This window comes from Cornus florida, unplaced genomic scaffold, assembly GCF_030987335.1.
Source record: "Cornus florida cultivar Cherokee Brave unplaced genomic scaffold, ASM3098733v1 CherokeeBrave_3.0.0_Hap2_Chr07, whole genome shotgun sequence".
Taxonomy (NCBI): Eukaryota; Viridiplantae; Streptophyta; class Magnoliopsida; order Cornales; family Cornaceae; genus Cornus; species Cornus florida.
The window spans coordinates 18194873-18266497 of record NW_026775577.1 but is presented as its reverse complement, the minus strand read 5'-3'; the positions used below and the strand labels follow the sequence as shown (position 1 = coordinate 18266497).

Below are 71625 nucleotides of genomic sequence, written 5' to 3'. Positions count from 1 at the left end.
ACAACAATACCTGAAAAAGTAAGAGCTATCCTGAAAAATTTAAGAAGAATCAAGAGAATTTTTGTAATTTTACCGAGATAGTAATAAAATGTTAAAGTGAGAAAAAGTTGTCAAAAGATTTGGAGGGAGTTGCTAGAATTTTAGAGAAACAAATATTTTAAAGAGAACGAAGTATCACAATAAATTTCAGTAGAAGGTACTGACTTTTAAAGAGAGAATAAGAGGATAGACGTATTTTGACATAATTGCTGATATTTTAGAGAGAGAATAAAAGAGTCTAGAGAACATCTCAATAGGAAGAGAGTAACAATTTTAGAGAACTTAGAAAAGGAAAATGGAAATTTTGGAGAAAGGGGGGAAAAAAGAAATTTTAGAGAGAGGTAGTAATGGAGGTGGGAGGGTTATGGAAGTGAATTTGATTGTCATGGTGTGAATATGGGATAGACAATGACAGTTATGCAATTAGGTTTCAGTAAGGTTGATTGTGATGAACTGATGGTTATCTACAGATGTCAGAGTGGTGAGTTTTAATGGAGTTGTTAGCAAACAATTAGGATGGTGGATGGTGGCCATGGTGATGGGGTTTTAACCAGAAATGGAGAAGTGATATTCTGGTGGTGTAGGTAGTTGTCAAAAATATTGTAAGTGATTAGGGAGTGAGTGATGTGCTAATCAGATGTGGCTTTACGCTAAGAAGGCCAACAATGGAAATGGTTTAGCTAGTGGAAAGACTAATAGAAAGCTTTAGCTAGAATAAGAAAGATCTTTCTATGATTTTTAAAGATTTCTTGGAAGTTGGTGATAGGGTCTTAAGAAATGTAACATGACGTATCTTAGAAAAGGGAAAAAGTAATAAATAGCACATATTAACATATAAAAGACACATATAATGGAATTGTGACTATAATGAGAAAATATGGGGGGAAAACAAGTGACTTTCTAATTATTATAACTTTACATCATGGATCAGCATGGAGACGTTATCTTTTGTCTTAGTAATGTATGAACTGAAAATATACATTAAGCTGAAATTACTTAAAACATACCATGTACTGGTGCTATTATTTTGATTGATGGAACTAATGTAGGGACAATCTAATTATAGGTATTGAAAGAAATTCTAGAAAATAGAACTAAATTTTTGTAATGTAAATTTACTTAAACTAGGAATACAAATGAAGATAAAGCAAAATTTGAAAATTATTAGATACTAAAATGCGAATAATTTCATTACCTAGGCTTTATTGTTCATATAGAAGGACAAATTGAAGATGACATTCCTTACAGAATTTAAAACAAGATACATTAAGTGGGGGAGTGCTTTTTTATGTGTAGTTGACGTATACCTTTAAAACTAAAAAAATTATTATATAAGCCATACATAATTTATAGGATGGAATGAGGGGTGATTAACAAACATGTTCATAGATGGAGTGTGGAGAAATGCAAATATTGAGAAAATGCATGCTAACACAAGAACGAATAAAATTAGGAATAAATACAATTTTCAGATGGTTTTTCTTTCCTGGCAATGCATTCATGAGAGTTGAGACAAATGAAGCAACACAGGGAATAAGATAAAATAAAATAAAAAAATGGTTAAGTTGGTTACCAATAACTACATATGCAACTAGAAAAAAAAAATAACTACATACGCGACAAAAGTGACATGGTCCACATTGAAGACAATGCAAAGGGAAGGACAAGATAAAACTTAACATGGATTGAGATAGTAACAAAGGAAAGCAAAGTCACAACACATATTCTACTACAGATATGCAGGCTTTAGAGTGTGATGACACACACACAAACAAAGAAGACAACAAGAACTAATATTATTTTTTTTCAGTTTTTCACCATGTTAATTCCATTCTATCACTAAGTTGCTTTTAGGAAAATTATAAATAACACAACAAAGGAAAGCAAATGTATCAGTAAGCATGAGTGAAGACTTCTTAGGTGATGAGTCCACGCAGGGTGAGTAATAAGACACCAGAGAAGTCTGCAATATAGCCCATTCAAGAATTTATACTAGACATAAAGGCTTAAAGGAGATAGGATGCACATGGAACAAATCTCATGGAAAGTGGGTTAAAAAAATAGAAATAAGGCGCACTTGAATTTCCCCAAAACCTAAGAGTGAAAGCAAACAATTAAGGCATAAATATAATAATTTAACCTACCTCACCAGTACTGAAAGCACCAAGCATGGGTGAAGACTTATAAGGTGATGAGTCGACACAGAACGAGTAGTAAGACAGCAGAGAATTCTGCAATATAATCCATTTAGGACATAAAGGCCATTTGGTTAAAAAATTAGAAATAAGGCACTTGAATTTCCCAAAAACCTAATTAGGAGAATAATTTAAATTACCTCACGAGTACTGTTGTCTACGTGATCGTGATCAACCTCTTTGACAATCCCATTACGGTAGGCTTCTTCAAGATTCAAGAGTCAAAAAAACAAAAAAAAAAAAAAAAAAAACAAAATATTAACTGAAGAGACAAATTACTCATAAATCAAAATTGGAAAAAATTATAACTCACTGATAGTTCGTCATTTTGCAGTGTTTGGCAGTGATGGCGCTCTCTTGAATGGGTTGGAATTAGCACAAACAACTTGTGATTAGGGAATTCTTCTTAAAAATCGATACATTCCCTCTAAAAATGTGCTCTCCCTCACCCTCAAACTCTATGAAAAAGGGATAAGAATGAATTGGGGATTCTTTGAAAACCCTCTCTAAAAAAGTCTGCTTGCACGAATGGAATGTTAAGGTTAGGGGTTTGTTGATCGTTTTACAGAGAAAGGGGAAGACTGAGGGCTGCTTGCACGAATGGAATATGAAAGAGGCGCTTTAGGGCTTGCAATTAGGTCATTATAGAAAATGGTATTTTAGGCAACACATAAAATAGGAAGAAGGGCATTTTAGGTAACACACATTATAAACAGTATTTTTTCATGTGCCACCTCAGCTTTTGGGTCAAACACATTTTAGAGAAATACTTGACCTTGACTCAGCCTCTTAGTAAATATGGAGCCCTAACCTCATTTATATGTAATAATCCTTAATTTTTTTTTACTTTTCATGAAGATTTATACACGAGAAGTTATTTGTAAATGGCAAGTCATTATCATATAAGATAAAATTATATATATATATATATATATATATAATAATAATATGTATTTGTTTTACTTTATCTATTATTCGTTCTTACAATGAACAATTTTAAAAGAAAAAAAAATTCAATAATTGAAAATAGTTTAAAGTCAAAGCTTTTTTTTTTTGGTAATATATTATTACATTTTTATGGATCTACCTTTCTAATAGAAGATATTAAATTGGACTAAAATATCAAGCGTCAAACTATTTAGTAGATGTGACTTTCAAATTAAAGGTTGAGTCTATTTTAGAGTGATTGAAACCAAGCATTTGCGGCTCACGTATGTTAACATATGTGGATTGAGAGAGGAAGAGAGGTCTTACATGAAAGGTAAGAGTCTTGTTTGGTAGCCAAGGATGATTTGCCTGCTACCACCTAAGGGATCTCACAATCATTATATATATTGCTCCATTACTTCTTTCATCTTATAAAAAATATTATTTTTAGGGTTTTTATAATTCTTCTCGTAAAAAATATTATTTTTAAAGAATTACTATTCTTATAAATTTAATACAATTCTCGAAACATGACACTAATTTTTGTGACCGAAGCACATGCATTATGAGCCCTTGTGCGGTTCCCAGGCAACCATCTTGTCTAAACTGACACGCTTTTCTCGCTCATGCTGGACTTTTTCTTCTTGAAAGTCTTCAATCCAATTGTGGTACTATGGGAAGTATATGTCACTCTTGACATACAAGGACAAAATAAATCCTTGAGTGAAATTTATGGTTCTAATTCAGTATTTAATTAGGGAATCATATTATATTATATATCTCTACCAACGCTTTAGCTTAGTCAAGAAAAAGAGCTTGAGTGTAAGCATCCGCCCATTGATTTTTTTTTTTATATTATGATCTATAGTTTTACTAAAATTTTAAAAATACCTTCACTATTTTTTAAAAAAATACTCACTATATATATATTTTTTGATAAGTAAAAAAATACTCACTATATTATTGCCCATTTGCCCAATCCAATGACTGACCCAAGAATTTTGTCTGGGAAGGAGGAAATAAATAATTTTTATAAACATACAACAATAAATCCCACAATATGCCGACCTATGTTCAATATGTGTAAGTGTGACATTTTTATTTTTTTTAACCTTTTAGCTATGTACAAGATATTTAGATTATCATGAATGTCCTAAAAGAGTAGAAAGTAAAGAAATATTTATAATATAGAGTGAAAAACAGATGAATATTTTTTGATCTACATTAAGTCACTCCACGCTACATTTTTTTATCTACATTAAGTCACTCTACGCATGAGCATAAAGTGGATATTTTTACAAATTCAAATATAGGCATTAATTTTAAAATTCTGAACAAAAGATATAGATAATAATATAAATCGAAAAATTTTCAGTAAGTCCAACTCTTGCATGGTGAAGTGTATCCTCTTGTTTTAATGCTTTTTGCGTACAAAGACAATGGACCTATCTTCTTTTATTTATTTATTTTTTATTTTTTTATTTTTTTAATCTCCAACCGACACTATATTTACACTTTCCTTCTAACACGACTGCCACGTAACCTCCAACCCTAACGTGTCAATAGAAGTAATTACTCAAGTGACACGTGTACTTTTCACGTGACATCTTGACCTCCTCAACCAGCTTTGACTGCCTATATAAACTCAATTCCCTTTATATAGATAGATATATATATATATATATATATCCAATAGCTATAAACCAGTTTTCAAATTTCTTCCTCTCTCTCTCTCGATCTGCTCAATTTAGTTTCAGTTTAATTTTAGGGTAGATATGGAAACCCGGTTCCCCGAAAAAATGAATACGGCACCCCGATTGACCCGGTTGATGCTAGGTAATATATATATTTTTAGTTTCATGTATATATATATAACGTGTTAGAAACTTCCTTATATTATATATATATAGGCGTGAATTAGTTCTTATATTTTGCTTGTATATATATATATGTGTGTAGTCGGAGGATGATGGACATGGTGATAGAAGGAAGAAAGGGTTGAAAGATAAGATCAAGGAAAAGCTTCCTGGACACCCATAGATCACCATCACTACGTGTCCTCCGTGTAGCAGCTTATATATATATATATATATATATATATATTATATAACACATATATGTATGTGTGTATGTATTTGAAGGGTGGGGTGAGGAGTACTGAAGGTTTAATAGACATTATATATATACATGTGTTGTGTGTCGCATCACTTGACGTTGTGTTAAGTGTGTGTTTATATATGGGATTACAAAGAGGATGTGCTAATATTAATTTACATGGAGAAATTAATCATAAACGAACATCAATGCCAAAGTGAAAATTGGAAGGTCGAAATTATTATATACTTCCTCCGTCTGTACTAAAATGAGTGTCATATTAGGATAGCCATGATTGAGTCACGATTTTTCAAAGGAGATCGGATCACATATATATATATATATATATGTGTGTGTGTGTGTGTGTCCTGTTCAGCAGTTCTCAAGAAGATTAGAGAGGTGGTTGGCCCAAATGTACACCATTGGGCCTCATGGTAGATTCTATCCTTTCTTCATCACTTCAATTTTTTCTTTGGGCAAGGCCCATGTTCCGCCGTTATTGGGCCTCTCTTTGTAACAAACTTCCTCGTAACTATATAATTTGATTGGCCTTAAAAAAAAAATGAAATTATTCATTATCCTTTTAAAAAAAATGAATTCTCTCTTTCCTTTATATCTCATCTGTCCTCTAATATTTAATTTTGTAAGATCATTTCTAATGATTTCATTCAATACTCCTTCAGTGTTATAAAAGTGTCATTTTTGAAAAATTGTGACTTTTACAAATTGAATTGTTACGATTTTTTAAAAGCAATATTTTTTTTAGAATGGAAGTAGTAATAATTTTGAGTGTGGCTCTTAATTTTTCTCTTCTCACCGGTGCATTTATACAACCTTAGTCTACTAGTTAGGTGTAACTTTTTGTTTTTTTCCTAGTCACTCCTATTGTAAATCTTAACATCCTTCAAAATCTAAGAATTATTCAAAGTGAACAATTTTTATATTTAGGGTCACTGACATTGATAGATACTGGGTTGAGTAACCCGAACCCAACGCTAGTTCAGCCTGATTTTATATGAGTTTGTGCAATTATTTTTACAATTAGGATTGGCCTTGAGTTGAAAAATATCAACTCAAATTTAATTAGGGTTGAGCTTGAGTTGAAGTGTTAACAACTCGAGCAAACCCTGAATTTGAATTATAATATTATTTTTATATATATTTTTATTTTTAAATATATTATTTATAATATTTAAACTATGATTATTATTTTTTTCTTTTTAACTTCTTTTGTTAAATTTTAACTTATTGTATGTTAATATTTAGAATAATTAATTTTTTAAAAATTTGTTTGTAATTTATTAAAAAATTTAAAAAGTCTTTAAACTTTTTCTTATTTAGGAGTAGTTTAATTTAAAATTAATTCTTAAATTATGTAAGGATTAGTTATATGAGTAATCCGAATTAACTTGAAATTTTTATCCGAAATTTAAGCATGATGCAAGTCCAAATTTAAAAGTAAAAGGATGGTGGGTGTTGGGCTTAGGTTTAGTATTTTAGATGATGAATTGGGTTCAAATTATACCTCAAACTCGTCTAACCCGTCCGAATTGCAATTCTACCGACGAACTTAGAAAATTTTGTGAGAGGGGACAATAGTGACATTTCCTTTTCTACTATAACAATAAAAAGGTAATTATCAAAATAAAAATAGAAATCTTAAAAAAAAAATAATACCAATATATTTTACTAAAATTTATTTTTATTTAGATATTTCTTTAAAAAAAAAATAATATTTGTATCTTTCAATTTTGTAATAATTGTATGATATTATAACATTTTATAATATTTATAATATATCTATAAAATATATAGATATGATCGACATGCCATGCCAGTAGTGAGAATCAAATCCTCTGAGGCCGGTCAAGGAGCCACTCATACCAAGTCGATCGCCCTCATCCAGCATGATGCAAGTAGTGACGTTATTGACACGTTATTGGAGTAAGCTCTATATCTAGAAGGGAATATATATATATATATATATATATATATATATATATATATATATATGTTTGTGTATATAGAATGCAACAAACAAAAATTAATAAGTCCAATCCTATAAAGTAGGTAAATCTTTTTCAAAATGCTTACTCCCTATTATTCTAAAATAAAGTTAACTTTTAATTTGAAAGTCTCATTTATTAAGTAGATATTATCTGTTGAAAAAAAAAAAAAGTACGGAGTAGTTCTTATCCTTGTAAAAAGATGATTAATCCATCTTATCTTCTACCGACACCATATAACACGTGCCCTTCCAGTAACACTGCCACGTTAACCTCCGTCACTTATCTTCACAAACGTGACACGTGTACCGATGACGTGGCATGCAACCTGCCTTCCTCTACCCACTTTAACTTCCTATATAAACTCGAGAATGTGTTTACAATCTACACTACATCAAACTCATTTTTACACACACCCATCGAAGCAAAAGGATAGTTATAAACCTTTATTTTTCAGAGTCTCTGCTGTGAGTTCTTCAGTTTTTTCTTAGCGTTGAAGGTATGGCAAATTATCAGAAGAAAGGTGTCGTGGAGAAGATCAAGGAGCAGATTCCAGGTATGCATCAGTCCCACACTACGGCCACCAGCGCACCCACCACTGGTCACGGCTACGGAGGAGGAGGGCAGCATCAGAAGCAAGGTGTCGTGGAGCAGATCAAGGAGCAGATTCCTGGTATGCATCAGTCCCACACTACGGCCACCAGCGCACCCACCACCGGTCACGGCTACGGAGGAGGAGGGCAGCATCAGAAGAAAGGTATCGTGGAGAAGATCAAGGAGCAGATTCCTGGTATGAAGCAGTCCCACACTACGGCAACCAGCGCACCCACAACTGGTCACGGTTACGGAGGAGGACACACTACGGCCACCAGCGCACCCACCACCGGTCACCTCCACGGAGGAGGACAGCAGCATCAGAAGAAAGGTGTCGTGGAGAAGATCAAGGAGAAGCTTCCTGGACACCATGCCCAGCATCAGGACCAGAATCACCATTACTAGAGGTGTTCTCGCATGGTGTAGCAGCTCATATATATATGTATGTGTGTGCGTGTGTCTTATAGGTTACATATAAAATACACAGCTACATGTGTGTTCGTTTGTATTTGGAGGGTGTGAAGGTTTACTTTACAAACGAAGTGCATGTGTAATTAATTAATAAGCAGGATGCCAGTGGTGTATTAATGTTACATGACTGCACCCTGTGTTAAATGTGTGCTATGTGGTCTTTTTAAGTACTTTAGGGACGTTTGTTTTGTGATTTATAGTTGGGTTTTTATCTAATTCGTCTTCTTTCATGGACGTTTGTTTTGTGATTTATAGTTGGGTTTTTCTCTAATTCCTTCTTTCACTTTGCTTCTTAAAAATTTAAGAATTTAAAACTTGCATGGTTTGTAATTTTAATAATAATTTTCTTGTTTTCGGAAAACGGATTTTTTTTTTTTTAATATTTTTTATTTACATACAAATTTTTTTATAATTGAATTTTCAAAAAATTAAACCAAGCCAAAACAGTTTTTTTTTTTACAGTTTTACTGTGAAAAGAAATTGTTATGACAATTACATATCAAATAAGACCTTATATTTTCAGAAACTGTAGCCCATGACATACTCAGGCCCACTAGGGGGAAACAACAATCGAAGCGCGAAAACCCAAAAGAACTGGCCCAGGAGTTGCATTGAGAGGACAGAGTTAGTGGGTGAAAAAAGGTCGTAACTGATGTTCATGTCTCTCATTGTAACAATTTCAAATTATCTAGAAAGAGAAAAACCTTATTTGATTATTCAAGGCGTACTACCCTGATACGTTAAGGTTAAATTCTGACGGCCCGGTTTAGAAAGTGATATACGTCAGAATCAATAAGAAAGAGAAGAGATGAAGGAAAAGAAGCCTACCCTTATTAGAGCTATCCTACTGCCACCACTCCGGCGTCGTGTACTGGGACCTCTCTCACCGGTCCCTTCCTTTGATGTCTCTGGCTTTACTTTCTAAGCTTACCTGACTTAAGTTCTTCCTCATCACCATCTTCCTCTCCCGTGTTGATCATCGATAAGAACATTAATGACTTAGTATTGATACGCTTGCTTGCTTTAATTAAAGGGGCCTTGAGCGGGGTCATCTCGAAAAGCGCTGTTCGTATCTCGTCTTCCGTCCCTACTCGAAGCAGCCAGTCATTCTGAGTTGTAGACACCTTCGAGTGAATGAAATCCGTAATATGAATTGCATCCATGGGGTTTGATGTCGAATAAAGCTGCTGAAAAACATGTTCGACAAGATTTTGAACCTCCTGTCCATCTTCTCTCCAGATGCCATTGGAATCCTCCAGGCTCACCATAATATTCTTTATCCGTCTATGCGTGACTTTAGCGTGATAGTGATCAAACCTGTTCTTTGATGCTTGGGTCGAGGCCACTTCTGGGAATGAACCCTTAGGTGTTGGAAAGTTTTGTGACTATCTAGCAGATTCTTCGGAACTTTGATTTGTGAAGGTTAAGGATAGATCTACTATTAAGCAAGACGGGGGCGTTTGTTCGACAAATCTGCCTTGCCAATCATAAGCCTCCGCTTCTCCTTTTAGTCATGAAGTTTACCCGACATGGGGGTTATGTCTAAGGGCAATGAAATATAGTAATAGTAATAACAGAGCTTCTTCTTCGCCGTCAAAGGTAGCAGTACGATTGATTCACTATTCTGGTCAGAGAAAGTCTGGACTTGCCTTCTAACACATTTTTGAGTTTGAAGAGGGTTTTTTTCTCATAAAGCATTCTCCTACTGCCCCTAGGTCCCTCGCCGTTAAGGTTCCCACGCGTTCTTAAATAGCGGAATGAAAGTTCAAGGGAAATGAAGGACTTGGCTGTAGATCCAGCCGCTATTGAGGCCGCCCACCGGAGATAGGATTGCCCGAGAGCTACAGCGCGGAACTCGTGTCTTCTTTCCGAGAAGTACCACTGGGGTCGTTTCGAGGTTCCATTGTTCTCTCTACTAGCAGGTAAATTGGTAATTCAATTATGGAACAACAAACTATTTACTACCAAGAGTTTCAACTCCTTTCAAATGGACTGTACTATCAAATGGAATGTACTAGTGTATTTTCACTTGAGACAACAAACAAACAAACAATATCTTCTACAAACCACTCAATCAAAAACCCTGTACAATTGCACTGCATTTGCGGTTAAAAAGCATTGATAAAGGTAATTGTTAAAAGTAATTATAGGTAATATCGATTACTGTTACCATTTCCATTTTCTGTTACTTCACAAAACCCTCCATTTTCTATAACAAAAAGCTTTTCTCATAAACCTTGTTGACAGCCCACTAGCATACTGTCATAAACCTTGTTGACAATGTCAGCTTATGAACAAGCCACTATACTGTTTTTCTATACACATAACTTTTAGCTCATTCTACATTAGGGCAGACAACAAAACGAAGAAGAGGTGAAAACGGAGAAACTTTGGGTGGTGCAATACATATAAGCTTTCAGTTTCAGAAAACTGACCACACTAACTAACCTTTACGCATGTTGGTAATCTTAGCTTTCTGCAAAACTTCCTTTAGAACTGCAGCGATTCTGTCCGCCATGTGGTGTTCTAAGAACATTTCTCGAACCTTCTCGTAGCCTCTCTTTCCCATGGTAAGCCTCCTCTCAACATGAGTGGCGAGTTTGACGATGTTCTTTGCTAGAGGAGTGACCCCTTCTTTCCCAATAGGATGCAGTAAGCCCGTTGATCCATTTACTACGATCTCTGTGGTGCCTCCTGCTGCTGTTCCCTGAATGAGTTACAAAAAACGATATTATAGGTAAGACAAGAAAGTTGAGGGGAAAAAAACAAGACATGTAATCGATATTATCACAATCCCATCAACAGCCTGACAGAAAAATAACAAATTAAGAGGGGGAAATAAATTACCAATACTGGCAACTGAAATGCCATGGCTTCAATAGTAATCCTTCCAAAGCACTCTCCTCGGGCCTACAAGGAAGAGAGAGAAAAAAGAAAAATAAGTTAATAAAATCTAGCATTGAAACTAGATTTCGGCATCCCAAGTAATCTTCTAATACAGAAGCTGAGATATAAATTTAAGATGTGACGGGAACAAATATGAACGTCCAGAATCAACTAATAAGACAATGAAACAATAGAGTGGGTATTCCTAACGTCCATAGATCAAAGGCATCAAATATATAATACCAGCCAGAAGCAACCGTCAACCAAAATGTGTATCACGTGTCTCTGTCTCGGGGAACACCTTCCTAATCATGAAATTTCTAAATTACCCTTCTTTCCATACATTAATAAGCCATTTCAATGAAATATATCCCTCAAAACACCGAGCCCTAAAATAGCAAAAGAAAGCATGATTGCCATTACCAGTCTCACAGGAGATCCTCTGCAAAGTTTAATCAACCAACTTATGCTAGTAAAGACTAATTAATTTCCATGAATTCATTTCATCATGACCAATTTAGAAATTAATGTCTTTCTTATTATACTATACTAGAAGCATGAGATTTTTTGGAAAAAAAAAAAAAATCCTTTTCTTTCTATAAGCAATTCCTTGGTTTGGAGTCTTCAGACATGAACTGCAACTTTCATCTTTTCGTATTCCTAGCAGATTACTCATAAGGTCTGAAAGAAAACAAAAAAAAAAACCACAAGAAAGGATGTTTCCCATTCTAATTATTTTTTCCATTTTGGCCGTGCAATTGCTTCTTATTAACACACATCCAGTAATAAGATAGTTTGATTAAATGCATGTATGTCTTGCATATTAGTAAATATTTTTTTTTAGTAGATAAGACACTCACAAATGCGCTTGATCCCTCAACCTCCCGTGTGGGAGGAAGCGGTTATACCACTTGGGCTAAATGCACGATGGAATGTGATACAAATCACATACATGCTATCCTTTTCCTGTGTCACTACTTTCTTTAGCATTTTCCTTTTTCGTTGAAAAGAAAAGGAAATGAAGCAGGACGCAAGCTAAATATGACGGGGCTGCCCAAAATGTCACCTTCCATAAATACACGCTTACAAATCTATCTTGATAAACCCTATTTGCGTAGATATACAACGGCACTCACAGAATTCCATGAAGGAATTGAGAAGAGAATCCAGATCCATACCACCACCCTTGAACAGAATCAGATGACTTCAAAGTTCAGACTAACACCCGCTCAATTATTTAAAGGTGGTTTTCTTTAAAGGGCAATCTTTTTTTTCTATTCTTTTTTTAAGTCGCATTGGTGGTAGCACAATGGTATATACTGTATCAACTAATATAAAAAATTCAAGTAGAAACATAATAGTGAAGCAGTGGTCAAGCAACATTCAAGTGTGAGCGAGTGAGAAGGGGTGCCTGCAACACACTCGTTTAATCTATCTTGATCGACCCTATTTTTAGTCTCCATTTCCTCAAAAATTAACCTTAGATAGTAAAAGGTGGACACTATCATACCTAGAGTGGTGGTGGCACATTAGTGATATAGTGTATCAACTGATATAGATGGAAACATAAATAAAAAATGCATGTCATGGAGAGAAAACAAATACAATTGCTTATAAAATAATTAGTAAACTAAAAGTAGCAGTGAGATACAGCTTACCTGGGAATTCTGAACGAGAACGTCAATCGCAGCTAGGTAAGGAGCTACTGTCAGAGTTTTATTTACAAAATGAACAAGGTGTTGGATTTTCTTCATTATCACGAAGTTCCGAAGTTCCAACTCAAACTTGGTCTGAGCATTCATGTCACTTCCCACAATTACTGCATGCACTGATGGCAACTGCAACTTCTTTTCTTGTATAATTTGCAAACTCTCATAAAAAGAACGCAGAAACAAATCCTGGCCTTTTCCACGTGAAACACCTGCAATTTCATAATAATGTAGTGAGAAGTTGAAATATGCAAAAATATTAGCACTAGCATAACTAGATATAGAGAAGGGTAAAAGTTATCAGGATAAAAGCAAACAGATAAATTCGTGCATCTAAGAGTGACGAACAAGAAGTGAAAAATAAGTACTCAACCACATCTAGCATTTCTCTTCAATGAAATGGGTGAAGTCAGCATCGTAACCAGAGAAGCTAAAACGTGGAACTTAAGTACTCAGACCAGAAAACTCACTTCAGAACACAGATTTAGAAAAAGAGGTTCTTGATCTAAGCAATAGGAGGTAATACTATTCACAACCACTCAAACCTATAAAAGGATGGATATAAACCAAAATACAATTTCATTAATGAAGAAGGCATACTATTTATGAGAGCAAAGACTATGTCTTCATTTCGCACTCCAAGAGACTCCCGAACATACTCTCGCAAAACCCTTTTTGCCACACTATCTTGAGCAACTTCCATAAGTTCCTTGCTATTGCCAAGGTGAACAACATATGTCTCAGGCATTTTAATCCTGCAGAGTAAGAGAAAAAGGGAGGAATATATATTTAAATGATTACCAGTAAATTATGCAGGAATCAAGGATGGTGAAACATGGAATGAAAACAAGACATGTATTCACACATTGCCCATAAAGGGTGGAACTTTCCAATCCAACCATAGTCATCAAACCCAGCAACCTCCTCCTCCCCCCCCCCCACCAACACACACACACACACACACACACATCGTAGGATTAATCTAAGGTGGCAACCTCAACCTGTGAACCATAATCTAGAGAAAAGGGACAATGAACTTGAGCAACAAAAACGCAGACAAATAAGCCAACAAGTTTGCATGAGGGGCAGAAGTAGGCAACAACATTCTTTAATTGAGAGAACAATAACACACAATGACAGCACAAAGCCATTGCCTTTAAGCCCATACTAAACCTAGAGCACAGAGGTTGAATGTACAAAGCTAGGGTCTTGGCACTTACCCACTTATTGTCTTCTAAATGTGCATAACATTTACATTACCAAACATAAATGTAACAATACGTTACCAAAAGTGTTTTTGCCACATGTTTCAATTTTCACCGGATCGGCAACAGAACACAGAACAAAAACGACTACCAAACAACCCCATAACCATCAATGGATTGCACATTACTTGAAATGTTGTCCTTTGTATCTCAAAGAATGTGTTAAAAGACATCTAAAAAAGTGTTGTCAAATTATTGCAACAAAGAGATGCACTCATACCAGTTCAAAGAGTACAATAAAAGATCATATTTTAATGTTAGAACATACCTTAAGCGCTCTTGAGTCCTATTCTTCCAATATTCTGCTGTTATGTGTGAATCAACCATAGCACCTGCAACCCAAGGAAGGTGCTTGACATACTCCATTCTGAAGTAATGACCTCTCATTTCATGGATCCACCACAACACCTTTGGGAGAACACGAGGAACATTTTCTTTGAGAACAGCATCCAGCCACTTTCCAGAAACAGCAGTGTTTAATACAACTAAATCAGCTTTTAGAGCTGTATCTATAGCTTCCTGACCCTTAGCAGAGAAGACCTGACAACGTGTGAAAAGCCATAATAAAAAATTGGTAAAAGGTTGTGCAGCAGCCAGCAGGAGAATTTTAACAAGAAGAGAAAGCAAGTTCACCAATCAAAAGCAGCATAGAATGCCATGAAGGCTGTAGTTAAATATGAAGAACAACGTATAACTTTCCATATGGACATCTTGATGTTTTGCCCAAGAGTAGAAGTTAACAAAGACTGCTTCAGAGTTCGGGGATCATAACATTACAACATGATGTTAAATATCACGGTAATCATCTGATGATTGCCTTGATTATTCAGGTTGCCAGGAGGGTGAGTGAGCATAGCCAAACCTCTAGCCATAAATGTGACTGTCCTCATACTCGATACATGTATTCTAACACTTGACAGCCCAAACTTTTACCATTGCCCCAAGTAATGGCCCCAAAATGCATTTTATATACAAAAAGAAAATATGGCTAAAACACAACTGGGCATCGACATGAACAAATATGACATGAGCCATCATAATAGTAACTGTTATATATTAAAACAGCAACATCCAACATGAGTTTGAGCTGTTATCTTGAATTAATTAAACATTGCACCTTGACTGCCTAAGACTTTAGTTATCAATTTTAACTTTATCAAGAAAAATCAAATAAGTACAACCATTTTTTTTCAGCATCATTTTATTAATGCAGTGTGATTCTCAGCCATCACGCGATATCATATAGCAACAAGAAAAGAAAAATGAAATATTTCACTTTAGCCATAAGAAGGTGGCTAAAGCAAAAATATAAAGACTTCCCCCATGTAGTCTATGTTGGATTCAAAACCTAAAGAAGGTCGGTCTTAACAACTTTACACGTTCATTTAAACGAAAATCAATGAACACTGAACTCCCAAACCCATGAGTATGGTGAATCTGGACCTGTTAAGATTAACTCATATTCTAGTGACATCATGGAAGCATAAATAATAAGCTTAACCATAAACATTAAAATAAAAAGTAAAAAAAAGACCACCCAAATTCTTGGCTTCTTTTGTTTCTCAACCAGAAATCATACAACGAATTGTAGCATAAATGCACAGAAAAAATTAATAATCAAGAAAGCAAAAATAGCACCTTTTTGTCATAGCATTCTATATCATGAAAAGTCTAATGTCATTGTTGATAAAAGGCACAAAAGCTAGAAGCAGGGTAACATATGCATATGCATACAATTTGACAAAATGAAGAATATATAACCTGTACTCCTCTGTGCAACATCTTATGCTCCAAACTGTATATCACCTCATCTGTTTCTGATGGTTTCTGATTTGTAATCCAACAAACTTCAGCGCCAACACCCCTTAATAAAAATGCCAGCTCCATCAACAACAATGGCCCACCTGGAAATTTTGTTAAATAGTGAAATACAAGAGGAGGAAAAAGAATACTCGTGCTTTGTTTCTAAGATAATAAGTAGAGTAGACTCTAAGTTTTTTGGTAGATAAGGTGGAAAGGGAGGTAAGACTGCAACAGGATTTTTTTTTATAAGTAAAGTATTATAAAAGGCGCTCAAACGGGACCAAAAGAACTATACAAGGACCAAATAGGACCCCTAAACTCTCAAAATATCACAAAATCCCCTAACTCCCAGTCGATTTACAATTTATCCCCTGAAACAACAGTTAGATACAAACATGACATTTTAAGAAAAACTTGTTCTATGAATGACTATATTCAATCAACCTTAGTTACGATTTCTACGAACGGCTATATTTTCAAACAATAAATTTGGCAAACAAGTAATATTTGATCTACCAAAGTTAACATTTCTATGAATGACTATATTCTCTAACAATCAATTTGGTAAACTAATACTAGGCCAACCATAACAAACTAAGTTCTCATAAAAATTAAAGGAAGTTTACCAAATAAACTTAACCTACTTTAATCAGTTTGAGGTTGCACAACCATGCCAGATGTTTTATCTGTACATAACATGAGACTTCCCTTTTGTCGAGTTGTGTTATAATGGCTTCGCTACACTAAATCCTAATAAACTTCTTATTTACAAATGGAACCACATTTGGCAGAACAGTGTGAGCAGATAACAAACGAAACTTGACAAAATTGGACAACTTTCCAACACTTCATCCATACCCTCAACATCCCGTGTTTATCGTATTAAAACATATTTTTTGTCGTATAGTATTTCCACTGAGCTGCGTATAAAAACAATGGACGTGCATGGCTAGAACAGCTGGTTTTAGGACATTGACTGATCATAAATTTTTCATTTCTTCTTCTTCTTCACCTCTGTATTCATTTTTTCCCCCGATTTTTACTTTTTATCTTCATTTAAGTAAATCGTTCAATCAGTTACCATACTTTAGGTGCTTCAACAGAACTACACTCAGCATCAATCTGCACTCATCATGGCTCAAACTACAGGCATCAACAAACTTGTATACTCATACATAAACATATACATACAAGCACATGCACATGCACATACTATAATACATACATATAAACATATAAAGTTTCTGTAAATAAATTGAGCAACTTCAGAATCAATCCCCTGAATAAGCATGTTTCATGAGAGTACCAGATACAAACATGACATTTTAAGAAAAAATTGTTCTATAAATGACTATTCAATCAACCAAAGTTATCATTTCTACAAATGGCTATATTTTCAAACAATAAATTTGGTAAACAAGTAATATTCGATCTACCAAAGTTAACATTTCTATGAATGAGTATATTCTCTAACAATCAATTTGGTAAACTAATACTAGGCCAACCATATCGAACAAAATTCTCATAAAAATTAAAGGAAGTTTACCAAATAAACTTGTTAAACTACTTTAATCAGTTTGAGGTTGCACAACCATGCCAAATGTTTTATCTGTACATAACATGAGACTTCTCTTTTGTCGAGTTGTGTAATAATGGCTTTGCTACATTAAATCCTAATTAATAAACTTCTTATATTACAAATGGAACAAGATTTGGCAGAACAGTGTGAGCGGATAACAAACGGAACTCGACAAAATTGGACGACTTTCCAACACTTCATCCATATCCTCAACATCATGTGTTTATCGTATTAAAACATATTTTTTATAGTATAGTATTTCCACTGAGCTGCATATAATCACAGTGAACGTGCATGGCTAGAGCCGCTGCATATAATCACAGTGAACGTGCATGGCTAGAGTCGCTGGTTTTAGTACATTGGCTAATCATAAATTTTCCATTTCTTCTTCTTCACCTCTCTACTCAATTATTTTTTCCCCCGATTTTTACCTTTTATCTTCTTTTTAGCAAATAGTTCAATCAGTTACCATACTTTAGGCGCTTCAACAGAACAACACTCAGCATCAATCTGCATTAATGGCTCACACTTTCAACAGAACTACACTCAGCATCAATTTGCATTAATGGCTTATACTACAGGCATCAACAAACTTGTATATTCATACATAAACATATACATACATGCACATGCACATACACATACACATACACATACACATACACATACTGTAATACATACATAAATACATATAAAGTTTCTGTAAATAAATTGAACAACTTCAGAATCAATCCCTTGAATAAGCATGCTTCATGAGAGTACCAGAAAGTTCTTGTTTTTTTTTTTTTTCTTTTTCATTTTTTGATAATCAAGTAGCAGAAAGTTAGGAGCTCTTATGAACTACATACTACATGCAACACTGATTTTCTTGCACCATTAACTGAAATAAAAGTACTGGTAATAGCACTCCAATCACAAAATTATATCTTCCAGCCCCATTAAATGGATTAGTCGATTAAAATGTATAAAACCAAACACTCATATATACACCAATACAATAAATGATTCGATGAATGAGATCAAAGAGAGTACCAGAAAGAGAGAGCTCGTGCGAAACAAGAAGAACGAGCTTAGACTTCATGAAGCTGAGCGGACTCGTCGCGGCTCCGATCCGCGACGCCAAGCGGAATCGTTTCTCCGGAACAACCTCCTCGAAGCTTCCTCTGCCGCCTTGATCGAACGAAGAAGAAGACTCGAACGCGGCTCGCAAGATGAACGCAATCGCGGTGCAGACCAACAACATGACCAGAAGCGCCAAGAAACGCCGCCTCTGGAACGCTGTAGTCCATCCCGCCGCCGACTGCTTCGCCATTTCTAGGGTTTGAGGCTGCTTCTGCTGCTGCGGTGATTATCTCCGTCACTACTGGACTCCTCGACATTTTAGGGTTTCGATGTTTCGTTCCGAGAGGTGATTTGCGTACATTTGGCTGTGAAAGTCTTGACACTTGGAAAGAGATTTTGGGGTTTTGTGAATCGACGGTTACGTTTCTGTATGTATATGTGTGTATATATATATATGTCTAATTTGTTCTTCTTCTTCGGTGAATTGAAATGAATAGTGTATGGAGAAATTGGTTGAAAGTTGAAACTGAACGGAGAAATTTCTGTTGAACGCTTTGTTTTTCCTTCGAATGCGAAAATACATTGTGACAGTGACCAACCGAACATGTAACTTGCAATTCATTCATTCTAGTAAGGCTATGTTTGGAAACACAAAATTGATGTTATGCAATTGAAAAAAAGAAAAAGAAAAATTCCAAGATTCTTTAACTTTATTTTTTATTTTTTATTTTTGGTTAATTAAATTGCAATGTAAAACTTTTTTTTTTTTTTTTGTTAATTGAAAATAATAGTAATAATAATAATGAATTAAAAGATGGACCATATTAGTATATTAGTACTTTGCATTTAAATAAGGAGGGAAATGAAAAAAAAAATTTAAATTGTAGTCACGTTATTTCTGTCTTTTAATATAATCTAAGAATGGAAAAGATTTTTCAAGACTTTCAGATCATAAGCGCATGATTAATATTGTCAAATTCCAATATTGCAAAGGAAATTAATGGAACTACTCCATATTCAAAGTATGAAAAATGTGTCTTTAATTTTTCCAATAAATGAGTTACGATTTATGAATAATTTGGAAGAGAAAAAAAGAAAATGATAGTAATATTCTTTCATCATATTTGAAAAAGATGATAGAGTATGTCAAGAAAGAAAATGAATATTTTATTTTATACTAATGATAGTAAGAATTCATTTGTTATGAAATGTAATTACACAATTGTCTCTACAAATATTTTCCCTAGTTTACTTCTAAGAAGAAGGATTGATGAAACACTGCTTTAAGGGATTAAGTGTCTTTTTTTTTTTTTTTTTTTTTCCTCATCTTTAAACCAAACACTTTATAAATTATTCCTACTTTTCATTCCATGAGAATAATTTGTAAGAAGCATCTTTATCTCGTTTGGATTTTTTTTTTTAATTATTTATTATCATAATTATGACAAGAAATTCATACACACATATGCTCCTATGGAAATTTGAACTCTCGACTTTTCTCTTTGAGAGGTATTGATCTTAGTAATCTTTTTTTTTCCTAGTTGGTACTCACACACACATGTTTATTCTGAGACTTGAATCCCTGACTTTCTTTTGGGAGATAAGTGGCCGATACTGCTAGACCACTTGCCCGTTGGTATCTTGGTAGTCTTTATCTATAAAGATACAAGTATTTATTACATTTGACCGTTTATAATAAAAATAAGTCAATGGAAAATTAATATGTCCAACCATTGGACAGTAACGGGTGGGTGTTTCGCTATCCAATCAAAAAGCTTAAGTTGTTCGGATTTAACGTGGTACACTTACAACATTCTTTCACACCCGATCTCGCAACGTCCTCATTACAGTCGAGCAACCCTGCCTACCTGGGGTGGGTACCCAGACGCCCTCGAATAGGACGTTTGGCGTGACGCCGAATCAAGATTAAGTCTAACTTTAATATCAATTATAACGGATGTGTATTTTGCGATCCAATCCAAATACTTAAATTATTAAGTGAGAAGCATGTGACTGACACTCAATTCATATATTGGATATGGGACACTTGTAACAACAGCCAACTAGTGATGCAAGTTGCGAAAATTACTATGACCAATCCATAGGCTTTCAATTTGCCATATGATCAAAGCACAATAATGGTCAGATAAAACAGTACACTCGCAAATGGCCTGCTACATATATATATTATTGCATATAGGCATGACTGATCTTATCTCCTCATTTGCATGTTATGCTTTTTTTAGGTAACTTACTTGTTTTGGGCTATATGGCACATACACAAACTGGGGCAAGGCAAAAAAAGAAAAAAGAAAAAGTTTTATTGTTTAATCAACAGTACTGTTTGTTGCAAGGGCTTGTTCAAGAGAAACACAGTTTATGAGCATCATTGAGCCGTCACCCTTTTTGTAAGCATGATATGTAAGGTCTTATGTTTGAATTCTCAATTGAAGTGCCCCTATTAGATATATATATTTTTTAGTGGTTTATAGTTATAACAAATAGTGATCATAGACTATTTTTTTGCAAAATTAAATTGTTAGAGGGAATGGATACTCATAATCTGGTAGAAAATTTAAATATTAAAAGTTATATTTTATTTCAAAAGCTTAAATTTTTAGGCTTAGTTTGGTACACATGAATGAAATATATGGAAATTGAATGAAGTTAGGAGTGAAATGATAATAGGAATGAATTGGAATGGTCATTTTCATTTTTCTTATTTGGTTGTAAATATAAAGTGATGTTATAATGAATTGATAATCACAATTCTAAATGGTGGTGGTGGGAGGTGATAGTGGTGGTGACGGAAGGCAGTGGTGGCGACATGTGGTAGTGGTGGTGGCGGCGGTAGAAGCATTGAACCATGAAGAGCTAGTGGGGGTGGCCGCCACCACTGTATTTTTCTTTTATTTATGTTATAATCCTAAAATTTTATCAGAATCCTGCAAATGCCCCCACTAACAAAACCCAATTTTGTCAAAATCCTAATCACGCCCCCACTAAGAGAACCCCTTATACATTTTTACTCCCAAGATCGCCACAATCATTCCCCCTATCTCCCTCTCTAAACTTCATAATATTGACTTATGAAGCTCTCACTATTTTTTTTTCCCTAGTTCATCACTCTCTCCTTCTCTCTAATATGTATTTTTTTTTTTTTCAAATATATCTCAACTTAAAGAGTGAAGAAGAGTTTTCTCTTCGCCTCTCTCTATGCAACTTCAAATGCTAGATTTTTATCGATTCACTCTTTGTATTAGAATATCTAGAAAGTTAAAAATATTTTTTAATTACAAAAGTAATCATATATATATATATATATATATTATCTCATTATTCTTTAAAATCACCCCTGGGCCCCTCTCAAATTATTTTCTGACTCCACCATTGACAGGATGTAACGAATTTTTCAATTTTAACTATCACAACAATGGTGAGATTTGAACAAGAAATATTTGATTATGATATCATGTTAATTTATACTTTTTTTTTTTTTTTTTTTTTTTTTCCTTCTTCCTAAACTATTAGATTTTTTTAGAAAAATCATTGTTTTTTTTCAGTGCTTCTGTTGGTTATTTGAAAATTGATCTGGCTATGAAAGTGTAATGTTCCTGCCCAAGTCTTCAAACAGGGATTTTAATTAATTAAATAGGTTTTACAAATAGCTGATTGGACTTATATCAGTATAGATTGATTGATTAGGACGCTTAAAATTTATGGAAGAGTTCAGGGCGGTTTGAATTCTAAGACCCGCGTTCCCCAATTCATAGTGGATTAGTTGGGGTCAATATCAACCCCTAGGTCACAATCACCCAAGTCGCATGTAACCGTGTAACAGGTTGGTCACACAAGTCCCAAGTTCTTAAGGTACAAAAAATATCTCACTATTTTTGTTGTATATCTTTTTAGGGGACTGTTGTAGGACAAGATTTTTGTTAGTTCAATGAGTTTGTTTTTAACCCATAGGATAGATCATTTTTTTTTTCGTAGCGACTCATTGAGCAAAATACAATAGCTTTTGCTAGAGTCATGTCGTTTGTTAGTTTAAAATCTTAATTTAAAATTCTGATATCACAATTTTTTAGTGTTATAGAGAGACTGCTACAGATTTCGGGATTTGTTTTGGAGGTGAAGCTGTAGTGTTCTGAATTTTTATATTTAGTAATTTTTAGTTATTAGGTTTGTTAATCTATTTTTTTTCCTAATTTTCGAATAAAGCTGATTTTTAGTCTTATTTTTTACTTTTAGTGCTAGTTTGTTTTGCTTTATACTGTTAGTTTTGTTATAGGGTTAGATTTTCTATTATTATAAATATACATATAATAAACCAATTCAATTATCAATAATAAATCAAATTGTTATGCAATTTTCTCTTTAATCTATTATTTCTTGTTCATTCGTGATTCAAAATTTCTCAAGTCCTCGAATTACATTGCACTGGAGATGGTCAAATCCAATTTAGTTATAAATACACAATTATTTATGTTGGTTTTTGTGAATTAAGTGTCTTGGAAGAGACTATAGATATCATTCTCATGCTAGCTCAAACTTAAGCTATTACTTCTAATTGAAAAGGAATCAACTGAATATCTTTTCGTTTCTCGTTAGATATAGTTTGAGACGTGTGATATGTGACTGACTCTCTAAATCTATAGTGATAGAAATAATAAGAGAACAAGAACACGGACAAAAAAAAAGTGTCTCTAATTAGATAATCAAGAAATAGCGGTTCTCTTTTTTCCAATTTAAAACGAAACTCAGAAGTGATAATTAGGTCAAACAATCTAAACATTTACAATTGCACGATGATTAATAACCTAATTTACTTAAAACGAAACTCAAAAGTGACGATTGGGTCAAGCAATCTAAACTTTCAAAATTGCACGATGATTAATAACCTAATTTAACTATTTAAGTAAAATTTACAGAGAAAAATAATAAGGCAGACTCCGTCAACTATGAAATTCAGAACATAAACAGAGTTGGAAAGTTAATGCGACTCTTTAGTCGGCTTGAATAATTTCACTCATTTACAAATTTATTGGCATAAAAACAAATGAAATTACACCTTGTAAGACTCATAAAATTTGTCATAGCCTTTGGTTTATACTGTTTAACAATATAGGATAACAAAAAGAGTAATGGTACTTATACTGATTTGTTGCATTGAATTACCAAACTGAATGTTTCTGATTAATTACTTATGCACAATACATGTAAATGGAGACCCCACTTCTTTATTTATGCTAAATGAACAAATTAAAAGAAATAGATCTAGTAATTCACTTACTCATATAAATAAAAGAGTGCGCTCTTCACTTACATGTATTGTGCATAAATAATCAATCAGAAACATTCGGCTAGATAATTCATTATAACAAATCGGTACAAATATCATTACTCTAACAAAAATAATTTTTTCATATCTATCAATCTTTGTGGCTTGACCAAGTTATAATAAATAAAAAAAAAGAAAAAGAAAAAATATAATAGATTCAGTTTAATTTAAGTTTGAATTTCTACCGATATATTGGTGAGAAATAAAACCACAAAGATTTTGGCTCAATCTCTAATAAATTAGTCTATTCTCGTTCTTATTGGACTCTATTTATTGGAGTAACTGTAAGGACCGTTCATTGTCGTTACATCTAACACAGACCCATATATGTTACAACGCATCTTCATCCGTATTGGCAATCGTGTTTGACTTCGAACAGTTAAAATTCTGGAAGGAACCATTGGGCACGCAATAAGCTCAAAATGATGGTTAAGAATGGTCCAACCTCCATGGTCCTCTGGTTGTTCATAAAATTATGGAAATCAGCGTAATAAACGCAAGCAAGAAAGGACCACACAAGTAACATAACAAAAACAACATTGACTTGCTTGGGTCTGCCTTCAGAGATAGATATATATATATATATACATACATACACATACATACATACACATACATAGAGAGACAATGGTAGTACTCAAATTTGTTGGGTGTACGTTCAGCATTGTAGTACATTCAAATGATGATGATCCAATCACAAATTGCATACTTGTGGTCAAAAGGTTGAATATAATACATAGTATACTACTCTTTTCATCGAATGAGTCCTAGAGTTTGTCATTTTGTATTGACAAATTGGAGGAGTAGTTCTCCAACTCTGCCTATATTTATTTATATATATATATATTATCCTGATGCCTATATTTATATATACATATTATCCTGATGCCTATATTTATATATATATCATACTTTTATTGGATAATAATAATCAATAGCATATCTCTCGCTTTTTGTTACCATAACTGTCGCATCAAAGTCTAACACAATTAACAATGGACAGAAAATTAACATTCTACATCATACAATCACAAATTTTACACTATTGCCCTTCTAAGATCATTTTGAAATGTGTTTTTGTAGAGATGGGATAAAAAATATGCAGTAAACGCACAAAATTGATTTTTATTTTTTATTAAATTGAATTATTATTAAAGCTCCTAAAAGAGACATTTGAATGAGTAAAAAATTATTAAAAAAATTCACAATTGTCCCCCATCACTTGCGTTTCTGAATCCATCCCCAATATAATAAAACATTGAATAATTGGTAAGACTTTAGTTCATAAAGCATATATGCATAAAAAATTGCATACAGCTCTTAAAACTTTAAATAAGTGGTGTATTATTGAAATTTAATGATACGTGTCCAGCACAGATTAAAGAAAAAGGGCAAAGGAAATCAATCTCATATATTGTTTTGAGCAGGTTCTACGATTGATCAATTTTTCACGCTCACACCTAACAAATACAATTTTCAACATATAAAAAAAATATCAATAATTTTGGATCATTCAAATTTGTCAAGAGAGCAGGTGCTTCTACTCCCACTTTTGGTTCTTTCTCAGTCACTTGGTCTTCAATGTGTCATATATATATATATACTATATAAAAGATAAAAGACCTGGTTGACTGATCCAATTTCTCAATATAATATAATTAAAGTACCAACTGTGCCCTTCATATATATATATATATATATATATATATATATATAAAAGATAAAAGACCTGTTTGACTGATCCAATTTCTCAATATAATATAATTAAAGTACCAACTGTGCCCTTCATTGGTTATCAGCTGTAATAAACAAAAACCTTAGATTCGTTCTCATGGACTAATTAACTCCAATAACATCATTAAGATTGATTCATTATTACTATTTACCAACCCAATGGAATGGATATCATTGGTTAATTTTCTAGTTAATGGACAATTTGTCATTAGCGGTATGATTTGCATAAATAGTTTAAATCATACTAATTTTCTTTAAAATTATATTTGGACCATCTGATCAGGAATTCTAAAAATATATGTACGTTAATCATTACGTTATGATCATATATATAGACATTCTCTTACCAAATGGTTAACCAATCTAATGAAGTAACAAGATTAGCTCTCTAGATGTTTTAGTCCAATAGATGTAAAATATCCGAAAGGCAATACATGGCCATTTAACTTTCTATAAAATTCTATAGAACTCTATAGGATTATAAAACTTTTTTTATGTTTTAAAATATTATAACCACTCCCAAATGAGTGTAAACCACGCCTTACACTCTTACAATCATGTTGTACGTTTTCATTCCGCACTTTGATCACATGTCATAACATCTTACAGAAATATTTATCTAGTCCATATATGCTTAAATCATGAGTAAAATAATACTCTATCAAATCTGTCAAATTATAATTCGATGTCCCAAAACAATCTAATACCTTTACTCTGATACCAAACTGTCACACCCCAAAATTTCTAACACAAGAAAACATTTCCTGTACTAAAATTTGGTACGTGACTCACATATATTATATATAATTTTGGGGTTTTACATTATTGTAGCAACCTTGTGGGCGGGTGTGAGGCACTAACAGGCTATCACACTAGACGAGTTACGGGTGCACAATCCCACATCACCTAGGTAAGGGAAATGTGAAGTGTTTTTATGTAGGTGTGTCACTCTAATTGGTATGAGACTTTTTGGGGTAAAACTCAAGGGCAAAACCGTGCGAGCTTAGATCCAAAATAGACAATATCATATCATATGGTAGAGTGGGTGCCTGATTTAGCCGGAAGTGTGGCCAACAGGGACGTTGGCCCCCAAAGCGGGGTGATTGTGGCGACCTTGTCGGCGAGTGTGCCGTGGGAGGAAGCGGACAATATCATACCATGGTGGGCCGAATTCAGTCCATAAATTACTGGTCAAATTACGAAGACGAAAATCCATATCCAAAAAGATACCATAGATTCAATTTACTAATTAATAACAACACAAACCACCATAAAAAATCATAAAAAATAAAATAATGCAAATTTTTTTTAAAAAGTGTCATAATTCAAGTGCTTAGAAGGTTAGAATGTCCAAATCAACCATATATATGAATTATAATGCAGATTATATTTTCTATATCAAGGGCATATTAGTCATGCAAAATCAAAAGTTTATTTCACTCACTAATTCATATAAATAAACACCAGATACTAAGCATAAAGTTGATAACTAAAAAGCTACCAACTCCATCCTTCTTTTCTCTCTTTGATCACTATGAAGTCTTCTCTATAAATACCCACAACCCATCTCAATATTCATCACAAAAAGCCTTCACACATCAAGCTTTCCTCTGTAGTAGTCTTTGAAATATAACACTACTAGAAGTGTAACACCAAGCATATAACACAACAATGGCCAAGTCCCCGAGCTTTCTCATGGTCACAACTCTTCTCGCTCTTGCCCCACTTTGCTTCTCTCACAAGACCAGTGGGGGTTACCTCTACCCACAATTCTACGACGGCTCGTGTCCGAAAGCCCTAGAAATTGTCAAGTCTGTCGTTGCAAAGGCTGTAGCCAAAGAAGCCCGCATGGCTGCTTCTCTGCTTAGGATCCATTTTCACGATTGCTTTGTCAAGGTTTGTACAAAAAGTCATGATATGGAGTCTGACAGTCAAACAGCTCTAACTATTTTTACATGAGTTGTCCGAATGTCGCGCTCTAAATAGTGATCATTGTCCTAACTAAATAAAAGCATGGTATGACATATTACTATTCTTAAGCTACAGTACTCAATCATATTATATAACTCTATAAAGATTTGGACTAGGCTGAATTCATATTACCAAGTTGAATCTATTCAAAATTAAATAATTAAAGTAGCAGAAAATAAAGCATAATCTTCTACATTATGACAAACACCCCTCATTTTTAATCATGCAGGGCTGTGATGCATCAATACTCCTAGACAGCGGTGGAAGCATAATCAGCGAGAAGGGGTCGGTCCCAAACCGGAACTCGGCTCGTGGGTTCGACGTAATCGACCAGATCAAATCTGCACTGGAGAAGGAGTGCCCTCACACAGTCTCTTGTGCTGATATCATGGCTCTAGCTGCTAGAGATTCAACTGTCCTGGTACGCATATTACAATATGTTTCTTGACTGGCCTTGCCTTTGGATGACCAAAGTACCCTTACCTAGCTAAAATTCACAAGCTAACAATCTTTTTTTTTGGTTTGTACAGTCTGGTGGACCTAGCTGGGAGGTCCCATTAGGAAGAAGAGACTCCAGAAGTGCAAGCTTGAGTGGCTCAAACAGCAACATTCCTGCTCCAAACAATACATTTCAGACTATCCTCACCAAGTTTAAGTTCCAAGGGCTTGACATAGTTGATCTTGTGGCACTGTCAGGTAACTTTGCTAGTAATTTTATGTACAACTTTGTCTTTTATTAAACTATGACATAAAGTCCTTCAATTGCTTTAAAAATGTCAAACTTAGCTTAAATAGAGCTACACATTGTCAAGAGTTTGATATACACTATTGGGTCATTCTCTAACATACTAGTAATTTATTACTCTTTGTGCATAACAGATAGTACTATAAATAAGACAGTTTAAAATTTGTTACTGTTGACAATTCTCAAACAGGGAGTCACACAATTGGGAATTCAAGATGCACCAGTTTCAGGCAGAGGCTCTACAATCAATCCGGGAATGGGCAACCTGACTCCGCGCTGGAGCAGTCATTTGCTGCTCAATTGCGGACAAGGTGCCCAAGATCTGGTGGTGACCAGAACCTGTTTTTCTTGGACTTTGTCACTCCTACAAAGTTTGATAACAGCTACTTCAAGAACTTGTTAGCCTCAAAGGGCCTCTTAAGTTCTGACCAAGTTCTAGTGACTAAGAACCAAGCATCAATGGAGTTAGTGAAGAAATATGCAGAGAATAACGAGCTTTTCTTCGAGCAATTTGCCAAGTCCATGATCAAGATGTCAAATATCTCTCCATTGACTAGTACAAAGGGAGAGATCAGAAAGAACTGCAGGAAGATCAACACTTAAGACCGCATTATTACAGCAGCAACAAAGAATTATGCTCTACCATGATTGCATTTCTGTTTCTTTTTCTTTTTCATATTTTTGCTTTCTTTTCCTTCCTAGTTTCTCTAAGAGAAAGTTCAATTGCCCAGTATTGTCGTAGTCAGTCTTGTGGACTTGTGGTGGTAATATAATTGCCTTTTGGTGAATCTTTTCATGAGAATTTGGGTATGTCCCTTTAAAAATAAATTATTTTAATTTTGATAACTAAACTCAGAAAAAATAAAATAAAAGGCATGGATTAAGAAAGTGGGAAATTATATGATCAAAATGATTTTACAGAAAAAAAAAAAACACAGACTGTCAATCCAAGAAAATGTTGCTTCCCAGTGAGTTACCATGCAACAACAAGATACCTAATTCAGATTTTGGTCCATGTTAAATAAAAATAAATAAATAAATAAATAGCAGTAATTCGAACTTTCATATTCATCCTCTAAACGATTGCCTTCGAAAACCTTACATTGCAGGTTATGCAAATTCAATCCTCTCTCAGCAACCAGTTCGAAACCAAAAACAGTAAACTTAGACTGGTGATCTAACAGATGACAGAACATTTGCCTTCCAAACACATTTAGTATTCAGTTTGTGCTACTACATTCTATCAACATATAAAAATATAACTCTAGAACTTGAAATAGTAACAATGCCACAGGTAACAATGAAGCTATTGAAGGGCTTTTCGTACTTATGCAAAGTCTCAAATATTCAGGACTAAATAATTTCATTATCATAGAGGTGAATGACTAATGACTGTCCACAACATTCCTCATCAACATATATATACCTATTATTGTAGGAGAAATGAAAATGGAAATAGGAAAAAACAATAAACTAGGTGTTTGTTTATGCCGGTATAGACATACTTCCATTAAAATATACATAATCTTGAACATCATCTAATGCATCAAACAGACAAAAGAAGAGGGAAAAGAAACAAGCCACATTATCTTGAAACATTGACTGTATCAAGCAAACGAAGAAAGACGAAAGACACAAGATGATTCAACCAACAGAAGGATAATAAGTATTCCGACAATCCCCCAGGACAACAACAAATATATACGCATACAGCCACTACAATTACGGTGCATTTCAGCATTCCTTGTTTTAAATTTTTTTTTTTTTTTTCGGGCGACTTCTAGGCGATCGTCACAAGGCACATGGCAAATTAACCAATATAGGCCAACAAGTCAACAACTGCAAAGGATATATTTTACAAGTTAAATTAAGTTTCACAGCTTTAAAACAGGAGTGTGAAATGAATTCCATAGAAAACTTTAGTTTCCAATCACAGTGAACATAGCTAAATGCAATCAGCAGCTAATACTTCACAAAAGAATGCCAATCGGAACACCAACTGTACCTCAGCAAACACATAGTACACTTTGTTAGCCCCAAATGGTTCTTAAGCTATAAGTTATAATAAACATCTACCTTGAAAGACATTAAAAAAACCCACAAAAGTTTGGTTTTTTGGTTAAAAGTTATCAAGCAGAGATTAAACTAAAGTAGGCTATGCATCAAAGACTTCTGATAAAAACATTTCACTTTTGCCTTTGTCTCTGAGACCGTCTCATCAATCTTCTCAGCCTCGGCCTTGATTGAAGTCAGCTCATCCTCTGCTGAAAGGACTTTCTCCTTTAAAGTTAGACTCTTCTGCTGCAAAGCTAGAATCTCCTCCTGTGTAGCTAGAAACTCCATGTTGAAGCTTTTTATCTCTTCCTCTTTTTTCTCAATGACTTTAGTTGTTCTTCTTTGTGCCTTCTTCAGGCTGGAATAGCCTTTGAACTGACGCATGGCCTCAAAAATATCATCCAGCCTCTGATGCAACCATCTAACCTCCAGCTTAACGGTTTCCATATCACAAACATGATCAATCATGGATTTGAGCTCTACAGGTGTGATATGTATGAACTCTGTATCCTGTAATTTCTGGATGATCTCACAGATTATCTCCAGGAGAGATGAACGGGATCTAATACCCACAAGAGAGCAATCCTTAGCAATGTCTCCATGCCTCAAAAATATAGTGTTAAGAAGAGATGCCCATTCCGGCTTCACTCTGTATCCATTAACCGTGACCAAAGCCAAATCAAGAGAAGTGCCAACCTCATGGAGATCAAAAGAGTCATCATCCAACATTTCAGCCATTTCCGTCAGGTTAAGACTAAAAGTTTGGCCTAGATGCTCTTCCCTTTGATTACAATTACTGGCACTCCCTTCTGGTCTGCTCCCAATTATATTTGAGGCTTCATTAGCCTCCTTTACTGGCCGATGGTTGTCAGACACAGCCTCATGGGATGCAGAGAGAGCAGCAGCTTGTTGGGCCTGAGCTTCAGGGAAAATCATTTTGGAATAGAAACTTTCCAATTCCGCTTCATCAGTGCTTGTATGTGATTTTGAAACAGAATTGAAGTTGTCGATTTTTTTCCCCCTCTTTGCCAACCTTGGGGTGCCAGTATAATTGGGAGTTGCCTATGAGAGGAATGAAAAGCAAACTTAAATAAAAAAAAACAAATAGATTCCTACTGTGGAATGTCAATGTGTGGGCTAGTAACCACTAGGAATTTATATCTTAAATAGAATAGAAATCCTGTCAAACACAATTGGAAGATATGTCAAAAGGAAGGGCAGTGCTCTTCATTATACCTGATTCTGAATGGGGCTTCGCTTTGGATATCTCGAGGTAGAAACCTGACCAAGAATCACCTTTGCATTTCGAGATCAAACATATAACTACAAAAGCTTCTATACAACAATGAAGAAATCTAGACTCGTTGAATTTCATAACCCATTAACAAATAATCAGTATGTAATATCTAAAGAGTCCAGTTATATACATATATATGGCTGTAATGACAAACACTTGACATTCACATTTGATGAACCAACAAAAGTGAATTGCCAATTAACCATGTAGTTCAACACTTTCAAACAATGAGTCGAGCTTCCCGAAGGCAAATTAGTTCCTTCCAAGAGTAGAGATTATGGTTCAGCACAATTAGGGTGATTTATACATGTACTCTGGCACATATACAAACACAGAAGACTTTAAAAGCAAATCCCTAACACCATGTTAAACTACCACTGAATTGAAAGTTTAAGACATTAAGGAACGAGCTCGACAATGCATGTCAAGCTTTCACAACCGTTTGACTACCATTTTTTCCGTGTGCGCAATGTTGTGTCACATGTAAGCATATTTAGGAAAACAACCAGAAAATAATATCAAGATCACAAATTCACACAACTTTCTAAAAGCAATATTCCAAATACCATGTTAAACTACCATTGCCTTGAAAGTTTAAGACATTAAGGAATGAGAGCAACAATGCATATCAAGCTTTCACAACCTTTTATATAATTTTTTTTTGGTGTGTGCAATGTGTGTCACATTTAAGCATATTTAACCAGAATATAACTTCAACATCACAAATTCACATAGATAGGTGAGAAATCAATTGACTGCACAATGTGCTGTACTAGATTTTCTGGTTCAATTAAACAAAGACTAAAATTTCAACTACCTGGTATATATTGACATATGAATCTGTATTTGAGATATATATATATATATATATATATATATATATATATATATATATTCATGAGAAACCCTCTTCCTATCACAGCATTTTCTACTCCATAAGCTCATATTTTTCTTACCTCAAGATACACACACACACACACACACATATATATCTTCACACATAATCTAAAGAAACCCTCTTCCAATCACAGCACTTTCTACTCCATTGGCTCACATGTATTTTTCACTGAATCAAACACACAAACACACACACAGAAATTGGTTACCTGAGCAGATGAACTGTTGGGCTTCTGTTGGCATTCTGTTTCTGCTGACTCATCTTCTTCTCTTCTTTTTCTTGCTCTCCTATTCCTCCCCATTGCTCTCTTTTCTTGAGCTCTCTCTCTCTCTCTCTCTCTCTATATATATATATATATATATATATTAGTTTTGAATCAAAGACTTCTTTCTCTCTCTATCTCTCTGCAACCTTCTTACTCTCCTGGTCTTAGAAAATGGCAGAGATTCTCTCTCTCTACCCCTCTTTTTGTTTTGAATCAAAGATCACACACTCTCTCTCTGTTTCTCTTTCACCTTCTATTTCTAGAATTCTCATTTATGAATGCTGAAATGCAATTTATACCTTTTTGGTACACTTCTCATGGTTTGACAGCTGTTACCATCTTAATTTCATTTTTTTTCCCTTCAATTTTTCTGAAACAGTTTCCTACCAATTTGTGGAGAAAAACTTGGTTGTGCCGAGGGTTTTTGTGGAAATTAAGGGAAAAGAGCATAAAGAATATAGTAACAAGGATAACGTGAACATAGAGGTGTATAACTGATGACTGTCTGCAACATTTCTCATGAACAAACACTGATTATTGCATGAGATACGAAAAATAAAAAAGGGAATAAGAATAAAATAAGTGTCAGAAATTGCTCAAATTGGTTTCCTATTTCCGTAAACGATATAATTGACAACTCGAAGTGCGACAACTCGAAGTTGCACAAAAACTGGGTGTGTGTTTATTTATGCATGTATGAACACACTTACTCTAAAGATAAATATTTATACCACCAGTTTAACATTAACTTGAACATCTAATTTATCAAACACACAAAAGAAAAGGAAAGAAACACGATGATTCAACCAACGAAAGGATAATAAGTATTCCAACAATCCCACCAACCAAACAACATATATATACATATAGTCACTACAGTTACAGTTCATTTAGCATTTCCTTGTTTTAATTTTTAATTTTTTTTTTCTGGCGACTTCTAGGTGATCACACGGCAAATTAAACATAGCTAAATGCAATCAGCAGCTAATACTTTGCAAAAGAATTCCAATCAAAACACCAACTGTACCTCAGCAAACACATAGTACACTTTGTTAGCTCCAGATGGTTCTTAAGCTATAAGTTATAATAAACATTTACCTTCGAAAGGCATTATAAAAAAAAACCACAGAAGTTTTGTTTTTTGGTAACGAATACAAACCACGAAAGTTATCAAGCAGAGATTAAACTAAACTAGGCCATGAACCAAAGACTTTTGATAAAAACATTTCACTTTTGCCTTTGTCTCTGAGACTGTCTCATCAATCTTCTCAGCCTCGGCCTTCATTGGAGTCAGCTCCTCCTCTGCTAAGGCGGCTTTCTCCTTTAAAAATACAAACTTCTCCAGTAAATCTACAATCTCCATGTTGATGCTTTTTAACTCTTCCTTTTTTTTCTCAATGGCTGGAACTTTTCTTCTCTGTGCCTCCTTTAGGGTGCTATAGCCCCTGAACAGCTGCATGGCCTCAAAAATATCATCCAGCCTCTCACGCAGCCATCCAACCTCCATCCTTACAGTTTCCAGATCACGAACTTGATCAAGCATGGATTTGAGGTCTACGGGCGTGATACGTATGAATTCTGTATCATGTAGTTTCTGGATGATCTCACAGATCATCTCCAGGAAAGATGAACGAGATCTAATACTCACAACAGAGCAATCCTTAGCAATATCTCCATATCTCGAAAATATGGCCCTAAGGAGAGATCCCCATTCCGGCTTCACTACATACCCATTAACGGTGACCAATGTAGAATCAAGGAAAGACCCAACTTCATCGAGATCACAAGAGATGTCATCCAACATTTCAGTCATTTCCGTGAGGTCAGGACTCAAAGTTCGGCCTAGATTCTCTTCCCTTTGGTTACCATTGCTGGCACTCCCTTCTGGTCCACTCCCAACTATACTTGAGGCTTCATTAGCCTCCCTAGTTGGGAGATGTTTGTCGGATACAACCACATGGGGTGGAGAGAGAGCAGCACCTACTTTGAGTTCTTCATCTTCCAGAATGTGAGGGATGATCACTTCTGAAATTAATTTCTCCAAGTGCACTTCAACATTGCTTGTACTTGATATTGTTGTAGAATCATAGATGCTGCGTATTGCTTTTCCCCTCTTTGCCAGCCTTGGGCTGCCAGTATGATTGGGAGTTGTCTTTTGACGTTTAGGTGGGTACATCATGGAAGCAGCTGGAGAATCAGAAACCTGTATGGACAATTGCAGTGCATAAACTGACTTATATTTATATATATATATATATATATATATGAATGAACTCAACCATAAAAAAATCCATAAGATCCTTCGAAGAACTTGTCTCTATAGCATGATTCCTACTGTGGAATGTCAATGTGTGTGCTAGTAACCACTAAGAATTAAATCTTAAATAGTATTGATATATTGTCACAAAATTCTACTGCCCGATATGCCAAAAGGAAGGGCAGTGCTTTTCTTTATACCTGAATCTGAATGGGGAATTCTGAAGTAATCTTCTCGGAGATTGGAATATCACCGGTTGCAGGAATTGAAATATCTGTTGCTTTAAAATATGTCCTAGTTGGTGTCAATGTGCAACAATGACACCATTTGGTGCTTGGAATTGGATATCTCAGGGTAGAACCCTGACCAAGAACCGCCTTTGCATTTCGAGTTAGGTATCTAGACGGCATAGGTGAATGATGTGTCGGACAGTTGAAAGTGTCCTACTCAAATGATACCAATTCATAAGCTGTTATACAACATCAGAACATAAAACTACAAAAGCTTCTATACAACAATGAAGAAATCTAGACTTGTTGAGTTTCATAATCCATTAACAAATAATCTGTATGTAATATCTAAAGAGTCCAGTTCTATACATACGGCTGTAATGATCAACACTGAAAAAGTTATATTATTCAATTCCATAGGCACAGAACAGTTGTACATTAACATTTGATGTACCAACAAAAGTGTGTTGCCAATTAACCATATAGTTCAACAATTTCAAACAATGAATTGAGCTTCCTCAAGACGATAGTGGTGGTCTGGTTTTGGTTAAAGTAGTGCAAGGGTAGTTTGGAACTAGATCGGTAGGGAAGAACATTAGTGGTTTTGGATCCATATTGGTGATTACATTCTTTGGATCTCAGAAAAGTTACTCTCTGTCCATCAGAAGGGTGAGAGGAATTTTCTCGAAAAAATAGAGAAATGGAAAGGAAAATGTGTTAGGAAAAGAAACACTATAGAAAAGAGTCCTTAACTTCTGCGGAAAAGAAAAAGAAAAAAAAAAGAAAAAAGGAAAGAGCCTTTTCTTGGAAAGCATTTTCATATCACACATTGCACAAGTATTCCCATAAATATAACAAAAAAAAGCATCAACTGTAAATAAAGGTAAGTGGAACTAGTTTTAATAGAAAATTATACAAAAGCACAGTATGAAATGGTGTTTTCATTTGCATCCTTGGATCTCAGAGAAACACACAGTGGTTTGGGGAAAGAGAGAAATTTTATATGAAAAAATGATGTGGTTTTGAAAAAGTTTTTCAAACTTTGGAACAAAATTCAAGAAGGAAGTTTCCTAAAAAGCTCTTGAATGCATTTTAAAGTTACATTCCATATATTCAGTTTTAGTCTCACCAGTCTCGAACTCTCTTGATTCAAGCCAGGACCTCTAATTCACTTATTCTTGCTCTAGTTTCATCAATTGAAAGTATATTTTCAGCGAATAACATGCTGTCATGCACTATGGAACCTCATCCTACATATGTTTCGTTAAGTTATTCGTAACTAAGGCAAAAGGATACGGACTTAATGTTGATGCTTGATTTAAGCATACAATAAATGAATATTCACTTTTTCCTCCCACAGTTTCCATTAGTATAGTCACAGTTCCACCATAGAAGTCCTTTAGCATATCCATAAATATGTTTTCGACTCCTTTCTTTCTTAAAACTCAATATGCTGTATATCTAGGGACTCTATCACGGACTTTCCCCAAACCAATAAGAACCATATGAAGATTTGTCCTCTTCTCTACATCTTTTCAGTAAATAGTTTCCATTGTTGACCTTCTGGGCATATATCAAAATTGATTATCAGACACTGCAATTTCACATCTTAGATGTTTACTAACTCTCTTCTAAAGTTTATAGTATGACTCACTCATTTGATACCACATAAATTTGTACAGACCCAAACACTATGCTTGACAATATCACAAAAGTAATGAAACAAACAGAACTTCATCATCCTCGATCCTGGTACTTCCCAAAGAGTGTTCTCATATTCTTTTTTCTTTTCTTTATTTTTCCCCTTTCTGTTTTAGCTATTAATCTACAAGATAATCCAATAAACTATTTAATTTTCAAGGAATTAATTCTCTTTAAGTAATTTCTCAATAAATACCATTTTAATTTGTGTACGCTTTGTTGAGAGGTGCAAAGAATAGAGAATAGAGAGACCTTAAGGAGGCTAGCTAAAGGGTAAAATTGTACAATTTCATAATTGGCAGCAAATATAATCTAACTGAACGAAACTTAACTCTAAGACTATCTGGTTCATATTGACATATATGTGTCTGTATTTGATATATAACACACATACATATATATTTACACATCAAACACACACACACACACACATACACACACACACAGAAATGGGTTACCTTAGCATATGAAAGGTTGGGCTTCTGTTGGCATTCTGTTTGATCTTCTTCTCTTCTTTGTCTTCCTCTCACTTTCCTCCCCATTGCTCTCTTTGCTCTCTCTCTCTCTCTCTCTCTCTCTCTCTCTCTTCGTTTTGAATCAAAAGCCACACTTTTTCTCTGTCTCTGGCACCTTCTCACCCTCCTGGTCTTGCAAAATGGCAGAGATTCTCTTTCTAGACTGCTCACTGAACTGCATTTTATACCTTTTGGTACAGAAGTGACAATCTTTGTTGTCCTTTTTACTTTTCTTTTTTTCCAATTTTCTGAAGTAGTTCCTAATCCTCTTCTTCAGATGCTGCCACATAAGGCCTTACCCACAAATTGTAGGTCCAAGTTATGACGTGGCAATATCTGATGAAAGTAATTTTTTTTTTTTTTTCTCTTTTGTTTTAAAAGGTAAGAAACTTATTCTTCATCCCTTTGGCGTGCGTGTTATATGACTGTACAAGTCTTCCAAAGTTCTAGAAATATGTATGAATGTAGAAGTATAAAATAATAAAACAATAAAACATAAATTAAAAAATATATATATATATATAAATTGAATCATTCATACAATTGCAAGGTGAGTAGCAGTAATAAAGATGTACTTTACCCAAGATAGAATGAGAGAGAAAAATTAGATGATTTGGCAAACTAATAAGAAATCATCAATCACAAAAGGAAGATTAAAAAAACCTGAAATAATTGTTCTTGGGGATTATGGCCATTGAAAAAGAAATAAAAGTGACAAATGTATTACTTGAATTATCAACCTTAGTCACTTTATTACAATAATTTTAATTTTGGTTTAGAGAAAGGGTGAGATATATCGATATGATTATATATGCAGACCTACACATATAATATGAAGAAACCTTGTTCCTATCAGAGCATTTTCTACTCTATTGACTCATATTTTCACTAAACAAAACATATAATCACACACACAAAAACACAAATATAATATTTAAAAACCCTGTTCCTATCAGAGCATTTTTTACTCCATTGGCTCATATTTTTCACTAAACGAAACACACAACACATACACAAAAACACACATATAATATGAAGAAACCCTGTTCCTATCAGAGCATTTTGTACTCCATTAAATTATAATTTTCACTAAACGAAACACATAAACACACATACACATATAATATGAAGAACCCTATTTCTATCATAGCATTTCTATGGCTCATTTTTCATAAAAACTCACAGAGATGGATGGGTTACCTAAGCAGATGAAAGGTTGGTTGTTTGTTTCTAAGACCAGGAGAGTGAGAAGAAAATGAGTCAGAATAGGAACTTGCCATTCTGTTTTGGACTCCTCTTCTTCTCTTTTTCATCTTATTTGCTGAAGCAGAATTGTATTTTAGCAGTAGTTGTGCAAACTTTTATTGAACTCTCCTTTCTGTTGACCCTTGCATCATAAAGCAGGGCACATGGACTGCTAGTCTCATACCTGTTGCCTGGTCTACCACCTATACGACAACTTATTTTCCCGGCATATCACTCAGCGCAACTGTTACATTAAACCGAATTATCATGGAATTTTGACATCTTTACACTAACTCCTTGCATGAAATTGGAACATTGAAATTGAAATTTGTAGAATTGGAGAAAAGCAACTCAAAAAATTAAACCAAAAATTTCTCTAATTCAATCAATTCCAAATCTAAGGTTCCAATTCCGTGTAGCCGAACATAACCTCAAAGAACTTTGCATAGCACTAGTCCTCTGCAAATTCGAGCAGTAATATTAATGGTAAAGAGTTACCAAACAGAGAACTATAATCAATAATGGTGGTTATCTTGAACATCTTCTGCATCAAACACGCCACGTTAGAGAAAAGAAACAAGCTACAATGTCTTGGAACACGTACGGTATCAAACATGCCACGCCAAGGAAGAAGAAAGAAACAAGCTAACTTTAAACAGAAGGATAATTAGTATACAAATAACAAGAAGCCCCAAATTAGTATACAGGCCAAAAACAGCAAGGGGGTGTACATATACAAGTTCCACAATTAATCATGATTGTGAAATTAAGGCCTCACAGCACACATGGTTAGAATGCAGTCAGTAACTACTACTTCAGCAAAGGAGTATCAACCAGAAAATAGTATAATTTCTTAAACCCAAATGGATCCTAAGTTACAAGAAACAATTTGGAGAACATTCAAAACAAAACACATGGAGAGATTAAACTAACGTAGGCCAAGTACCAAAGATTGTTGATAAAAACATTTTACTTTTGGCTTTGACTAGGTGATTTTCTCATCAAATTTCTCAGCCTCAGCCTTCATTGGAGTCGGATCATCCTCTGCTAAAAGGACTGTCTCCTGTAAAGCTAGAATCTGCTACTTGCAGCTTTTTAACTCTTCTTTTTTCTCAATGGCTTGAATTCTGCTTCTTTGTGCCTCCTTCAGGCTGGAATAGCCCCTGAACAGCCTCATGGCCGCAGAAATACCATCCAGCCTCTGACGCAGCCGTCCAACTTCCAGCTTTGCGGTTTCCAGATCACAAACTTGATCAAGCATGGATTTGAGGTCTGCAGGCGTGAAATGTACGAATTCAGTCTCCTGCAATTTCTGGATGATCTCACACATTATCTCTAGGAGAGACGAACTAGATCTAATACTCACAAAAGAGCAATCCTTAGCAATATCTCCATATCTCAAAAATATGGCTCTAAGGAGAGATGCCCATTCCAGCTTCACTCTGTACCCATTAACGGTGACCAGCACGATCAAGAAAAGATCCAACCACAAAGAGATCGTCATCCAACATTTCAGCCATTTCCGTAAGGTTAAGACTCAAAGTTCGGCCTAGATTCTCTTCCCTTTGGTTACCATTGCTGAATTGCTTTTCCCGTCTTTTGCCAACTTGGGGCTGCCAGTATGACTGGGAATCATCTTTTCATGTTGACTTGGGTACATCAAGGAAGCAGCTGGAGAATTAGACACCTGTACGGACAATGCCATTGCATAGACTGGTTGATACATCTGAAGAAACTTAACCCATAAAAAATTGCTTAAATGCCTATAAAGAACTTATTTCCGTAGCATGATCATGCCCAAGATGAGGTGAATGAAAAGCAAACATAAACTAACAAAAATAAATAAATTCCTGCTCTAGAATGTATGGGCAAGTAACCAAAAAGAATATATATCTTATAACATTGGAATTCGGTCAATACAACCAAAAGATATGCCAAAGCAGCAGCACTTGGGCAGTGCTTTTCTTTATACCTGAGTCTGAAGGGGTAGTTCTGAAGTAATCTTCTCTGAGGTTGGAATATCCCGTGTTGCTGGACTCAAAATATCCATTTCTGCAAAATCCATCTTTGATGGTGTCAAAATGTAAGAGTGATTGGTGATCCCTCTGGTACTTTCATGCTCTTCCCTTTCGTTGCCGTTGTTGGCACTTCCTTTTAGTGTGCTCCCAACAATATTTGAGGCTTCATTAGCCTCCCTTATTGACAGATGGTTGTCAGATACAACCTAATGGGGTGCAGAGAGAGTAGCAACTAGTTGGGCCTGAGTTTGAGGGGACATCACTTCATCATTTTTTGTATTTGTTTTAGAGTTGTCTGTTTTATTGCCCCCCTTTTGCCAACCTCGGGGTGCCAGTATGATTGGGAGTCATCTTTTCGTGTTGACTTGGGTACATCAAGGAGGCAGCTGGAAATTAGAGACCTGTATGGACAATGCCAGTGTGGAATGTCAATGTGTGGGTTAGTAACCACTAAGAACTTGCGTCTTTCTCCTACTGTGGAATGTCAACGTGTGGGCTAATAACCACTAAGAACTTACGTCTTAATAGCATTGACATCCTGTCAAAACACAACTGACAGATGTGCCAAAAGTATGGGAAATGCTTTTATTTATACCTGAATCTGAATGGGGATTTCTGAAGTAATCTTCTCTGAGATGATATCTCCAGTTGCTGCAATTGAAATATCTGTTCCTGTCGATTCCCTACTAGATGGTGTCAATGTGGAACAGTGACTAGGGATCCATCTGTTGCTTCAAACTGGATATCTCGAGTTAAAACCCCGACCAAGAACCGCCTTTGAATGTTGAGTTAGGTGTCTAGACGGCACAGGTGAATTATGTGTCGGGCAGTTGAAAGAGTCCTACTCAAACAATACCAATGCATCAGCTATTATTTGACATCAGAACATATTTCAAGAGCTTCTATACAACAATGAAGAAATCAAGACTTGTTGAATTTCATAACCCGTTAATAATCATTATGTAATATCTAAAGAGTCCAGTTCTATACATACAGCTGTAATGAGCATCCATAAGCACAGAACGATGGTACATCAACATCAGATGAACCGAAAAAAGTGAGTTGCCAATTAACCATGCAGTTCAACAGTTTCAAACAATTAGTTTGAGCTTCCTGAAGATGGATTAGTATAAGCTTCCTGAAGATTGACACCATGTAGGAAGGATTTTACAGGAACGGATTTCTGAAGTAATCTTCTCTGAGATAGGAATAACTCTGATTGCTGGAATCAAAATATCCGCTCCTGTAAAATCCCTCCTAAATGGTGTCAATGTGGAACTGTGACTGGGGATCCAATCGTTGCTTCGAACTGGATAACTCGAGGTAGAACCCTGACCAAGAACCACCTTTGGCACAGGTGAATAATGTGTCAGAAAGTTGAAAGAGTCCTACTCAAACAATACCAATGCATAAGCTATTATTCGACATCATAACATATAACTACAAAAGGTTCTATACAACAATAAAGAAATCAAGACTTGTTGAATTTCATAACCCGTTAATAAATAATCAGTTTGTAATATCTAAAGAGTCCAGTTCTATACATACGATTATGGATGTAATGAGCAACACTTAACAGATATTTTTTTTTCTCCACAAGCACAGAACGGTTGTACTTTAACATCAGATGAACCGACAAAAGCGAGTTGCCAATTAACCATGCAGTTCAACAGTTTCAAACAATTAGTTGAGCTTCCTGAAGATGGTTTGGTACCTTCCAACCGTAGAGTTATAGTTCAGCACAATAAGGGTTATTTATGTATGTAAAATTCCCCCATCCTACTATGGCACATATACACACACAACTTTAAATGCTTGGCCTTGTCATATATGACTAAGTATGTTAAGGCATAATTATTAGTATGCAATTGTGGTGCAAACTGAACCTAAGAAATACAATACTATTAAGATAATCAAGGACCACAGCATAGGTAAATTAGGCATTGAATATTAAAACTCCATTTTGGTGAATAGAAAATCCTCAGATTTTCCTCTCCTTGCAACACAACAAAATAAACAATTTTTTATTTGACATTTCCATGTTTTTTCTCACATTCCTTGAAAATGATAGAAAGGGGATTTCATTTTAATCTTTAAGAGCCACTTTAATTTTAACATGGAGTAAAGGAAGGGTCATGAAATGTTGTGTGCACGGATGTATTGATAATTGCTTGTGTAAATTTATGTATATATGAAGATCACAGACACAATACATACACAAATATACATGCATAGGCTAATGGAGGATGATCTGCTTGGTTTTTTCAGTGAGTGTTACTAGCAGATGGTTTAAGTGAGTAGTGGATGGGTGCTTTGCAACTAGCTCGATGGGGAAGAACATTAGTGGTTTTGGCTCCATAATGATGGTTTTATTCATTAAATCTCAAAAAAGTAACGGTGGCTTTATTCATTGGATCACAGAAAGTTACCCTCTGTCTGTCAGAAGGGTGAGAGGAATTATCTCAGAAACAGAGAAAATGGAAAAGAAAATGTGTATGGAAAATATACAATATAGAAACACTATAGCATTTTCATATCACACATTGCACAAGCATTCTCATACATATAATAAAAAGGGTAAAGTGCATTAAACCCCCCCTGAATTATGAGCCAATTGCAAGAAACCCCCCTAAACTAAAAATAACCCCCTAAACTTTAGAAATGTTGCAGTTAAGGACAATTGTCAACCAGCCGTTAACGGAACAATCAATTTACCTATTAGCCCTTGCTTTGAACAACGTCGTTTTGAATTATGTGCAACTTCAGCTGCTGAGGTAGCAAATGCAATTTCAATCTCCAATAAAAAAGCGCCACCACATCGTAATTATAACTTTATCCCAATTGCTTCTAAACCAGCTTCTACTGTATGCATGAAGCGATCTCTCTCTCAATACCCCGTGCTAAACCCACTCAAAGCAATGTTTAGTTGGGTTCATGAGCTACTGCAAAGGAGAAGCTCAAAAACAAAAAACCAGAAAATCAACGTACACAAAACCAGAAAAATCTGATGGTGGACTTTGAAATGGAGACCGAGACCGCAAAAGATAGTGGGCAGGAGCTTGAAATTGCAGAAATTATTAGGGCAGAGACCTCAATTGGTTTTACAAGCAATGAGGATGACAAAGTTGTGGCAGAGGAGAAGAATTTAATGGTGGACTTTGAAATGGAGGTAGAGACGACGGCAAAAAGGCAATAGAGAGCTCTGTTCAGGAGATAGAAAAAAGTAAAATTTGTTGGTGCAGAGTCCTTGGTTGCTTCTTTGGAAGATGGGGATGACAAAGCTATGGCAGATGAGGCGAATTTGAACACCCAATTTGAGATGGAGATGGAGATTGACAACTCGCTGGTGCAAAGTTTTCTATTGCTGGATGATGGGGATGGCAAAGTTGTGGTGGAGGAAGAGAATCTGGATACCCAAATTGAGACGGAGACATGAGCGTCAAATGGCAGCATGGAGGAGTCCGTTCAGGAGAGTGAAGGAGAGAGGATTTGCTGCTAATAGAGAATCGAATATTAGGGTTTTTTCAATTTGGGGGGTTTTGGTTCGAATGTTTATACAAGGTGTGTGTATATATATAGTGATATATATAATGGTCTAGAACAGTGATAAGGGTATATATGTGATTTTAAATTTTGGCCAAGGCACCTAGGTCACGTGCCCCTGCCTAACATTAAATATGAGATGGCTAACTAACAGAGTTGGAGTTTTTGCAACAAACATGAATAGATTTAGTGCACTTAACCCTAATAAAAATAAATCATCAACTATAAATAAAGGTAAATAGAAAAACAAAATACAGTATGAAATGGTGTTCTCTTTTGCCTTCTTGGTATCTAAGAGAAACACAAACTGGTTTTTGGGAAAGAGAAATTTTCTAGGAAAACACGATGTGGTTTAGAAAAGGGGACATATATCTATATATACACAGTTACACACACACAGTATGAAGAAAGCCTGTTCCTATCAGATAATTTTCTACTTCATTGGCTCATATTTTTCACTAAAGGAAACACATAGACACACACACACACACAAAATATGATGAAACTATGTTCCTATTAGAACCATTTCTACCCCATTGGCTAATATTTTTCACTGAACCAAACACATAAAAACACACAAACAAAATATGAAGAAACCCTGTTCCTATCGGACCATTCTCTACTCCATTGGCTCACACAAACAATATGAAAAAATCTTGTTCCTATCAGAGCATTGGCTCATATTTCTCACTAAACCAAACACATTAAAACACAAACACAATATCAAGAAACCCTGTTCCTATCAGAGCATTTTCTAGTCGATTGGCTCATATTTTTCACTGAATGATACACATAAACACAAATATACACACACACAAATGGGTTACCTCAGTAGATGAATCATCTTCTTTTCTTTTTCTTCCTCTTCCTCTCCTCCCCATTGCTCTCTCGCCTTTCTCACTCTACTGGTCTTAGAAAATGGCAGAGATTCTATTTCATGAGCCTCTGAAGAGTGCTCATTTTCTGAAGTTGAATTGCATTTTAGTGCTTTTCTCATGGTTTGATAACTGTTATCCTCTTAATGGGTTTTTTTTTTTTTTTTCCTCTTCTCTCTCTCAATTTTTCTGAAATAGTTTCATACCTCGTACGAATTCGTGGACCTCTTCTTCAGATGTTGCCTCATCAGATGTGACCAACAAATTGTGGGTCCAAGTTGTGACTTGGCAATATTTGGTGAAAAGGTTCTTTCCTTCGTTTTTTTTTTTTTTTTATTTACCTTTTTTTAAACAAAGGTAAGCTGCTACAGAGGATTACTTTTATGCTATTTTGGGAGCACTGAATTGGAGATTGGGATTGGAATTGGAATTGGAGGTAATTTAGTTTGAATTTTGAAGTGTAAACTAAATTCCCTCCACTTATAATATCAAACGCAACATTATATATTTATTTTAATATTTATGAGGTCAACTTCATGGCAGTTGTAATGAGCTCTCTCTTAAATTAGTATATTTTGGGCAAAAAAATAATAATAATGCATAAATTGCGTAGCCAATATTAAAGTCTCACTGTAAAAAAAAAGCAGCTCAAAGTACCATAAAATAAAATTAAATGAGAGGGTAAAAAATAATAGATCAATTTGGTCAAATAAAATCAAAAGAAAGAGAAAGTAAATGTGTGAGCTATAGTAAATAAATTTTAGGGTTAATTAAACCCACACTAGGTGTGGCATATTGACACTAAGATGAAACTTTGGCCATTTTATGACATTGACACCCCTTGTTTACCTTAAAAAAAAGTATGAAATGTCTAGATTACCCCTTGTTATTTAATTAATTTGTAATATAAAATATCTAACTGATTAAATTACTTAAATATCCATAATCATTACAGAAATTTCTCTCCCAAACACAGGGTCTTTTCTCTCTTCTTAGTTTCAAACCTAGCAAAACTCAACAACAAAAAATGGTGATCCACACACCAGTCGCCGCCCCTAGTCACCACCCGGTCCACCGACTCCACCCCAAATCAAACCCTCCTTTTTTTTTTTGAAACCACCCACAGTCACCATTCCCACATATCTCAAGTCCAAATCAACCTTCTTCCTTTTTTTTTTTTTTTTTTTTTTTGGCCTTTTCGAAAATAACTATATATAGATATATATATAAACCCAAACCAATTTGCAGTTTTTTGTTAAAAAAAAGGGAAATCAAACCCATTTTGCTTTCTATTTGTTATATATATATATAAACCAAACCAATTTTGCAGAAATGGATGGTGAGGATGAAGAATGCAACATAGGGTCGATTTCTCGCGAGTACCACAGCACGATTCTGATGTTGACTAGCAGCAACAATGGCATGGCAGTGACGCGATTCCGACGTTGACGAGATCTTGGCCAGCTATGGGTGACGCAATTCCAACGTTGACGAGGGGTAACGGTATGCATTTGGTGTGATGCATTGATTCAGATTGATTGGGCAGTGATCAATTATTTGTGGGTCGATTTCGAACCCTGGGTGTGTGGAATGAAGGAATTCAGAATAATTTGTAGCTTAGTGGAAGGGTGGGCGGTGGTGGAGGTGGCGATGGGGGGTGGTGGTAGAGGTTGCCGGCGGTATTGTGTGTGAAATATATATATATATATATATGTATGTGTATATATATGATATATATTTTGTGGTGATGGACTGATGATGGTGATGGCAGCTGGTACAATGGAGATATAGAAGAAGAGAATGAGGGTGGTTGTGGGTAGAGAGAGAGGGGGAGAGAAAATGTGAGGGTTAATTTAGTCAAATAAAATAATTTGTAAAGGTCAAAGGGCAATAAGGTCAATTAGCCATGTGTCAGTTGTGATAGGGTTGTATTTGTTAACTTTACCAAACCTGAAGGGGTATAATTGTTCAAAAAATGACTAACTTTCATTTGACTGTTAATGGGACAAACCTCAGGGTGTGTGGAATGAAGGAATTCAGAATAATTTGTAGCTTAGTGGAAGGGTGGGCGGTGGTGGAGGTGGCGATGGGGGGTGGTGGTAGAGGTTGCCGGCGGTATTGTGTGTGAAATATATATATATATATATATATATATATGTATGTGTATATATATGATATATATTTTGTGGTGATGGACTGATGATGGTGATGGCAGCTGGTACAATGGAGATATAGAAGAAGAGAATGAGGGTGGTTGTGGGTAGAGAGAGAGGGGGAGAGAAAATGTGAGGGTTAATTTAGTCAAATAAAATAATTTGTAAAGGTCAAAGGGCAATAAGGTCAATTAGCCATGTGTCAGTTGTGATAGGGTTGTATTTGTTAACTTTACCAAACCTGAAGGGGTATAATTGTTCAAAAAATGACTAACTTTCATTTGACTGTTAATGGGACAAACCTCAGGGGTGTGAGAGTAATTAACCCTAAATTTTAATATGAAAATTTGATTGTATAATCCTGATATAATTCTATTTTCAGACTGTTCTATGCGCATCTCAATATTTGTACATGACTACATATTGTTGCAAACTTATATGTATGTATGTATGTATGTGGAACTATACTTGATGATGCATTAACAGAGTCATGATGTAAAGTTTTAAGAATATGAAGAAACTTAACCCATAAAAATACCTTAAGATCGTATAAAGTTCTGTAGCATGATGATGTCCAAGATGAGGTGAATGAAAAACAAACATAAACTAACAAAAATAAATAAATAACTACTGTGGAATGTATGGGCTAGTAACCAATAAGAATATATATCTTAATAATATTGGAATTCTGTCAATAGAACAAAAAGATATGCCAAAAGGAGCAGCACTTGGGCAGTGTTTTTCTTTATACCTGGGTCTGAAGGGGGAGTTCCGAAGTAATCTTCTCTGAGGTTGGAGTATTCCCTGTTGCTGGACATACATGTCAAATACATTATAAAGAGTGTACTCATATACACATTACATATAAGGAATCAAATGTACACATGTTGACATATAAGACTATAATTGGCATTCCAAGCCAACCTTCACAAAAATGGAAGTCTCCAAGTCCACAAACCATCCAAGCATAATGAAGACCTCAACTTTGATTTTTGTACCTGAAATATGCCCCAGTATCGTAGGGGTGAGTAATATAAAACTACTCGTAGGAAATGAGCATGCATCGAACTACATTTTATAAGTTTGCATGATTTAATTATTGTGGTTCATTTCACTTAACGTCTATGTCAAAGGTGAGACTCAAGGAGCATCCTACCTACCTAAGATTATTTCTAGCATCAATCACCTCATTCATGCAATTTTAAAAACTTATTAGGTTCGCTTCTAGATTAAACAATGAAATTGCTCTAACCTCAAGAATTCAAGTACATGGGAGGATCATTCACCGGTCTTAATAGGGTTGTAAAAAAGGCATTATATTTCATTACGGAAATGTCACTAATTTCAGTTTTCACTGACACTAACAGTTATTATACAGAAATAAGCATATCAAAGCATAAGATCAGATAATAGTATCAATCAGGAAGGTTTCAGGCACAACTAAAATAAAACAAATAATCCAAAAGGTAAGAAATCTAATTTTTATGTATTCGTATATGTCTTGCTAGCAATCAAATGGATCAAAAAGAAAACCCAATCACAACAAAACAATAATAATAATAATAATATCAGATAATGAAAGCTATAAACATATGCATAGCGGTAAAACAGATTAAAACCCTAGAACTGAAAGATAATAGGGGGGATTTTGTTGCAGAGAAAATAAATAATGGGAAACTTGGGTTTCAGATTCTTGGATCAGATGTAGGCAGGTTGGACAATCGTGAACTAGAGAGGGATGAACAATCGACGGTGGCCAATGGAAGATGGACGGCGGCGAGGTGGGGATGGCCAACGGTTGACAGAACACTGATAAATGATAGTAAATGAGACCAGGGTTAGGACCAAATGTATATTAATACACCTGTTTATCTTTATGGGAATGCAAGACTAGTGAAATACAGAAATTCCACTTATATTTTGAGAGGTTAAAAAGGTACATTAACTATAATTTGATAAATCCATAAAATATGATCAAATATTAAAGACAGAGAATAAGTTAATTATTGAGTTTTTATGTGTGGAGTCAAATATTAATAAAGAGCCGTTACAAGCCACGTGATAAGTCCTTATCGTATTAATTATTTACGTTTGTGGGTCAAACATAAACAAAGACTGACCACAAAGTCGAGTAATTATTTAGAGTAACAATATATTCATAAAAAATTAATAAATTACCTAAATAAAAAATAAATTGTTTTTTATGCAATATAGCCATAACACCAAATGTACAGAGAAATCACTTCTACTCATGAACACCAAATGTATACATATCAAACATCTTAATCGTTTCTTATTTATTTTATAAATATATACTATATTTTTAAACGTATAAATCGCGATTATCATTTTGATGTGGAATGAACAAAAGATTATTAAAAAAATAAAATTAATATTTTATTATATATATTGCGACTTCAAAATTAGAATGTAATCTTAAAATTGCGATTCTAAAATTTTGGAACCAGAATCAAACTGAATAGTAAAACAAATGAGATTGAACTCCAATTCGATTTGGTATTTCAGTTCCATGATCATTATTATTATTATCTTCCTTAATTATTTATTGTCTGGCTTGTTGTAGCCAGACTTGTGGTGACACTTTATAATTTCCTTTTGGTAAATCCTTTCATGAGTTATCAAAAATAAAATAAAATCCTTTCATGAGAATTTGAGTACATTCAGAAATAAATGATTGAAATGAAATACGGCAACATTTGATATAAATTAGCAGTAGCCGTGAAAAGTTTTATTGACCTTGCTTCATAAAGCAGGATACATGGACTACTAGTCCCACCATACCTGTTGCCTGGTTTACCACCTATACAACAACATTTTTTTCCTGGTTAACATTAAACCACATTATCATAGTTTCTTCTTCGATGCTCCATGGAATTTCGACATCTTCCATGATAGTCCTCTGCGATGTACAACCAGTTTCGAGCAGTAATATAGATGGTAAAGAGTTACTAAACAGAGAACAGGTTACTATAATCAATACATGGAACCACCCTTATCTTGAACATCTACTGCATCAAACAGACCTAAGTAGAGGAAATAAACAAGCTACAGTGTCTTGGAACATGTTCAGTGTCAAAAACGCCAAGGAAGAGGAAAGCATTATACGGTTCAAAAATGCCATACTCAACAAGGGAGATGTCGAAATTCTATTCTATTCAGTTCATAAAGCATTCCTAGCCAGAAAGCACAAGGCAAAGTAAGCAATGTAGGCCAAAAACTGCAAGGGATGTATATACAAGTTCCTCAATAAGTTTCACAGCTTTAAAAACTATGGTGTGAATTTAAGGCCATAGAAAACTCTAGTTTCCAGTCACAGCACACATCGTTATAATGCAGTCAGTAACTACTACTTCAGCAAAGGAGACTATCAACCAGAAAATAGTAGAATTTCTTAGACTCCTAAGTTATAAGAAACATCTACGACATTCGAAACAAAACACGAGTTTGGTTATGGAGACATTAAACTAAAGTAGGCCATGTACCAAAGATTGTTGATAAAAACATTTTACTTTTGCCTTTGACTCGGTGATTGTCTCATCAATCTTCTCAGCCTCAGCCTTCATTGGAGTCAGCTCATCCTCTGCTAAAACGACTCTCTCCTGTAAAGCTAGAATCTGACCCTTGAAGCTTTTTAACTCTTCCTTTTTTTTCTCAATGGCTTGAATTCTGCTTCTTTGTGCCTCCTTCAGGTTGGAATAGCCCCTGAACAGCCTCATGGCCTCAGAAATATCATCCAGCCTCTGACGCAGCCATCCAACTTCCAGCTTTGCGGTTTCCAGATCACAAACTTGATCAAGCATGGAATTGAGGTCCGCAGGCGTGAAATGTACGAATTCTGTATCCTGTAATTTCTGGATGATCTCACATATTATCTCCAGGAGAAACGAACGAGATCTAATAGTACTCACAAAACAGCAATCCTTAGCAATATCTCCATATCTCAAAAATATTGCTCTAAGGAGAGATGCCCATTCTGGCTTCACTCTGTACCCATTAACGGTGACCAAAGCAGGATCAAGAAAAGATCCAACCTCATCGAGATCGTCATCCAACGTTTCAGCCATTTCCGTAAGGTTAAGACTCAAAGTTTGGCCTAGATTCACTTCCCTTTGGTTACCATTGCTGGCACTCCCTTCTGGTATGCTCCCAACAATATTTGAGGCTTTATTAGCCTCCCTTGTCAGCAGATGTTTGTCAGATACAATTACATGGTGTGCAGAGAGAGCTGCAGCTGGGTTGAGTTCTTCACCTTCCTGAGTTTGAGGGAGGATCACTTCGGAAATTAAATTCTCTCTGTGCACTTCAACATTGTTTGTATGTGATATTGATACATTGTTAATGTTGCCTATTGTTTTTCCCTCCTTTGCCAACCTGGGGCTGCCAGTATGACTGGTTATCATCTTTTCATGTTGACTTGGGGACATCAAGGAAGCAACTGGAGAATTAGACACCTGTACGGACAATGCCATTGCATAGACTGATTGATACATGTGAAGAAACTCCACCCATAAAAATTCATTAAGACCCTATAATGAACTTATTTCTGTAGCATGATCATGCCCAAGATGAGGTGAATGAAAAGCAAATATAACCTAACAAAAATACAGCCAAAAGATATGCAAAAGGAACAGCACTTGCTTTTCTTTATACCTGAGTCTGAAGGGGGAGTTCTGAAGTAATCTTCTCTGAGGTTGGAATATCCCGTGTTGCTGGACTCGAAATATCCATTTCAGTAAAATTCATCTTAGATGGTGTCAATGTGTAAGAGTGATTGGTGATCCCTCTGGTGCTTTCATGCTCTTCCCTTTCGTTTCCGTTGTTGGCAGTTCCTTCTAGTGTGCTCCCAACAATGTTTGAGGCTTCATTAGCCTCCCTTATTGACAGATGGTTGTCAGATACAACCTCATGGGGTGCAGAGAGAGCAGCAACTAGTTGGGCTTGAGTTTGAGGGGAAACCACTTCATCATTGTTTGTATTTGTTTTTGATATAGAGTTGTCCATTTTTTTGCCCCTTTTTGCCAACCTCGGGGTGCCAGTATGATTGGGAGTCATCTTTTCGTGTTGACTTGGGTGCATCAAGGAGGCAGCTGGAGAATTAGACACCTGTATGGACAATGCAAGTGCATAGACTGATTCATATATATATATATATATATATATATATATGAATGAACTTAACCCATAAAAATTCCTTAGGATCCTTCGAAGAACTTGTCTCTATAACATGATTATGTGAAGATGAGGTGAACCAACGCAAACATAAATTAACAAAAAAAAATAGATTCCTACTATGGCATGTCAATGTGTGGGTTAGTAACCACTAAGAACTTACATCTTTCTCCTACTGTGGAATGTCAATGTGTGGGTTAGTAACCACTAAGAACTTATATCTTAATAGCGTTGATATCCTGTCAAACACAACCGACAGATATGCCAAAAGGATGGGAAATGCTTTTATTTATACCAGAATCAGAATGGGGATTTCTGAGGTAATCTTCTCTGAATATCTCGAGGTAGAACCCTGACCAAGAACCACCTTTGGCACAGGTGAATAATGTGTTAGAAAGTTGAAGGAGTCCTACTCAAAAGATACCAATGCATAAGCTATTATTCGACATCACAACATATAACTACAAAAGGTGTTATACAACAATGAAGAAATCAAGACTTGTTGAATTTCATAACCCGTTAACAAATAATCAGTTTGTAATATCTAAAGAGTCCAGTTCTATACATACGACTACGGCTGTAATGAGCAACACTTAACAGATATGATTTTTTTTTATCTACAAGCACAGAACAGTTGTACATTAACATCAGATGAACCAACAAAAGTGAGTTGCCAATTAACCATGCAGTTCAACAGTTTCAAACAATTAGTTGAGCTTCCTGAAGATGTTTTGGTGCCTTCCAAGCGTAGAGGTTATAGTTCAGCACAATAAGGGTTATTTATATATGTAAAATCCCCCCATCCTACTCTGGCACATATACACACACAGATGACTTTTAAGTTTTAATGCTTGGCCTTGCCATATATGACTAAGTATGTTAAGGGATAATTATTAGTATGCAACTGGGGTGTAAACTAAACCTAAGAAATACAATACTATAAAGATAATCAAGGACCAGAGCATAGGCAAATTAGGCAATGAACATTAATACTCCATTTTGGTGAATAGAAAATCCTCAGATTTTCCTCTCCTTGCAACACGACAAAATAAACAATTTTTTACATGATATTTCCATTTTTTTCTCCCACCTTCCTTGAAAAAGATAGAAATGGGATTTCACTTTAATCTTTAAGAGCCACTTTAATTTTAACATGGAGTAAAGGAAGGGTCATGAAATATTGTGTGCACAGATGTATTGATAATTGCTTGTGTAACTATATGTATATATGAAGATCACAGACACTAAACATACACAAATATACATGCATAGGCTAATGGAGGGTGATCTGCTTGGTTTTTTCAGTGAGTGTTAGTAGCAGATGGTTAAGTTAGTATTGGATGGGTGCTTTGGAACTAGCTCGATGGGGACCAACATTAGTGGTTTTGGCTCCACAATGGTGGTTTTATTCATTGGATCTCAAAAAAGTAATGGTGGTTTTATTCATTGGATCTCAGAAAAGTTGCCCTCTGTCTATCAGAAGGGTGAGAGGAATTATCTGACACAGAGAGAATGGAAAAGAAAATGCGTATGGAAAATATACAATATAGAAACACTATAGCATTTTCATATCACACATTGCACAAGCATTCCCATACATAAAATAAAAATAAAGCATTAACTAGAAATAAAGGTAAATAGAAAACAAAAGTACAGTATGAAATGGGGTTCTTTTTTGCCTTCTTGGGATCTCAGAGAAACACAAACAGGTTTTTGGGAAAGAGAGAAATTTTCTAGGAAAACACGATGTGGTTTAGAAAAGGTGACATATATCTATATATACACAATTACACACACGCAGTATGAAGAAACCCTGTTCCTATCAGATAATTTTCTACTCCATTGGCTCATATTTTTCACTGACGGAAACACATAAACACAGACACGCAGAATGCGATGAAACCCTGTTCCTATTAGAGCATTTTCTACCCCATTAGCTCATATTTTTCACTGAACCAAACACATAGAAACACACAAACGCAATATGAAGAAACCCACCCTGTTCCTATCAGACCATTTTCTACTCTATTGGCTCACACAAACAATATGAAGAAACCCTGTTCCTGTCAGAGCATTGGCTCATAATTCTCACTGAACCAAACACATAAAAACACACACACAATACCAAGAGACCCTGTTCCTATCAGAGCATTTTCTACTCATTTGGCTCACATTTTTCACTGAATAAAACACATAAACAAACACACACATAAATGGTTACCTCAGTAGATGAATCATCTTCTTCATTTCTTTTTCTTCCTCTTCCTCTTCCTCTCCTCCCCGTTGCTCTCTTTTCTTGAGTTCTTTCTCTCCTACTGCTTTGAATCAAAGACTACTCTTTCTTTCTCTCTTACCTTTCTCACTCTGCTGGTCTTAGAAAATGGCAGAGATTCTAATTCAAGAGCCTCTGAAGAGTGCTCAATTTCTGAAGTTGAATTGCATTTTATGGTTTTTTTCATGGTTTGACAACTGTTATCCACTTAATAAGTTTTTTTTTTTTTTTTTTTTTCCCTCTCAATTTTTCTGAAATAGTTTCATACCTCGTATTATTTCGTGGGCCTCTTCTTCAGATGTAGCCATATCAGATGTGTCCCACAAATTGTGGGTCCAGGTTGTGACTTGGAAATATTTGATGAGAAGCTTCTTTCCTTCCTTTTATTTTTTACTTACCTTTTTTTAAACAAAGGTAAGCTGCTACAAAGTATTACTCTTATGCTATTTTGGGAGCACTGAATTGGATTTGGGATTGGAATTGGAGGTAATTTAGTTTGAATTTTGAAGTGTAAACTAAATCCCCTCCAATTCTAATTTCAAACGCATCTTTATATTTATTTTCAATATTCATGAGGTCAACTTCATGGCAGTTGTTATAAGCTCTCCCTTAAATTAGTATATTTTGGGCGCAATAATAACAATAATGCATAAATCGCGTAGCCAATATTAAAGTGATCTCACTCTAAAAAAAGCAGCTCAAAGTACTATAAAATAAAATTAAATGAGACGGTAAAACGTAATAGTTCAATTTGGTCAAATAAATCAAAAGAAAGAGAAGGTAAATGTGTGAGTTACAGTAAATAATTTTTAATATGAAGTTTTAATTGTTTAATGCTGATATAATTCTCTTTTCAGACTGTTCTATGTGCGTCTCAATATTTGTACATGATTACAACAAAAAGACAGAGAGATCATAGTTGTCATAAAATTGACCTCATGATAGTGTTATTCAGTATATAAAGCAAGAGAGAGGGCTGAGTACTGTTATACGACTGTATAAGTGTTACAAACTTATATGTATGTATGTATGTATGTATGTAAGTATGTGGAACCATACTTGATGATGCATTAACATAGTCATGACAAAATGTTTTAAGAATATGAAGAAACTTAACCCATAAAAATTCCTTAAGATCCTACAAAGAACCTGCTTCTGTAGCATAATGATGCCAGATGAGGTGAATGAAAAGCAAACATAAACTAACAAAAATATATAAATAACTACTGTGGAATGCATGTGCTAGTAACCAATAAGAATATGTATCTTAATAATATTGAAATTCTGTCAATAGAACCAAAAGAAATGCCATAGGAGCAGCACTTGGGCAGTGCTTTCTTTATACCTGAGTCTGAAGGGGGAGTTCCGAGGTAATCTTTTCTGAGGTTGGAATATTCCCTGTTGCTGGACTTGAAATATCCTTTTCTGTGAAATCCCTCTTAGATGGTGTCAAAATGGAAGAGTGACTGGGGATCCCTCTGGTGCTTCTATGCTCCCTTTGGTTACTGTTGTTGACACTCCCTTCTAGTCTGCTCCCAACAATATTTGAGGCTTCAATAGCCTCCCTTATTGATAGATGGTTGTCAGATACAACCTCCTTGGGTGCAGAGAGAACAGCAACTTGTTGGGCCTGAGTTTGAGGGGAAATCACTTCATCATTGTTCGTATTTGTTTTTGATATGGAATTGTCAAAGTTGTCTAATTTTTTCCCCCTCTTTGCCAACCTCGGGGTGCCAGTATGATTGGGAGTCATCTTTTTGTGTTGACTTGGGTACATCAAGGAGGCAGCTGGAGAATTAGACACCTGTATGGACAATGCCAGTGCATAGACGACTGATTGATATATATATATATACATGAATGAACTTGAACCATAGAAATTCCTTGGGATCCTTCGAAGAACTTGTTTCTATAACATGATTATGCAAAGATAAGGTGAATGACAGCAAACATAAATTAACAAAAACAAATAGATTCCTACTGTGGAATGTGAATGTGTGGGCTACTAACACTAAGAACTTATATCTTTTTCCTACTTTGGAATGTGAATGTGTGGGCTAGTAACCACTAAGAATTTATATCTTTTCCTACTATGGAATGTCAATGTGTGGCCTACTTATATCTAATACTACTGATATCCTGTCAAACACAACTGACAGATATGCCAAAAGGATCGGAAATGCTTTTATTTATACCTGAATCTGAATGGGGATTTCTGAAGTAATCTTCTCTGAGATTGGAATATCTCCAATTGATGGAATTGAAATATCTGTTCCTGTCGAATCCCTACTAGATGGTGCCAATGTGGAACAGTGACTAGGGATCCATCTGTTGCTTCGAACTGGATATCTTGAGTTAGAACCCTGACCAAGAACCGCCTTTGAATGTTGAGTTAGGTGTCTAGACGGCACAGGTGAATTATGTGTCGGGCAGTTGAAAGAGTCCTACTCAAACAATACCAATGCATCAGCTATTATTTGACATTCGAACATATTTCAAGAGCTTCTATACAACAATGAAGAAATCAAGACTTGTTGAATTTCATAACCCATTAATAATCATTATGTAATATCTAAAGAGTCCAGTTCTATACATGCAGCTGTAATGAGCATCCATAAGCACAGAACGATTGTACACTAACATCAGATGAACCGAAAAAAGTGAGTTGCCAATTAACCATGCAGTTTAACAGTTTCAAACAATTAGTTTGAGCTTCCTGAAGATGGATTAGTGCCTTCTAAGAGTAGAGATCACAGTTCAGCACAGTATAGCTAAGTATGTTAAGGTAAAAGTATTAGTATGGAATTGTGGTTCAAACCGAACCTAAAAAATATGATACTATTAAGATAATCAAGGACCAGAGCAGAGGCAAACTAGGCAATGAACATTAATACTCCATTTTTTTATATGACATTTCCATTTTTTTTTTCCTCTCATGTTCCTTGAAAATGATAGAAAGGGGGTTTCACTTTAATATTTAAATGCCACTTTAATTTTAACATGGAGTAAAGAAAGGATCATGAAATGTTATGTACAGATGTATTGATAATTGCTTGTGTAAATTTTTGTATATATGAAGATCACAGGCACAATACATACACAAATATACATGCATAGGCAAATGGTGGATGATCTGTTTGGTTGTTCCAGTGAGTGTAAGTTGCAGATGGTTAAGTTGGTAGTGTGGGTGCTTTGGAACTAACTCGATGGGGAACAACATTAGTGGTTTTGGCTCCATAATGGTGGTTTTATTCATTGGATCAGAAAAAGAATTATCTCAGAAATAGAGAGAATGGAAAAGAAAATAAGTAAGGAAAAGAAATACTATAGAAAAGAGCCTTTTCATAGAAAGCATTTTTATATCACACATTAAACAAGCATTCCCATACATACAGCAAAAATAAAGCATCCACTGGAAATAAAGGAAAATAGAACAAGTTCTAATAGAAAAATAAACAAAAGTAAAGTATGAAATCGTGGTTTCTTTTGTATTCTTGGGATCTCAGAGAAGACACTGGTTTTTGGGAAAGATAGAGAAATTTTCTAGGAAAACATGATGTGGTTTAGACAAGGTGACATATATATATATATATATATATATATATATATATACACACACACACAATTACACATACATAGAGAATACTATCAGAGCATTTTCAACTCCATTGGTCATATTTTTCAATGAAACCCACAAACACGCGTGCGCATACACACACAAACACACAATATAAAGAAACCCTGCTCTTATCAGAGTATTTTTTACCCCATTGGCTCATATTTTTCACTGAACCAAACACATAAACACACACACACACAAAATGAAGAAACCCTGTTGCTATCAGAGCATTTTATAGTCCATTAGCGCATATTTTTCACTAAAAGAAACACATAAACACACATAAACCCACACACAAATAATATGAAGAAGCCCTATTCCTATCAGAGAATTTTGTACTCCATTGACTAATATTTTTCACTGAAAGAACACATAAAAATACACACACTCAGACGGGTTACCTCAGTAGATGAATCATATTTTTCTTTTCTTTTTCTTCCTCGCCCTCTCCTCCCCATTTCTCTTTTCTTTAGCGCTCTCTCTCTCTCCCCTCCCTTTTTGAATCAAAGACCACTATTCCTTTCTCTCTCTACTGATCTGAGAAAATGGCAGCGATTCTATTTCATGAGCCTGTGAAGAGTGCTCATTTTCTGAAGTTGAATCGCATTTTATTGCTTTTTCATGGTTTGACAACTGTTACCCTCTTAATGATTTTTTTTTTTTTTGTTTTCAATTTTTCTGTAATAGTTTGCAACCCCATACGATTTCGTGGGCATCCTCTTCAGAAGTTGCCATGACCCACAAATTATGACTTGGCAAATTTTGATGAGACGCTTCATTCCGCCGTTTTTTTATTTTTTATTTTTATTTTTTTTATTTTTAAGGGAGGTTGTTATTACTATGTGCTATATTTGGTAGTTTGGCATTGAAATTAGAAAAAAAATTAGTTTAAAATTTGAATTATATTCCATCCAAATCTAATTTTAAAGTCACGATTTATGGTTTCCAAAGCAATAGGTAGAATTAAATATTTAATTTCAATATAAAATAGTAATTATTATGCGGTCAACTTCATGACATTTGTTAAAAGATTGCGATTCGTGTTTATGGATTATAATTGTGTCGTGTGGTATTTTAGTAAATAGGTAAATTCAAACCCGACCTATTAATAATCATGTTAAGAACCCTTGACATTAACTCAACTTATCTATTAAACGTAACCTGTTTATCAAACCAATACATTCAATATTCAATCAAATAATAATACTAGAAACACATTTGTCACAATTAATCTAAATATTCAAAATAAAAAGAAAAATTGTAAGAATTAATTAAGGTTTATGTTAAAATGATTTAATTGTCCATAGTAATTAAGTTTAAACATGTAACATATTACATAGGTTATATTCATGATTATGACAAAATGAGTTAAACGAATATAAACGGGTCATACTGGTTGAACCCCCTTTAACTCTAACTCGACACGGTTAACTAAATGGGTTAACCATGTCAATTCTTTTATGATCTGAACCTGTTTAAGGTCAACTTTAACCCACTTATCTCGTGTAGTGTTCAGGTCGTATTGGTGAGTCGTGTCGTAATTTATCACCCCTAAATTTATTATATGATCGGTTTCAAATTACTTTATTTTGGAGAAAAAACAATAATGTAGAAACTGCGCAGCGAATATTAAATTGATTTCATTGTAAAATGAAAAATTTTAAAAATCAACTCAAAGTACTATAAAATAAAATTAAAGGATAAAATAATAGTTTAATATGGTGAAATAAAATCAAAAGAAAAAAAATATAAAATTTTGACTAATTTGCGTGAGTTACTGTAAATAAATTTTGGTATGAAATTTTGATTGTATTATTTTCATATAATACTTTTCAAATTATTCGGTGAACATCTCAATATTTGTACATGATTATCGAAATTGACCTTATTATATAAAGTCAGAGGAAAAGCGGAAGAGTTCATTTGACGTTGTTGTTGTTAGAATGAAAAAATCAATTTTGTCAGCAAATTTAAAAAACAGTCCAAACGAGCCCCTAGTGTTGCAAAGTTACATATTTGTGAGCGCATTTAGAATTATACTCCTTGATAAATTAACGTAGTCATGCGGTAATGTTATAGAAATGGACGACTGGCATTACAACAAAGAATTTGAAGAGAAATGAATTACTCTTGAGAAATAAAAATTGATCAATCACAAGAGAAAGGTATAATTATATTTTAGTGAAAACCTGGTGAAAATAATTAATTTTCAAAAATTATGGTTATCCAAAAAATAATAAAGCCACAAATGCGTCACTTGAATCATTGCACCACAGTGACCTTAGTTACTTCTACACTGATTATTAGATTTGATAGCTAAACGAACAATTTTTCCAAAAACGAAAATTCATACAACATTTATAAAGAAATTAAGTTAATTAGAGAATAATGAGCATAAAATAGAATTTCAATTGTCTTGAAAAGATTAGCAGAGTAAAAAAAAAATTAAATCATATGCACCTATTTATCTAGTATCCTCAATCATTTACAGACTTGTACTAATCTAAATTGTCTCAAGTTTGTATGCCTCAATTTACACCCATAACTAGTGAAGTGTCTCGTTAGTTAGGGGTTTCACATTCTTGTGCAAAGTTGTTCTTCAAAACTTCAAATTCTTCATACAATACTAAGATCGTCTAAGCTCGTTAGGGACCAAGTATTATATAGCCTAGTCACTCTAGCGGTATGAAAGTGAACCCTAGACCTAGGCCAGTGATAATTAGTATTTTTAGGGCTTTGCTCAAGTGATCAGTCACTTGGGCCTAGGTCTGAGGTTCGGCTATATTTGAGTACAAACAATTTTTTGGGTCCACGCTAACGGGTGAAGGCTCGATCTTTGCCGACCTGTGTAAAGAGGATGCTTTGTCATGGAAATTAGTTGGGACAAAGCCCTAGATAAACATTCAGGTCCATAGAGCTGAATTCAGATTTCTCTACCTGCTAATCAGTGGCATACGCTAGCGAACAAATCCAAAAAATCTGAATAGCAAAATAAAAAATAAAAAAAAATCAGAATTTGAAGGGCATACCCCAACCAATCCTAATCAATAAAAGTACATAAAACAATTCAGAATATGTATAAAATATCTTCTAAAAGATCACCGAGCATTGCATTTGACTGTATGTTTGAACCCCTCAATCTAAACCCAAATGCCCTAGCTAAAGACACCCCATTTACTTCTTCAAACTGCATTTGAAACATCTTATTTTTGGATTACAAATCTCTGCTTCTTCTTCCTTTTTTTTTTTTTTTTTTTGGGCGCACGCGATAGTCCTTACCCCAAAACCACATTTCTGACCCATTTACTTCATAAGGCAGGACATATGGACTACTAGTCCCATACCTGTTGTTCTATCACCTATTCAACAACTTATTTTCCCGGTAAATTACCCAGAAACAATAAAATGTCCTTTCATTCAAACTTTCCAATCACCAATAAATAAATAAAAATAAGTGCCTCAATAAATGATCAACATTCACTCAATCATAAACAAACCAATCCAAAAGGCAATATTTGAAGCAAAATTTCCTAAAAATGGTACGACAAAATGAAACTAGGAGCTGATACCTGCAAGCCATATTTGTTCAGCTTTTTAACAGCAACCACAAGAGATCACCCAGACCTTTTGGAGGCCTAGTTGTACCTTTATATACACTCCCAAAACAACATTCTCCAAGCTTTAGCAACCTGTTGAAATCATTAGTTGTATTCATAAGCTTTAAGAAAGAGAACACTCTCAAACTGTGCTCCTCCTCTCTCTACATTTCCGGTATGCTTCTTGGTAATGCCATTGAACCTGCAGACTTTGTTGCCCAATTCGAGGACTCTGCATTACTTTGGTTTTTCAATTCAAGAGCTGATTTAGCCTGCCGAGGACTTGGACTTGGACTTGTCCATGAATATGTAGAAACACTTCATTATTGAAGCTAAATGCTCAGGACTCAAAAAATTTGTAGCAATAATATAATATTGGGTGCAAATCATTGCATCCCCAAAAGGCTAAACCAAATCAGTGGTGTCTGTAAAGAAATTCATGGAGAGAGATAGAAGTCGAAAATTGGGTGGAAACACAGAGGGAAAAGAAAATCAGATGAAAAACAAGGGAATCAAAAGAAAATAAATGAAGCGAAGACTAGTTTCGGGTCACAGCACACATGTTCAGAATGCAATCAGTAACTACTACTTCAGCAAAGGAGTTCCAAACAGAACATTAATTGTATCTCAGAAAACACATAGTATAATTTCTAAGACCCAAATGGTTACCAAGTTAAAAATATCTATTTTGGAGGACAGTCAAAACAAACCACCAGTTTTGTCATGGAGAGATTAAACTAAATTAGTCCATGTACCAAAGACTTCTGACAGAAGGATTTCACTTTTGCCTTTGTCTCTGAGACCGTCTCATCAATCTTCACGGCTTCAGCCTTCATTGGAATCAACTCATCCTCCGCTAAAATGACCCTCTCCTGTAAAACTCGAATCTGCCTATGGAAGCTTTTTAACTCTTCCTCTTTCTTCTCAACGGCTTGAATTCTTCTTCTATGTTCACCCTTCAGGCTGGAATAGCCCTTGAACAGCTGCATGGCCTCAGAAATATCAGCCAACCTCTGACGCAGCCATCCAACTTCCATCTTTACAGATTCTAGATCACGAACTTGCTCAAGCAAGGATGTGAGCTCATCAGCAGTGATAAGTTTGAATTCTGTAGCCTGTAACTTCTGGACAATGCTAGAGATTACATCCAAGAGAGATGAACGAGTTGTAATACTCAGCAAAGAGCAATCTTTAGCAATATCTCCATGTTTCAAAAATATGGCTCTAAGGAGAGGTGCCAATTCCGGCTTCACTCTGTACCCATTAACCATGACCAAAGCAGAATCATAAGAAGATCCAACCTCATTGAGATCACAAGAGTCATCATCATCCAACATTTCAGCCATTCCCGTTAGGTTAAAACTAGACGTTTGGCCTTGATGCTCTTCCCTTTGATTACAATTGTTGGCACTCCCTTCTGGTCTGCTCCCAACTATATTTGAGGCTTCATTAGCCTCGATTAGTAGCTGATGGTTGTTCGACACAGCCTCATTGGATGCAGAGAGAGCAGCAGCTGGTTGGGCACGAGCTTCAGGGAAAATCACTTTGGAAATGTAACTTTCCACTTCCGCTTCATCATTGCTTGTATTTGATTTTGATGCAAAATTGGAGTTGCCCATATTTTTTTCGGTCTTTGCCAACCTTGGGGTGCCAGTAGGATTGGGAGTGACCTATGGGATGAATCAAAAGCAAACGTAAATTAACAAAAACAAATAGATTCCTAGTGTAGAATGTCAATGTGTGAGCTAGTAACCACTACAAATTTATATCTTATATAGTATTGATATCCAGTCAAAAACAACTGACAGATATGCCAAAAGGAAGGGCAGTGCTTTTCTTTAAACCTGAGTCTGAATGGGGCTTTGCTTTGAATATCTTGAAGTAGAACCCTGACCAAGACCTGCCTTTGCATTTCGGGTTTGGTATCTAGACGGCACAGGTGAAATTTGTGCCGGACAGTTGAAAGAGTCCTACTCAAACGATACCAATTCATCAGAACATAAAACTAAAAAAACTGTGTTATTCAATACCATAATAGCAAGTGGGAAAAAAAAAAGCTTTGTTATTCTAATTGAGTTAAGGAGAATTCTTTGCATAGAATAACATGTAGTGTTCATGCAAAAAGCTGTGTTATTCAATACCAGAATGACAAAAGGAAAATAAAACAAGTTGTGGTACTCTCAACTCAAGTAACGGAATGCACTAATGTTGATATCAACAAAAAAATTTAAACAAATAATATATGAAGAAAGTTACTTTCTAACCAACTTCATGGTTGATTTATAAATCAAAGATTAATTTAATAAGGTGGGCTTTAAGTTATAGACTCTATATTTGTTTATTTAAGAACTTTGGGGCAACCCATTGCACTAAATGATACTAGTTTTACTCGGGGAGGTTAAAAACAGCCTTAAAACTAAAAAATCATATGCATATCATAAGTCAGTCAACAACTCTATTTAGTTTGCAATCAAGTTTCTTTGGAAGACCAGCAGTATCAAAGATCTCAACCTAAATATGGAGCTGGGAAAAAAAACAAATTTTGTTGTTTATTATTTTGAATTTCCCTTCTTCTTTTTCAACTGTTAATTTCATGAAAATTTGATTAAAATTGGTGAAATGCCAGTGTCTTGATCAGATTTCCACTTTCTGCAATTGTAATTTTCCTGGCTATCAAAATAGGGCTCCTATAATGTTAGTTCAATCCACAACTGAAATCTCGTGGTTTCACTGGACAAACTGATACTTTAAACTAGGATAAATTAGATCGACTTCCAGTAAGGCTGTAACAATTACTGGGACCTCATCTAAGGTTATGTGCAGGGAATGCTAAATTTGTACCACCTTTTTCTTCCTCATTCTTTTCAATATTTGGTATTGTGGATCTTTATTTTTACTTTATATGGTGTTATTATACTTTGCTAGCATGCGCACACACAACAACCAGAAAAAAATATAGCAACAAAACCTGCTGTCCATAACCGCCATAACCACCACAACCACCTCCACTTTTAGTTCACCATTGACCCAATTCCATGCTCACCACATGATTCAGCAACCTACATACACAACCATTAACCCTCCACCCCACCCATCACCGGCCACTTTTAGTTCGAATCCACTGCCACCAATAAATATCACCACCATTTTAACCACCAACAAGACCACCATCAACTTTCCAACTTATTTACAACCAGATTCATCCTTCCCCCACCACTCACACCCTCAACCACCAATATCACCAGCAACAAACTCTACTAATATGGCCAAACCACCCAAAAAAAAAAAAAAAAAAAAAGGTCACCTCCATCACCAGTTTTCTTTTTCTTCATATGAATGGATAAAAAATAAAAAATAACAAATTTTATTATATACATTCTAAGGTCTTGCTTCAGGATGTCTCCAATTTCATTTAGATCAGTATTAATAGTACGAGTAGCAGCAAAAGGTCAATCAGTCTACTTTTAAATCAAACAGTTCTGACAGCCAACGCTTGATTTTTGAGTTCTGTACACTCCTGAAATGATTGATTCGTGCATAATTCATTCACAGCCCCAGAAGATCCAAAATAGGCAATGTTAAACTACCCGTCTTGAAAGTTTAAGACATTAAAAGGAATGAGTGCAACAATGCATATCAAGCTTTCACAACCCTTTTAACTATGATTTTTTCCCAATCACAAATTCACATAGATAAGCAAGCAATCAATTGACAGCACAATGTGTTGTACTAGAATATATGTGTCCACAACTCAACTAAACAAAGACTTAAATTTCAACTATCTGGTTCATATTGAAATATATGGGTCAGTATTTGATATATATATATAATATGAAAAAACCTGTTCCTATCAAGAGAATTTTCACCGGAAGAAAAACATACACACAAAGTGGCGGAGCCACGTTAGGACCAGTAGGGGCAATTGCCACCACTAGAATTTCCTTTTATTTTTATTTTCTATGCATAAGTTCTGATAATTCTAAAAGTGTCCCCACTGAACTTTTAAAATTTTCATAAAAGACCTTTAAAAAACTTGCAAAAGTCAAAATCATCCCTCATTTTTTTAACTCATTCGTCAAACAAGATTCTCAAATTCAGGAAGAAAAAAAAACCCATGTTTAAGAATCAAAATTCAGAAAAGACTTCTTTGCTATTGAATTTCTGGTCTTTGTATTTTCAATACACAAATCTTCATAATTACAAAAGTTGCCCTGTTGAGCTCCTAAAAAATTCACAAAAAAAACCTAAGAAAACTTTCAAAATTCAGAAAGACCTCTCATTTTCTAACTCATTTGCCCAACAAAAATTTCAAAATTAAAAAAAAAAAAAAAAGCCCATATTTTTTCTCCTCTAGTGTGCCCTGCAAAATTTTAAGAATCAAAATTTAGGAAAACCCCTTTGTTGCTATTTATTATTTTGGTTCAAAATTTTGCTACCATATCATTGTCGATGGTTGCCCCTATTGAACTAAATTCTTGCTCCTCCACTGAACACACACACAAACACACATAATATGAAAGAAACCATATCCAATCAGAGCATTTTCTACTCCCTTTGGCTCATACTTTTCACTGAACAAAACACACACACACACACGCAGATATATATATATATAGAGAGAGAGAGAGAGATGGGTTACCTGATTAGATGACATCTGTTCGCCGGACTCTACTTGCCATTCAGCAGATGAATCATCTTCTTCTTTTCTTTTTCTACCTCTTTCTTTCTTAACCATCTCTCTCTTCTTTCTCTCTCACACACCTTCTCACTCTTCTGGTCTTAGAAATGGCAGACTCTCTCTCTCTACCTCTCTTTTCGTTTTGAATCAAAGACCAACCCTCTGTCTCTCTCTCTCTCTAACCTTCTCACTCTGCCGGGCTTAGAAAATGACAGAGATTTTTTTCTCTCTCTACCTCTGTTTTGGTTTTGAATCAAAAGACCCATCTCTCTCTCTCTCTCTCTCTCTCTCTCTCTCTCTCTAACTCGATCTCTATCAACTTCTATTTGTAGAGTACTCATTCTCTGAAGCTCAATTTCCTTATATACGTTTTTGGTACAAAAGTCACGTGGTTCGACAACTGTTACCAACTTGTTAGTCTTTTTTTTCTTTCTTTCTGAAATAGTTTCCCACGTGGCTACCTCGTACGATTTTGGTTGGTCCTCTTCGTAAGATGTTGCCACATAATTTATGACGTGGCAGCATCTGATGAAATTTTTTTTTTTTTTTTTTTTTTTTTTAAGTAGGAAGCTGAATATATAGCTCAAAGAGTATTGTTAATTTATGAATAAAGTATAATAAACCTTCTTTAACTATTAATCTTTTACAAATAACTCCCTTTAATTAAGACTTGCCCCATACACTATTGATCTGGTATAATTTAAGGACAATTCGGTAACTAACTTGATTGGAAAAATTAAAAGACGCATTTACCCTTATTTAAAACTATGTAGTTTTGAAAGTTATACACTTGAGTTGATGACATGGCTGCTAACAATCTCAATAGCCAATCAAAATGAGACAACTCAACCATCTATATGGACAACTCAGCCAACCTGATCACCCAACCTTTATCACAGACCTGTTAAAAAAAAAAAATCTAAATACAGATGAGTTACAACTTGTATCAGAGAAGAATACAGTGGCAATCAGAAGAATACTGAAGTTCTTCTTATATATATAACAGGGTTGGGTTGCGAAACTCTGTGTATATATTATATATATATATATATATAGAGTGTGTGGTGGGTATATATATATATCTGTCGGATAAGGTCTGATTAAGAATATATATTTATATACATAGTATATGGGATCTTATTCTCCATATATATACATATAAGTTGATCCTTTCTTAATTGGGTTTCCATATATATATACATATATATCTATATAAGGTCTGATTCTTTCATATCTCCTATATATCAATATACATATATTTTATAATTTTTTTAACTCTCTTCCTGTTTAATTAACTTTAAAAATTTCTCTCGTCCTCTTCAATATTATGTTGGCAACTTGGCGCCAGAAAAAAAAAAAAAAAAAAAAAAAAAAAAAAAAAAAAAAAAACTATTGGTTGGTAGATAGGATCATAGGCGATGGAGGTGGGGAAGAGAGAGAACGGTAACAAGATTGATATGTATATAATGTGTTGTGAAGAAGATGAACAGGGATTTAGCTATATATTTGTGTGTATATATATATATATATATATATAATTATATATATGTTAGACAGAAGGGGCTGTTTGGGTATAGTGGTCACAAGACATTATTTGTCTTTTCATGTAATAAGGGTATTATGGTCTCTATATTATATATTGTGCGTCCTTTGAACGGAAACTTTCCGGAATGGGTAATTTGCAACAAAATAGAATAGTTTAAGGGATTTTTTTTTTTTTGCACATTTTGTAGTTCACGGAGTTTTATGCTAATCTGCTTATAATTGAAGGGGTTTTTTTTACACTTTACCTTTAATTTATTATATACTACTCAAGTCTTATTGATGTAGAATTATACAACAAAGAAATTATAAAAACATGAATTATTCGTACAATTGCAAGAGGAAGATTAAAGAAAGTGACAATTACATTACATGAATTATTTGTAAGTCTGTTCGATTTTTTTTTTTTTCAAGTAAAATATACAAAAAAAATATTTTCTTTTTCAAGTAAAATATATATTTATTTTTTTATTTTTGACAAAAATGAGTCCATCAAGTGATTAGCCTGGTCCAAAGTTGATGGTTTCAGACTTTCAGTCCCCGTTATTCCTTTAGATATGAAAATCAATAAGAGAAAAAAAAGAATAAACTGGATGTTTAATTGTTTATGCACTATTGGCCCCAACTAGAAGTTGCCAATATTAACACAAAAGTGAAAAAATTGTATTTATTGTGCCTCAAGATTTATCCTAAATAATGCCATTTATACCACCAGTTTAACAATATCTTGAACATCAAACACACAAAAGAAAGAAGAAAGAAAACAAGCTACATTATCTTGAAACTTTGAATGCATCAAACAAACCAAGAAAGATGAAAGAAGCAATATGTTTCTAACAACAGAAGGCTAATAAGTATTCCAACAATGCCCTCAACCCAACAACAAATACACACACATAGCCACTACCATTACAGTTCATTCAGCATTGCTTGAATAATCAAACCTGTCATCAATCATATATAGTATAATTTGTTAGGCTTAAATGGTTCTTAAGCTCTAAGTATAAACATCTATCTTGAAAGACATTCCAAAAAAGCCAAAGAAAGTTTTGATTTTTGGCAAGTACAACAAACCAAAAAAGTTATCAGGATGAGATTAAACTAAATTAGGCCATGCACCAAAGACCTTTGGTAAAAACATTTCATTTTTGCCTTCGTCTCTGAGACTGTCTCGTCGATCTTCTCAGCCTCGGCCTTCATTGGAGGCAGCTCATCCTCTGCTAAAAGGACTTTCCCCTTTAAAGTTCGAATCTTCTCCTGTAAATCTACAATCTCCATCTTGAAGCTTTTTACCTCTTCCTCTTTTTTCTCAATGACTCCAACTTTTCTCTGCTGCTCCTCCTTTAGGATGGAATAGCCCCTGAAGAGCCGTGTGGCCTTAAAAATATCATCCAGCCTCTGATGCAGCCATCCAACTTCCATCTTTACAGTTTCCAAATCATGAACTTGATCGAGCATGGATTTTAGGTCTTCATGTGTGATACGTGTGAATTATCCTGTAATTTCTGGATAATGCCACATATTATCTCTAAGGCTTCGTTTGGTTAGGTGGAATCAACTAGAAAAGAAAAGAAAGAGAAAATTTTTAAACTTTTTTGGAGTTTGGATAGAAGGAAAAAGAAAAGAAAGAGAAAATCTGGTTTCCCATATCTGTCTATTTGTCCCCAAAAATTTTCACGCACAAAACAAGCGCGAAAATATTATTTTCTCATGGAAGGACTCCCTTTTATTTGACTTTCCTATTTTATCCAACTAACTTGTTTGTAATTGTTGTTGGGTAACTCTCTCTTTTGTGACTTTGTAAGTTTTCAACGACTATTTTTATGAAGCAATAATTTTCTTTCTTTCAATAAAATAGGATAGGTGCATCTTTTTTAATGTAATCCACGTATCTAATGCGAAGGTTCAAAAATAAAAGAAAAAAAATATTAATATTTAGTTGAGCTTCTGCTCTCTAATTATGTGTAATCCAACTTTTAAAAATTAGTTGCCTTATTTATTTTTATTTTTTTTATCATCTATTGCACAATATCTATTTTTAAAATTTTAACTGATGTAAAAGAAATTTTGATAAGTAGAATCATTTTATTTTTACTTTCATCCGACCCAAATTGACAAAATCATATTTTATCATAACTTTCTCGAAAGACTTTAATACTAACCAAATTCATGATAAAATAAATCTTGCTTCTAAATAGAATTTTTTATTTTTTAATCCTCTGTTTTATGTTGCAATTCTATCTATTCATAATTCGGTATGGATATATATATATATATATATATATCTTTTATATGGTGAAATATTTAATTTTTCTCCCAAAGAGTAATATTGCCTCTTCGTCTCTAATTTTTTTTTTTTAATTTGTCTATCTTAAACTAATAATTAGTTTTACCTAGAAAATATTATGGAGCCTTATTCTAAATATAAATAATAGAACTGAATATAAACAACTATATATTTGAATTTAACAATTCATCATTTTACTTCGTAAGAGTAGTTTTAGTATGCATAATCACTTTCTTTTCATTTTCATTCTATCCAAACTAACAAACTATTATTTTTCTACAATTTTCATGAATAAATTTTCATACTAATCAAATGCAAATTAGAAAATCTTTTTTCTTTTCAATCACTTCACTTTTCTTTTACTTTCTATTTCTTTTCTTTTTTAACTTATTTCCATTTAACCAAACTGAGCTGAGCCCAAGAGAGATGAACGAGATGTAATACTCATCAAAGAGCAATCTTTAGCAATATCTCCATGTTTCAAAAATATGGCGTTAAGGAGAGGTGCCCATTCTAGCTTCACTTCGCATCCATTAACTGTGACAAAAGCAGAATTAGGAGAAGTTCCAACCTCATTGAGATCACAAGGGTAGTCGTCGAACATTTCAGCCATTCCCATTAGGTTAAGACTAAAAGTTTGGCCTTGATGCTCTTCCCTCTGGTTACCATTGTTGGCACTCCCTCCTGGTCTGATCCAAACAATATTTGATGCTTCATTAGCCTCCCTTATTGGCTGACGGTTGTCAGGCACAACATTATGGGATGCAGAGAGAGCAGCAGCTGGTTCGATTTCTTCATCTTTCTGAGTTTGAGGGCCGTCATTTTTGAAGTTAAATTTCCAACTCCAGTTCATCATTGCTTGTATTCGTTGATGATATAGAATTGTTGATGTCGCCGATTGCTTTTCTCCTCTTTGCCAACCTAGGGATGCCAGTGGAAGTTATCTTTTCAAGTTGACTTGGACGCAT

General features: G+C 34.7%; 7 protein-coding genes and 1 long non-coding RNA gene across 9 annotated transcripts; 2 read left to right on the top strand and 6 right to left on the bottom strand.

Annotated features, from left to right (window-relative positions):
- Window positions 1–7630: 7630 nt before the first annotated feature.
- On the top strand, window positions 7631–8578 carry LOC132266661 (dehydrin Xero 2-like). The gene has a single exon (XM_059767594.1). The coding sequence runs from the start codon at window positions 7763–7765 to the stop codon at window positions 8258–8260; it is 498 nt and encodes a 165-aa protein (XP_059623577.1). The 5' UTR covers window positions 7631–7762; the 3' UTR covers window positions 8261–8578.
- A 1953-nt stretch (window positions 8579–10531) lies between these two features.
- LOC132266655 (uncharacterized) lies at window positions 10532–19228 on the bottom strand. The gene is made up of 7 exons (XM_059767589.1): window positions 18601–19228; window positions 15948–16090; window positions 14455–14726; window positions 13522–13676; window positions 12871–13133; window positions 11174–11236; window positions 10532–11033 (listed from the first exon to the last, which is right to left on the bottom strand). Exons 1-7 carry the CDS (start codon window positions 18878–18880, stop codon window positions 10770–10772), a joined length of 1440 nt encoding a protein of 479 aa, XP_059623572.1. The 5' UTR covers window positions 18881–19228; the 3' UTR covers window positions 10532–10769.
- Window positions 19229–27376: 8148 nt separating this feature from the next.
- Window positions 27377–29045, top strand: LOC132267531 (peroxidase 72-like). The gene is made up of 4 exons (XM_059768685.1): window positions 27377–27601; window positions 27906–28097; window positions 28207–28372; window positions 28612–29045. The coding sequence occupies exons 1-4, from the start codon at window positions 27377–27379 to the stop codon at window positions 29022–29024; spliced, it is 996 nt and encodes a 331-aa protein (XP_059624668.1). The 3' UTR covers window positions 29025–29045.
- A 1521-nt stretch (window positions 29046–30566) lies between these two features.
- Window positions 30567–32972, bottom strand: LOC132316339 (uncharacterized). Its single transcript, XM_059814832.1, has 3 exons — window positions 32880–32972; window positions 31713–31772; window positions 30567–31538 (listed from the first exon to the last, which is right to left on the bottom strand). Exons 1-3 carry the CDS (start codon window positions 32970–32972, stop codon window positions 30567–30569), a joined length of 1125 nt encoding a protein of 374 aa, XP_059670815.1.
- Window positions 32973–33976: 1004 nt separating this feature from the next.
- On the bottom strand, window positions 33977–35603 carry LOC132316338 (uncharacterized). The gene is made up of 2 exons (XM_059814831.1): window positions 35394–35603; window positions 33977–35139 (listed from the first exon to the last, which is right to left on the bottom strand). The coding sequence occupies exons 1-2, from the start codon at window positions 35601–35603 to the stop codon at window positions 34123–34125; spliced, it is 1227 nt and encodes a 408-aa protein (XP_059670814.1). The 3' UTR covers window positions 33977–34122.
- Window positions 35604–40433: 4830 nt separating this feature from the next.
- Window positions 40434–49340, bottom strand: LOC132266653 (uncharacterized). Its single transcript, XR_009468654.1, has 5 exons — window positions 48225–49340; window positions 41897–42248; window positions 41498–41743; window positions 40857–41303; window positions 40434–40571 (listed from the first exon to the last, which is right to left on the bottom strand). It is a non-coding gene; the product is annotated as an uncharacterized LOC132266653 (long non-coding RNA).
- A 1350-nt stretch (window positions 49341–50690) lies between these two features.
- LOC132266652 (uncharacterized) lies at window positions 50691–59534 on the bottom strand. Of its 2 annotated transcripts, none has more exons than XM_059767585.1 (5): window positions 58956–59534; window positions 57131–57379; window positions 56281–56739; window positions 52145–52597; window positions 50691–51945 (listed from the first exon to the last, which is right to left on the bottom strand). In XM_059767585.1, the coding sequence occupies exons 1-5, from the start codon at window positions 59010–59012 to the stop codon at window positions 50959–50961; spliced, it is 2205 nt and encodes a 734-aa protein (XP_059623568.1). In that variant the 5' UTR covers window positions 59013–59534; the 3' UTR covers window positions 50691–50958. The 2 variants fall into 2 exon arrangements, with proteins under 2 accessions (XP_059623568.1, XP_059623569.1); XM_059767586.1 differs by having other exon boundaries at window positions 56281–56565; window positions 58956–59533.
- Window positions 59535–62664: 3130 nt separating this feature from the next.
- On the bottom strand, window positions 62665–67784 carry LOC132266651 (uncharacterized). The gene is made up of 3 exons (XM_059767583.1): window positions 66790–67784; window positions 63995–64120; window positions 62665–63820 (listed from the first exon to the last, which is right to left on the bottom strand). The coding sequence occupies exons 1-3, from the start codon at window positions 66883–66885 to the stop codon at window positions 62888–62890; spliced, it is 1155 nt and encodes a 384-aa protein (XP_059623566.1). The 5' UTR covers window positions 66886–67784; the 3' UTR covers window positions 62665–62887.
- Between the last annotated feature and the right edge of the window lie 3841 nt (window positions 67785–71625).

What these genes read in the sequence shown, in the direction of transcription:
- LOC132316338 (XM_059814831.1), bottom strand. Translation starts at nt 35,603, where the DNA reads ATGCCGTCTAGATACCTAACTCGAAATGCAAAGGCGGTTCTTGGTCAG. An exon ending in AATTCCCCATTCAGATTCAG is followed by an intron (nt 35,140 to 35,393) that starts GTATAAAGAAAA and finishes TTGTCCATACAG; the next exon opens with GTTTCTGATTCTCCAGCTGC.
- LOC132316339 (XM_059814832.1), bottom strand. Translation starts at nt 32,972, where the DNA reads ATGGGGAGGAATAGGAGAGCAAGAAAAAGAAGAGAAGAAGATGAGTCA. An exon ending in CCAACAGTTCATCTGCTCAG is followed by an intron (nt 31,773 to 32,879) that starts GTAACCAATTTC and finishes CGAAATGCAAAG; the next exon opens with GTGATTCTTGGTCAGGTTTC. An exon ending in GAAGCCCCATTCAGAATCAG is followed by an intron (nt 31,539 to 31,712) that starts GTATAATGAAGA and finishes TTCCTCTCATAG; the next exon opens with GCAACTCCCAATTATACTGG.
- LOC132267531 (XM_059768685.1), top strand. Translation starts at nt 27,377, where the DNA reads ATGGCCAAGTCCCCGAGCTTTCTCATGGTCACAACTCTTCTCGCTCTT. An exon ending in CTAGAGATTCAACTGTCCTG is followed by an intron (nt 28,098 to 28,206) that starts GTACGCATATTA and finishes TGGTTTGTACAG; the next exon opens with TCTGGTGGACCTAGCTGGGA. An exon ending in TGATCTTGTGGCACTGTCAG is followed by an intron (nt 28,373 to 28,611) that starts GTAACTTTGCTA and finishes ATTCTCAAACAG; the next exon opens with GGAGTCACACAATTGGGAAT.
- LOC132266652 (XM_059767585.1), bottom strand. Translation starts at nt 59,012, where the DNA reads ATGGGGAGGAGAGGGCGAGGAAGAAAAAGAAAAGAAAAATATGATTCA. An exon ending in AATATGATTCATCTACTGAG is followed by an intron (nt 57,380 to 58,955) that starts GTAACCCGTCTG and finishes TTGTTTGAGTAG; the next exon opens with GACTCTTTCAACTGCCCGAC. An exon ending in AACTCCCCCTTCAGACTCAG is followed by an intron (nt 52,598 to 56,280) that starts GTATAAAGAAAG and finishes TTGTCCATACAG; the next exon opens with GTGTCTAATTCTCCAGCTGC.
- LOC132266655 (XM_059767589.1), bottom strand. Translation starts at nt 18,880, where the DNA reads ATGGCGAAGCAGTCGGCGGCGGGATGGACTACAGCGTTCCAGAGGCGG. An exon ending in AGTCTTTGCTCTCATAAATA is followed by an intron (nt 13,134 to 13,521) that starts GTATGCCTTCTT and finishes ATGAAATTGCAG; the next exon opens with GTGTTTCACGTGGAAAAGGC. An exon ending in CATTTCAGTTGCCAGTATTG is followed by an intron (nt 11,034 to 11,173) that starts GTAATTTATTTC and finishes TAACTCATTCAG; the next exon opens with GGAACAGCAGCAGGAGGCAC.
- LOC132266661 (XM_059767594.1), top strand. Translation starts at nt 7,763, where the DNA reads ATGGCAAATTATCAGAAGAAAGGTGTCGTGGAGAAGATCAAGGAGCAG.
- LOC132266651 (XM_059767583.1), bottom strand. Translation starts at nt 66,885, where the DNA reads ATGGTTAAGAAAGAAAGAGGTAGAAAAAGAAAAGAAGAAGATGATTCA. An exon ending in AACAGATGTCATCTAATCAG is followed by an intron (nt 64,121 to 66,789) that starts GTAACCCATCTC and finishes TCGTTTGAGTAG; the next exon opens with GACTCTTTCAACTGTCCGGC. An exon ending in AAAGCCCCATTCAGACTCAG is followed by an intron (nt 63,821 to 63,994) that starts GTTTAAAGAAAA and finishes TTCATCCCATAG; the next exon opens with GTCACTCCCAATCCTACTGG.